The 72,089-nt window shown below is 40.0% G+C and overlaps 1 protein-coding gene across 1 annotated transcript; it reads right to left on the reverse strand.

Moving 5' to 3' along the window:
• Window positions 1–14,085: 14,085 nt before the first annotated feature.
• enc1 (ectodermal-neural cortex 1) lies at window positions 14,086–41,036 on the reverse strand. The gene is made up of 3 exons (XM_028805676.2): window positions 40,666–41,036; window positions 32,469–34,275; window positions 14,086–17,809 (listed from the first exon to the last, which is right to left on the reverse strand). The coding sequence occupies exon 2, from the start codon at window positions 34,267–34,269 to the stop codon at window positions 32,494–32,496; it is 1,776 nt and encodes a 591-aa protein (XP_028661509.1). The 5' UTR covers window positions 34,270–34,275; window positions 40,666–41,036; the 3' UTR covers window positions 14,086–17,809; window positions 32,469–32,493.
• Between the last annotated feature and the right edge of the window lie 31,053 nt (window positions 41,037–72,089).

Below are 72,089 nucleotides of genomic sequence, written 5' to 3' on the forward strand. Positions count from 1 at the left end.
CAAATGTGCTTCAAATCAAATAAATGATGCATAAAAAGCATTTTCAGCTACTGTTAATTGCATAAAAGTCAATTTATACACATTGCAAAACCCAATTAGTCCAATTCAGGGTCAAAAGAGGTGCCATGGTCAAAGATGGAGAGACTGTAGAAAATTATTATGTACAATATGGTGTGCAAATGGGAGAAGTGTAAATTAAACAAATGATCCAAGTTAAAGCTCACTTATTTAAAGGAAGGCCATGGAAATGTCAATCAGGACAGCTAGGAATCTCCTTTACAATGGACAAGCTCTGTGAAATGGGTGGACCAGCTCTTTAAAGACATGCTCTTTGAATTTTGTGGCAGGCATGCTATTCAGAAGGTATGCAGTGAATAGCATGCCTCGCAGCATGGAGCATAAAGTCCACACACCCCCCCTCCCCCAGCCCCAAACCCCCCACACCAAGTCACCTAACCATGAGCACAGGTCTGGAGTCTGGGTCCAAGGCCACCTATCAACTGACACCTATCCTGAACCTCTGAAAAGCCATAGAGCCAAGTTTCCAATAGAAAGACTTCAGAGGAACTGGAGCCCCTTGTGTTCGATTAGTGGGCTCTGAATGAAAGCCTTGTTAAGAGCTTGGTTATAAACTTCTGGAAAAAGCCCTTCTCTGATCAGACATTCTTCTTATAAATATTCCAGCATCCAGCTTCAATGGCAGCAGGTGGCCCCTGTGAAGCTCTTTTCAACCTCAACAGAATAATCAGGCTGAAACAAATTCCCAGCAGGTTGGTAATCTGGGTGAAATTTTGGGAAGGTAGTCAAGGATAGAAGGGTAATGGGGGTGGGAATGAGATCGAACTAAGTTGTCAATGTGAAACAGTGAGGCCTTGGGAAGATCAGATGTTCTTCTCATTGCATACAGAAATGACGGACATACACGCCCAGCACAATTTAGAGGGGATTGGATTTGGAAATTGAATCAATTTTGAACTTTATTGAAGCAGTGATCAAATCCAAAGAGTTGTCTTCGCTGATGAGAAGTAATTAAGAGTGTCAGCTGGAGTCCTTTTCATCATTAGTGCTCCATTTGAATTTCAAAACTGATATTGATTGGCCTTTAGGATGCCACAGGGATGGCTTATTTTATTCAAACTGTTTTTCTTTTTTTATTTTAAGAGCAACAGCTGATTCAAAAATAAATTAACAGTAACAGCATGTCTGGAAAGAAGGTTGTCATATTGGATAGAAGAATGAGAAAATGGACAAATAACTTGTACTCTTATATGCTTCTACATATACTTGTAACTTGTATGCTTAAATGCTTGCTGTATATTGTAGAAGCTAGGGGGCGCCACTCTGCCCCAAACCCCAGGCACAACTGGCACAAACACAGTCACCGATTCAAATAAAAGATTATTTATTCTTCCAAATACCTTTTTATTAACAAAGAATCACACAATGGGCACTGAATCCTCTCTGTTCTTTCTTCTCCTTTAAACTCTTCTGCAGACATCCTCTTCCCCCCACAAGTGTTGCCCTCTTCCTCCCAACTCTGACTTAACTTGAGTGAAGTTAAACAGCTCCTTTTATCTTGGACCCAGGAGTACTTCTGGTGCCAGGGCATAACCTGATGGAGGTACTTCTGGGTCAATCGGAATGTAACTCCTTGAAGGGTTGCCTTACGGCACTATAAATCCCATGATGCCTTGCAGTTATTGAAAGGGGTCCTGAAGCTCAGGGATGATTCCATCTAGCGGTTTGCGTAGGCATATTTCTTAGACTTCCATTGTTTAGTCATATTGGCCTACCGGCTGGTTAAAGGAATGGTACCAGTCCCGGACAGAACGCTCATCCATACACATGTTCCTTCACAATATATACTTGTAAGCCAACTCTTTATTGAATTACATAACTTATTTATGTGAAAAATACTTCCTTATCTGTGTAAATGGACATCTGTTTGTTTATCTTTTTGTCTGTTTGCTTGCCAATCACACAAATGACTAAGCTAATTTAAACAAAATTATGCATGTATGTTTCCATGGGTCCAACCTGAAATGTAGGTTATATGTTCTATCAGGGAGAGGGTTATAATGGGAGGGGGTAACCCAAAAACCAGTCCAAACATGGGAACTGCAATTCCCATCAAGCAGTATAATTGTGCTAGGGTTGATGGGAGGATGCCTTCAGTGCGCTTCAAGTTCTGTAGGCCAAAACACATTTCAGGCACGTGCAGCATTTTCTTCATAACTAATCCCAATCACAATTTCATTATCTCACTGAATTTGTCTAATGCTAATTCACATTATTAATTTTCATTTAAAAATGCAAACATTAGTCTCCATTTTCACCATTTTTCAGCACCTTCCCGGCATTTTAACCTCCAAAAAGATTTTTTAAAACACTTTCTGGAGCCTTATACTGTTTTCACTTTACATGCTTCCACTGGGATCTATCATTAGGAAACATAATACAGTAATCCCTCCTCCATCGCGGGGGTTGCGTTCCAGAGCCACCCGCAAAATAAGAAAATCCGCGAAGTAGAAACCATATGTTTATATGGTTATTTTTATATTGTCATGCTTGGGTCACAGATTTGCGCAGAAACACAGGAGGTTGTAGAGAGACAGGAACGTTATTCAAACACTGCAAACAAACATTTGTCTCTTTTTCAAAAGTTTAAACTATGCTCCATGACAAGATAGAGATGACAGTTCCGTCTCACAATTAAAAGAATGTAAACATATCTTCCTCTTCAAAGGAGTGCGTGTCAGGAGCACAGGCTGTCAGAGAGAGAGAGAAAAGCAAACAAATCAATAGGGCTGTTTGGCTTTTAAGTATGCGAAGCACCGCGGCACAAAGCTGTTGAAGGCGGCAGCTCACACCCCCTCCGTCAGGAGCAGGCAAAGAGAGAGAGAGAGAGACAGAGTTTGTTTTTCAATCAAAAATCAATACGTGCCCTTCGAGCTTTTAAGTATGCGAAGCACCGTGCAGCATGTCATTTCAGGAAGCAGCTGCACAAAAGATAGCAACGTGAAGATAATCTTTCAGCATTTTTAGACGAGCGTCCGTATCGTCTAGGTGTGCGAACAGCCCCCCTGCTCAATCCCCCTACGTCAGGATCAGAGAAAGTCAGCGCAAGAGAGACAGAGAAAAGTAAGTTGGGTAGCTTCTCAGCCATCTGCCAATAGCGTCCCTTGTATGAAATCAACTGGGCAAACCAACTGAGGAAGCTTGTACCAGAAATTAAAAGACCCATTGTCCGCAGAAACCCACGAAGCAGCGAAAAATCCGCGATATATATTTAAATATGCTTACATATAAAATCCGCAATGGAGTGAAGCCACGAAAGGCGAAGCGCGATATAGCGAGGGATTACTGTGTTAATTTTTACTCGTATGCAGATGACACCCAGTTATGCCTTTCTTTTAGATCAAATGAAGATTCTCCAATGTTAGCTTTAATAATAATAATAATAATAATTCATTACATTTATATAGAGCTTTTCTCAGTACTCAAATCGCTAAATTTAATAAGTTGTATTAATGAATTAAAGGAGTGGACGGATGAGAACTACCTATATTTAAACACAGATAAAACAGAGATGTTAATTATTGGAGGGGATGATGCTGATCTCAAGAATATTTTGTCATAATTTAACTCAGTTGGAATCACCATTAATTCTACTGAATCAGCCCGCAATCTAGGAGTTATCTTTGACCTCCATTGAACTAATTCTGTGACTTCTAAAACCCATCAGTTGCACCAGTAATGATTTGGGTGTTTCATTTTAAAGGGAGTGAATACTTACTGAAGCTTGTGCTAATGGCGTATAGGGCATCAACCTTTCTTCAGTGATAGTAATCGGCCACTGAACTTGAGGATTCATTCCAACCAATGTCGATTGTTTTATGGCAGGTTGCTCTCCAGGTCCTGAAGGGGTGGCCGTGCTTTCATTTTCCATTTCTTGGTTTCCAGTTCATTGGAGTCTTGAGTGTCCAATGGTTTTTTTACACAGGAAATTTCTTATTTACCATAAACTATTATCTATACTAATAAAAGTTAAAGCCCTCACTGACTCACTGACTCACTCATCACTAATTCTCCAACTTCCCGTGTAGGTAGAAGGCTGAAATTTGGCAGGCTCATTCTTTACAGCTTACTTACAAAAGTTAAGCAGGTTTAATTTCGAAATTCTATGCGTAACGGTCATAATGGTTGACAACGTCCACCATGTTAAACTTTCTTATTTATGGCCCCATCTTCATGAAATTTGGTAGGCGGCTTCCCTGCGCTAACCGAAAACCGATGTACGTACTTATTTCGGTGGTATGATGCCACTGTCGGCTGCCATATTGAACTTTCCAATGGTCTTTGTTAGTTATGGGCTCATCTTCAAGAAATTTGGTATGCGGGTTCCCAACGCTAACTGAATCCTACTTACGTACATATATATGTCCATAGCCTGCAGCTCGGTCGCCGTGTGAGGCGGCATTGGGTTCCCCATCCCCACACCTCCCACATAGTTGGCTGCCTGCCTATATAAGGCTGTCCGTCGCTCTGGTCTCTTCATTCCCTTCCTTGCTTCGTCACGGTATTCACGTCTCCCTGCTGATAATTGCAGCCTTTTTATTTAATCCACTGCTTCTCCGCTGTTTTATTGTTCGTTTATTATGATTATAGTTATTGTGTAGGTATTTTAGACTTAGTTTACATTGTTCAGGTACCCATTTCTTTTATCGTTCCAACCGTAAAACCATTAACATGTCTATCGAGGTGATCACTATCGATCAAAGAACTGTCACTTAATGAGTGGTTTCCATGCCCGGAGATGGTGACTGCCTTTTCCATTCTCTGTGTTACATATTGCACGGCCATATCAGGCTCACTCTTGATATCCGGAGGAACATTGTGTCTTAAGTATTGAATAACTGGGACAGGTTCAAGGTGTGCACTGATGATGGTACAGGAGATAATTATACTACACAGGAGCACTATACGAGTGAAATGCTTAAGCCCTTCACCTATGGTTTTGCATGTGAGTTGATGGCTGCCGCTGAATTGTTCGGTTGTCGCTTTCAAATGTACCAAAATGGCCAAATATTTTACACCTTTAGACAACCGCCAATGCCTCTTAAACATCTTAGACTCACAGGTGACGATTTGAGTAGTAGACACTTTGATGTTTATGAATGTTTAAACTTTCAAAAGCTGGATGCGAAGTTATCGATGAAACCCATTTCGATTCAAACACCTCCAATTTCCCGGAAGGCTCTGCTTCACAATGACAATTAATAAGTCTCAGGGACAGACCATACAAAAGGTTGGCATTGATTTGAGGCAAGATTGCTTTTCACATGGCCAACTATACGTTGCATGCTCAAGAGTGAGCTCAGCGCACAGCTTGGTCATATTACAACCGGAGGGCCGAACTGACAACGTCGTATACAAAGAGATCCTTAGCAAATAATTATTGGTATATTTTCCCTCAGTTTAAAAAAGGTTTACTTTTCTTCTTAATAAAAATTTTAAAGCAGTACTTCGCCGCTGTGTAGCGCGGGTATTTTGCTAGTACAATATATACAGTCATATGAAAAAGTTTGGGAACCCCTCTCAGCCTGCATAATAATTTACACTACTTTCAACAAAAAAGATAACAGTGCTATATTTTTAGTGAAGCAGTATTTAGTTGTATGAAATTAAATCACATGTGAAAAACTGGCTATGCAAAAAGACCGGGGTGTCCAATCATGAGATATAAAGGTATTTAAGGTGGTCATTTGCAAGTTGTGCTTCCCTTTGACTCTCCTCTGAAGAGTGACAGCATGGGATCCTCAAAGCAACTCTCAAAAGATATGAAAACAAAGATTGTTCAATATCATGGTTTAGGGGAAGGCTACAAAAAGCCATCTCAGAGGTTTAAACTGTCAGTTTCAACTGTAAGGAATGTAATCAGGAAATGGAAGGCCACAGGCACAGTTGCTATTAAATCCAGCAGGTCTGGCAGGCCAAGAAAAATACAAGAGCGGCATATGTGCTGTAGTGTGAGAATAGTTACAAACAAACCCACAGATCATATCCAAAGAGCCTCAAGAACATCCTGCTGCAGCTGGTGTATCTGTACATCATTCTACAATTCAGCGCAATTTGCACAAAGAATATATCTGTATGGCAGGTTGATGAGAAAGAAGCCTTTTCTGCATTCACACCACAAACAGAGTCACTTGTTGTATGCAAATGCTTATTTAGACAAGCCAGAATCATTTTGGAACATTTAGTGCTTTGGACTAATGAGACAAAAATTGAGTTTTTTGGTCATAACAAAAAGCACTTTGCATGGCGGAAGAAGAACACCTGCTACCTACTGTCACATTTTGTGGAGGTTCCATCATGCTGTGGGGCTGTGTGGCTAGTTCAGGGACTGGGGTCCTTGTTAAAGTCGAGGGTCGGATGAATTCAACCCAATATATTCTTCAAGATAATGTTCAAGCATCAGTCACAAAGTTGAAGTTACACAGGGGTTGGATATTCCAACAAGACAATGACCCAAAACACAGTTCGAAATCTACAAAGGCATTCATGCAGAGGGAGAAGTACAATGTTCTGGAATGGCCGTCACAGTCCCCTGACTTGAATATCATCGAAAATCTATGGGATGATTTGAAGCAGGCTGTCCATGCTCGGCAGCCATCAAATTTATCTGAACTGGAGAGATTTTGTATGGAAGAATGGTCAAAAATACCTCCATCCAGAATCCAGACACTCATCAAAGTATATAGGAGGTGTCTAGAGGCTGTTATATTTGCAAAAGGAGGCTCAACTAAGTATTGATATCATATCTCTGTTGGGGTGCCCAAATTTATGCACCTGTCTAATTTTGTTATGATGCATATTGCATATTTTCTGTTAATCCAATAAACTTAATGTCACTGCTGAAATACTACTGTTTCCATAAGGCATGTCATATATTAAAAGGAAAGCTCAGCCAATGATAAACAAAAATCCAAGAATTAAGAGGGGTTCCCAAACTTTTTCATATGACTGTATATATATATATATATATATATATATATATATATATATATATATATATATATATATATATATATATATACATATATATATATATACATATATATATATATATATATATATATATATATATATATATATATATATATATATATATATATATAAAATCAGTGGTGAATGTAATAAATGAAATCAAATTGGATATACTGTATCTGAAACAAAATGTAATCATATAAAGGCAATACTGATACATTGCATATTAAGACTATTTAGAATCCTGTACTACAAAGCACCTGAGTCTTTTCTATTTCATATTGTCAAAACTGCCTCATAAGGTTCACAATCGGTATTCAGAATTGACTCCAAATATATATACCATATTTGATTTTCTTTATTCAAAACTGACCACCTATAAATTAAGTTTCACGTTTTATATTCAGAACTGGTTCCATATGTCAGATTTGACTTTACCCATTCAGAATTGACTCCATATATTCCAGACTTGATTTTATAAATTCATAATTGACTTCATATATTTTCATTTTGACATGATATATTTTATTATTTAAAATTTTGTTTTTTTGTTTGTCACCACCGCATGTGCATAACTATGTGAATTTACGTGGCCTCAGCTACAGTGTGTGTTCGTATGTACTGTAATTACTGTATAGCCCTTGTTTTTGCACAAATGTTCACAGTCCTAGTCAAACACCCATTGCCTCAAAGCGTTTCCTCTGCCTATCTCACTTCATCTGCGCATAAACAAAAAATAACTGATGAACAGATAAAGCCATGTTGATGAAGGCTGTCCTGAGTGCTGCTTTCTTTAGAGAGCTTCTGTTATCAGGTGGACTGGAGCCACTTGTTCAGTCTGCGTACTGATGGAATGATGTCAGTCCTTCACTGCAGCGTGATGTAAGTGGAATGAAGAAGTAGCTGTTGGGCTGACGAAAATGTGGTTTCGGCCCTTTGCAGAATTCAGCTTTAAATCCACACACTTTTATGGTTTGGGGATACAACAGTTGGAAAACTTAGTTAATGATGAACATTTGATACATTTGATTCATTAAAATGAAACGTTTTCTCATGGGTGAGGTTTCTGATTTAATTAAGAGATAAACATGTCTGCCCGCTCACAGTTCTGTCAGGCCTTGATCTCAATAACAGTGGAAACCTAGGTTATTACTGAGGTACGTTGAACAGGGTCATCCATAATAAACGCAGCTCAGCTCAGCATAGATGTCAGTGGGACTCATAACTTATGACTAGAGCATCAACCTTTACACTGCATGGCTGCCATGTAAAACAGCAGCATCTTCAGCACTAATTCTTCAGGGATATGACTTTTAATTTCACCAAATTCTGAAAATGTTCCTTTCACCATAACGCTTTGTTGCTGATGTTTAAGCCAATTTTACACTCACATGAGACATTATCAAAAGCTTTCTGAAAAGATAACATAAAAAAATATCATATGCGCCTCTTTGCTCAAATTCTTTTGTTGCTTCCTTATAGAATTCTAGCATGTCACTGAAACACAAACTGCCCCATCCAAACCCATGCTGATTGTTCACTAATACACTGGTTCTTGCCACACTATGATTTTTCTTTTCTTTAATAATTTCTTCTGTTATTTAAATTGTGATGCACGTTAAGCTTACTGGTCTCTAGTAACTTGGATCAGCCTGATTACTCTCTTTATACTCTTTTGTGAATTTCCCCTTTGGATTAATAAAGTATCTATCTATCTATCTATCTATCTATCTATCTATCTATCTATCTATCTATCTATCTATCTATCTATCTATCTATCTATCTATCTATCTGTCTATCTATCTATCTATCTATCTATCTATCTATCTATCTATATAATGAGATGCTATTTACCCAGGGTGCCAAGATTTTTTACATTTATGCATCAAGGGTTTATATGGGCGGCACGGTGGCGCAGTGGGTAGCGCTGCCTCGCAGTTGGGAGACCTGGGGACCCGGGTTCACTTCCCGGGTCCTCCCTGCGTGGAGTTTGCATGTTCTCCCCGTGTCTGCGTGGGTTTCCTCCGGGCGCTCCGGTTTCCTCCCACATTCCAAAGACATGCAGGTTAGGTGGATTGGCGATTCTAAATTGGCCCTAGTGTGTGCTTGGTGTGTGGGTGTGTTTGTGTGTGTCCTGCGGTGGGTTGGCACCCTGCCCGGGATTGGTTCCTGCCTTGTGCCCTGTGTTGGCTGGGATTGGCTCCAGCAGACCCCCGTGACCCTGTGTTTGGATTCAGCGGGTTGGAAAATGGATGGATGGGTTTATATACCATAGGTACTCATTAACCTCCTTATGCACTTGAGGATAAATGTTATCTGGTCTCGATGACTTATTGCAGCAGTTCTCAAACTGTGGGGAAGTAGCAAAAAAGGGGGCGCGAATGTTGCCATCTGCGGTGGGTTGGCACCCTGCCCGGGATTGGTTCCCTGCCTTGTGCCCTGTGTTGGCTGGGATTGGCTCCAGCAGACCCCCGTGACCCTATGTTCGGATTCAGCGGGTTGGATAATGGATGGATGGATGGATGGAATGTTGCCATATGTGGCGTAATTTCGCTATTCGCAGGGAAATTTTAAACTTGTAGCAGTGTATCGGCAGCAAAAAATATAGGAACAAATTTTCTTAGGGTTTCTAAAAAACGTTAGGGGGCGTGATTAAAACTGTTATGAAAACTCGGGTCGCAAATGCTTAAAGGTTGAGAAATGCTGACTTATTGGATTTCAGTCTATTTAAACTAAGCAGCTGTTCTCTCTTTGCAACTTCCAAATCACTAGCAACTTGACGGTCCCCGTTACTATGGAAGTTTAGAGAATTCACTATCTTACTTTTTAGATACTGTATTTTAGTTTTAGCGTTCATTTGTTGTGATGAGGGTTCACAAACATGGCCAAATCTAAATCTCTAAAGATAGGTCTCTAAAGATAATAAGTGAGAGAAGATAAGTGAGGTCTCTAAAGATAATTCATGAGGCATGAAAGGACCTTTGCTGCCCAGCCCAGAAGAGATTTATCCAGCTTCAGCCTAGGCTAGGCCTCAAAAATGGAGACCAAGCAAAAATAAATAAATAAATAATTTGGACGTGAGTGTCAGTAGGCTTTGTGCCCTAGGAACCAAGTTACCTGAACTATTCTAAAACATTTCAGTAATTATTTACCGCTCTGATGCTGATCTTTCTGAGCATAAAATAGGTCATTACGATAACAATTGATGAGAAGAATTCATAATTAATTGCAGAATGACAGTATTTTCCATAATTCTTGAGATATTAGCAAAAATTAATTTGAGGGTTCCTTTAGAGTGCCTCTTTCTCTTGCAGAATTTGGCCCAAAAACCAATCAGCACATCGAGTTTGGTATTTTTCCCTTCAGCCGTTTTAGCTGTGGACCGTCCTCAAGAAACTGTGACACACAGACACACACCTGTCATCAAGATATCAATGTTTTCTGTGTCAGGGGACCATACATCGGTTGAAAACCGGAGATCGAAGCAAATCTAAACTTTCACTTCACCTCAATAGATGATAGGTTATGGTGGGGGAGGGCGCAAGGCAAAAAACTACAAATGCTATGAAGCAAAGAATTAATGAGGCTTCATAAAAATTTGAGCTGTCATTTTGGCCATTTAATAACAACAGTTTTTTTAAAAAAATCAAGAGCACCCTGCAGGGTCCAAAGCAAACCAAACAGTTTGAGCTCCTTGCACATTCTCTTTACGATATCTCTGAGGTGAGATCTCTGTGCCTGGCTATCAAGTGGGTCAAAAGCCGACCTCTTTTTCTGTCTGCCTTATGATATTGTCTTGTCCTAGAAGAGGGGAGGCTTCTGATCAGTCAAGCAAACCTTTGTATATGGCAAAACATGAAATCAAAACTGAGGAAACAAATGTTTAGTACTTGAGGGTCTAATACTCTTTGATTTATTTTTCACAGGAAGATTCATCAAGCGGCCACTCACTTCCTAAATAAGATAGTGTCAACCCCAACACCAATAAATTCATGCCAAGAAGCAGAACGTCCATAGATAGATGTTCCCAGGCTAGTCCTTCATCTGCTGTGATGCTCTTTCAGTGGTTTGAGCCTGATACAGACCCCTTGGTAGATGTAGAGGGGCTAATGTCAGGACACCTCAACTGGCTAATCTTGATGCAAAGAGGTTTTTCTGTTTTGCTGTGCTCATCACCCTATCACGAAGAGGAAACCTGGTAACCAATGTGCAAGAACCTCATCACTTGAGAATGGGGATGTAGACCGTTAAAGGATTATTTTGAGGAATTAGCTCCCACTTTACCACCATTGTCTGTTATACCATCTGCTGCGGCTGCTGCACTATTTCCTTGGTTGGTTTAATCATCACCCCTATCATCACTCAAAAATGAGAACAGGAGTGGAAACTTCCAATTCAGTTCCATTTATTTTGATATTGAACGTCTTTCAAAAGACAGAGCACATGAGGTATAAAGGAACAGAAGAGGACATTGTTAGCGCCAGCGCCCCCTCTCACCCAGTGTGGTAGTAAATAGCTTAGATGATCATGAAGAGTGATCCACAGACACACATGCAAGACACAATGTAGCTCTGAACACTTTCAGCTGTCACATGCACAAGAAGATGATAAAGTTGTCAAAAGCAATACCATTATATGCACTGAAGGAACAATGAAACTTGTTAGAGACAGTTCTGTAAATAAATTAAAATACATTTCTTCAGATAATTCATTCACATTTGTTCGGCAATTTTCCCAGCCATTTATCACTCAAAACAATGATTTGTTCTAGAAACCCAATGCAATTACATGCAATAGTTCCACGTAAATGAATTAAGTAATCAAACTCAGTTCAAATGTGTTTTTACTCATTTTGAGCAAAAATCAATTAAAGCCACCTGAGTAATAATACTGCGGTGGGCTGGCACCCTGCCTGGGGTTTGTTTCCTGCCTTGCACCCTGTGTTGGCTGGGATTGGCTTCAGCAGAACCCCGTAACCCTGTAGTTAGGATATAGCGGGTTGGACAATGGATGGATGGATGAGTAATAATAATGTCATTTATATCATTTATAGTTGTCTGTTGAAGCAGAATTTGTCATATCTATTATGGTAAGTGTATATTAGAAGTGAACACTTTGAATTGCTCCTTCATCTCTACTCACCATCCCCAATATTCTCAAACTGTGTAATCCATTTCAGGGTCATGAGCAGCTGGAGGCAATTCCAGCAGCTTTGGACGCAAAGTAGGAAGCCACCTACATCAATCATGTTTACAGTTTACGAAAATCTGTTGGGGTCATAAAATATATATAACAGCACCCTCTATATATTTGGGACAAAGACACCTTCTTCAGCATGTAGAAACTACAACACCCATCTATATGGTCCCAATATTTTAAGACACCATAATGTTGGGGACAACTGGCATCACAGATGTTTGTGAATGCTGAGGTGTGTTTCATTGCTTCATTAGTGCAGGCATAAGATACATTGGCTTGTTTCTACCGTTTGGAGTCTTTAGTTGCCATTTTTCAACCTGAGGATAAGAGCTGTGCCAATGAAAGTCAAAGAAGCCATTATGAGGCTGCAAAACAATAAATAAACTATTACAGACACCGGTAAAACCTTTGGATTACCTGAATCAACTGTCTGGATTATCATCAAGAAGAAAGAACAAACTTGTGAGCTCAATAATCGCAAAGGGACTGGTAGGCCAAGGAAAAGCTTCACTGCTGATGACAGAAGAATCTTCACGATGGTAAATTAAATGTTCCAAACACCTGTCTGACAGGTCAGAAACAGTCTTCAGGAGGTTGATGTGTGAGTGTCAGAGAAGACTATCATCAGAAGAGTTCATGAACAGAAGTTCAGACTCCACATGCTAGATGCAAATCACTAAAACAGGATGGCCAGGATATCTTTTGTGAAAAAGGACTTAAAAGAGCCTGCAGAATTCTGGAAAAAGGTCTGGTGGACAGATGAGGCAAAGATGAACCTTCATCAGAGTGATGGCAAGAGAAAAGTGTGGAGACGAAAAAGGAACTGCCCAAGATCCAAAGCAGACCACCTCTTCTGTTAAACATTGTGTTGAGGGTGTTATGGCTTGGGCATGTATGGCTGCCACAGGAACTGGCACATTTGTCTTCATTGTTGATGGAACTGCTGCTGGCAGCGGCACAATGAATTCTGAGGTGTATAGAAACATCTGTCCAAGATCCAGTATATGCTTCAAAGTCATTGGTCAGCTCTTCATACTTCAACAAGATAATGATCCAAGCATACTGCTAAGAAGCTGAAACTTGGAAATTTCTAGAACCACCAAACTAGTCACCAGGATAAATCCAATTGAGTGGGCCTTCCATATGCTGAAGAGAAACATTAAGGAGACAAGACCCTGAAACAAGCAGGAGGTGCATATGGCTGCATTACAGGCTTGGCAGAGCATCACCAGAGCACCTAATGATGTCTATGAATCGCAGATTACAAGCAGTCATTGCATGCAAAGAGATATGTGACAAATTACTAAACATGAGAGCTTTAACAGACCTGCCATTGCTGTGTCCCAAACATTATGGTGCCCTGAAATGGGGGGGGGGGACCATGTAGAAAAAGTTTTGTGTGACCAAAATGATTGTAAACAGCCTTAAATGAAAGTCTGCAATGTGCACTTTAATCACGGCTGAACTGTTTGATTTGTAAATTTTAAACTGTGGAGCAGAGGGGTAGTGTCTTTGTCCCAAACATTATGGCGGGCATTGTATATATACAGGGGTGGGCTAAAGTAGGTTTCCAGTTTGTTTAAAGGACTTGCAGGTTGTGATGATTGCAATAGCTTTATTAACTAAAAAGAATGGAACTTGGGTACAATCTCCTAAGTGCTAAATTGTGTTTCACAACTGTAAACCTACTTTTGCCCAGTAGGTTTACAGTATCCAACAAAGATGCTTCCACATTCTTAATTATTGTGTTTTTTTTTCCTAATGCTAAAATCTTCCCCATGCTTTCTGAATTGGATAAGCTGCTCATTTCCTTAAAATAAAAAAGCTCAGTCAAGGTTTTCAAAAGAGAGAAACTCTCAAAATTTATTAGCAATGAATTTCACATTGTGAAAAAGAAACATCCACTTGTACAAAATGATATTAAAACCGCAGTAGTCTACAAAGAGAAAGAAACCAACATTTTGACATAATATTTTCTGCACACGGACATCAGTTGTGAATGCATACCACTTTCTATTCAGTCAGGACAGGACTATTATTCAGCCATAATCACTCTTACTCAGACAGGTGTCAGCCCCACGGAGAAAAAAAGCAGCACACAATTACACTGCAAATAGAAGGCTGCTCTTTGTTCTGAGTTTCCAGGGCAACCGGCAGCCAAAATGGGAAAAACCTCCTCATTTGATGCCAAGGGGTTTGGAGTGCACTTTACCATGAATTGTTTTCAGGTTCAGGCAGGGGGAGGCGGTGCAGAATTGGGACGGTGGTTGGAGAGAATGAGAGGCCAGGAGCTTTTTCTTTATGACCTCTTCATGTTCGCCTACACGCTTCCAGCAGGCGCGGGGTCTGCTGCTATGCGTAACTTTATCTATCCAGCCCCACTCAGACCTAAGGGAGGACTGCAGACCAAAAAAAAAAAAAACGTAGTGGACATACATATCGGCAAAGTAAACAAATAAAAAAAGAATCAAAAAGGGTCAATTTATTTTGGTGTGCATATTTTCTTTGGACTGAATTCTTTTGAAATACAGATTGATGTTCACCTATAACACTGTGTGTTTTTTCCCACGCAAATTGGTGCAACCAGTTTTTGCTCCAGGCAGTAGCTAATGTTTGATTGTATTGCTGGACCAGACTAGCAGGTTGTGCGAGTTTACGTCCTCAGTAGCCAGAAACCACCAACAGGCAGGCTTGGCAGCAGAAACCTTTTTTCATCTGCAGGAGAAAACAGTCGAGGAAGTGACTATAACAACATAGGAGGAAATAGTGTGCTCTGAATCGGCTCCCACGAGTACAGGTGAGGGCTGTGAGAAAACAGGCATGCACATGTGCATTTCACACACTTGCTGCATTTGGGCAGTGCATGAACTGAATAAGATGCCACAGCCCATCAGAGTTTTGAAACAATGATGCTGCAGCCAAAAACAAAACACACTGAATAAAAAAAAAAGCACACCCCATGTCAATATTTTCTGTTCTAGATTTTAAAAGGGAGGCACCTAACTCCTTATGGCCAAAAAGATCATCGTCAAAACTTGTGTTATCATCTGCCAACCCCTGACCTAAAATCAAGTGGGGATGAAAGTTCTTGGTGGAGGCTACAGAATGGATTGCTGAGAGAAGTCTCAGTATTAAAAGATAAAGTCTAACAATTGCTATGATTGAGGTCTATTTCTTTTCGGGGGGTTTGTAGTGAAACTTTTCACAATTTACCAAAAGTGTGCATTGTTCTTATTAATGAAGCAGTGTCGCTTTCCATTTTATTCAGTCCTTCTCAAACCTACAGCTTTGACTAGCCATGGTCTACAGTGGCAACATGAAGTGAAATGTGGCAACCAGTCTCTGGTGGGATGCCACTACTATGCAAGGCACACCACCCACCACAGTCATGTAGAGCCAATTTCGATGTGCCACCACCAAGATCTTCTACTATCATTTTGCATTTCCAGGCTTCATTCTTTTCAAGTGACCTCTGGTCAGAATTTCTAATATAGAAGAGTCAGCAAAAAGCTGGGACTCCCGTATACCCACAATAGACATAAACAGAGCATCACTTTATAGAAGAATGAAGACGGGAAAGATAGACTGGGAGAGCCAAAGTATCCTTCCACACATACCTGTACTCTAATGGTGGCCATGCTGCTTGAGGTAAGACAGGCAAGAGGCCGTCAGTCTGTAACTCACTTGCCAGGTAAACAAACTAAACTTTGTGATTTGTAATTTGGACTTGGCAGGTTGTTAACGTGAATCCTCCCCGTTAGGAACTCGTGTTTCCTATAATTCCAATTTTGTGAGGTCACTGTGTATTTTTTAAATGAAATATTTAATATATCTATTTTAATGGGCCCTACCACAAGTAGTTATGTAACTGCTGTTCACTCCTTAAGAAATGAGTTAGGACAACGAATGGCAGAACAGCACACCTCTTCACCGGCTAGCTCGATCAGGCTCTGTGTCTCACGATGTCATTAATCGCGTATTCAAAGTCACATTGGAAACAGATAACGTATACAGTATATTATATATATATCTATATATATATATATATCTATATATATCCATATATATATAAGCTGTATCAATGCAGCACTTGAAAGTCTCAACTGTTACATGCACAAGAAGATGATCCAGTTGTTGAAGCAATGCTAGACAAATATTGTATGCTGTGAAGGAATATTGTGACTTGTGATCAACAGTTCAGCAAACAAATTAAAATAAATTTTATCAGATGGTGCACATTTTCTGCAATTTCACCAGTCATTGGTCACTCAGAACAATGATTCGTTGGAGGAGCTTCATTCCATTAATGTGCAATACTTCTCATTTGGAGTTAAAAATTAGTTTAATTTAGCTGAGTAACAATAATGTACCCCAGGAATCATTTTTTTGAGTGTTGCTGTGTTAAAGCAGAATTTGCAGAAGTTGTACTCCTTCCACTCTAACCATGGCAGCCGAATTCAATACCAAAGTTGGAGTGCCCCTTTTCACAACAAAATGACTTGAACCCTTAACGCTTTTTGCTTCAGTTGTCGGCATTTTTCAAAACGTCATCTGTCTGCCATAACAACGTTGCCTGACCATGCAGGGTGTTTCGCTTAATCTTTCTCTCTACATGGATACACGACAAGGAGTTACGAATGGGAGGGAATGGGATGGGAAAGAAAAAGCGGACATAAAAACTCTTCATTGTATTCACAAAAAAAAAAATACCAGCGTTAAAAAAATGTGCAAAATTAGAGCCTGGTAAAAGAAAAATAAAAAAAAAGGCCTGTACTACATACATGAACTTCCAGACACTGTTCAAGCATACAGGTCACTAAACAATAAATATATAATAGCTGAAAAGACAAAAGACATACACTTTTACCTTGAGGAACAAACAAATACAGAATTTGTATAAATAAAAATCCAAATATACACATTAAGCCAACTTTTTTTTCCATTCTATAAAACCTGTATAATTTTTTTCCATTCCTTTAGAAAAAACAAAAACAAAAAAAACGCGTCTTTTGTGCTGCTTTTCTCGAATGCACGTTTGGCATTCTCAGTCAGCGGAAACACTGAAGTCTTTGAAGCCCCAGGTGGACGAGGGCTGCCAGGCCGCTCGCTACTCTGTGCGCAAGCACATCAAGGCCAGGCTCCTAGGCCTGCGGCCATCACATCACCCTGCAGCTGGTGCTGGCATTTCACAATGTCACAGTGCGAGGTGACAACCATTTCAAATTTCACACTGAAACGAGCGGCCGACTGCAAGCTCCCTGTCTTCTGTTTTTCTCCTCTTCTACAGGAGCAGATGACTGGTGACATTAATTGTTGATTACAGCAGCTTGTGCAAGAAAACAGCTTCATTTATTCATATTTAGCATAATGCAAATGGCTCCAAATGAAAAACAGTTGCTCCTTCATGCCCAGTTTCAAGTGTTTGGGGGTCTCAGTAACGTTGGAAACGCGTCCAGAGTAGTCAAGTAATGCCACCCCACCATTCAATTCTTCTGGGATTCTGTAATCCTTCATGCCATGTTTAGAAAGCTTTTCACAGTTGATGACCAGTGGACAGCATCTAGGTAAGGGAAGAAAACAAAATGGCATCATTACCTGGCCCAAGCTAATCAGAGACTGCTGTTCTTATGGTCACAATAAAGGAAATATCACATTATTAACCACTAATGCGATCAGCAATTATATTACAGAACTAGACATTAAGCCCGTTACAATAACGGGCGCTAGAACAGTAGTCCATAAACATTAGTAGGAACAATCTATATTAAATGGCAAGGGACCTTTTACCTCATTAAATATTTTCCGTAAAATGCCTGTAATTTTCTCTGACAGTAACACTGGCTTTGCTGTCCGTAATATGCGTTTAATTTTCTGTCACAACAGTGGCCAATCAGCAGATTCTCCCCAGCAACTGATGTAATGTGCGCGAAAATAAATCTACTTTTAAAAGTCATCGTATTGTAATATCATGAAAATTCGTATATTTAGGAAAACCCCTTCAACGACTGACACTTTACACTTTACTGGGCCAAGCTTCTTAATCGCAAATCTGACATCCTCAGAGTGAACACTTGCACAACAATGGGGAAGCTGGTCTCTGCGTCTCAGTACCCAATTGGATTTTTCATGTTTTATGTTTTAGGTCTTACCTCATTTACTGAAATCCGATTGGATCGGCTGCGCGATATTTTATAGGTGCCGCCCTCTCTGTCTTGTGTGACGCGTCAGGCGGCCTTTGAAGCATCTGCTTTGAAGCATCGCACCGTGCCCCGCGCATGCGCACTTCACCAGAAGACACACACACACGGACACTGGACGCACACAGGGGTTTTATTAAAGAGGATACAGAAAATGTATTCACTGGGATACTGTACTTCCCCCAGCAATATGCAAAGCATTCAAAAGTTGATGACAACGTCACTTTTTGAATATAACTACAATAAAGGGGAGATGAGTTGCAGCAACAAATGGAGGGCAACATAATCAGCCTTGAAATAAAGTGGATCTTTGCAGATACAGAATTAATTCAGGGGGGAAACCCCTGAAAAAATCCACACAAATCTCACAGGCCAACCCGCTATCCAAAAAGTGGCACGCTGTCTGCAGACCTGACTACACGATGTGTAACGCCGGAGAATGGACTCGTGCCGCCTAACAGTTTAGCACCAATTCCAAGGTGTAAAGAGCCTGTCTGCAAACAGTTAAGGGGCCGCTGTCATCGGCTGCTACAAAATCACCTTCTGGTTTAATACTGATGAAAAAATGTTGTAATTATATGAATGTACATACTTCATATTACACTGCCAAGCCCACTTCAGGGTCTTAAGGGGATGGAGCACCAGCCCATCAAAGGGTCGCTCTAACAGCATCAAATCACAAACATATGGTTGTTAATACACATGCATGTTATAAGCTTGAGTGAGTATGTAGATAAAGATGTAGATGAGATGTTAATTTATGTTATTTAACTGAAATCCCTATTCTTTAATATATTATTAACACCTTAGTAACACAAAATAATTTGCCACCTCCATGTAAATAATTCTGTTTCACACTTGAGTACATATTCACACAGAGACACAGAGAGAGAATCTAAATATACAGTCTATATAAACACACCCTCTCTGTTTATGTTGTAAAAGGTTAATACTGTTCCCACAGCAGGTCATTTCCCTCCTTGGACTCATGCTGATCAGCCCAGCTGTGAAGCAGATAAACAAGCAACTCAGCCTGCTAAATTAAAGGAACACTCCCAGGAAGTCACCGTCACTATTCTTCAGTGCAGGGATGGTATGTCACTGCACTGACAAGAGCAACAGACTCACCCCTTAATAGTGTTACTGTACATGTAAAAGTACTTATATCCACCCATCCATTTTCCAGTCCTGCTTATTCCAATACAGAGTTACGAGGAGGAACAGCCTTTCCCAGTTGAACCAAGCACGGGGCAGTAGGTAACCCTGGATCGAGTCCCAGAAAACACCAACTCATACAGAGCCACCTTGAAACCATCACTCAGTCGAACCATTTCATGTTTTCAAGATGAAATATGAAACCAAAGTACATGGAGAAAGTCCATGTGACCACAAGGAGAACATGAAAATTCTACATAGTGACGAGACAAGAATGGAGCCAAGGTCATAGCCAGGTCCTATGTGGCAAAGTGCCATCTTTTACATATAAAATAATTATCTATTCATTTTCTGACCAGCTTATCCAGTTTTGAGTACCATGGACAAAATCTAATCGATAAATAGATCTATCTATCTATATATTATTATATATACACACACACACACACAGTACATACATGCATAAACACACAATAGGGTTTGTTGGTGTAGCATTTCTGGATGTTTTATTACTGGAAATAAACACTGAGCATGGGAAAGGCACTGCATGAATAAAATGTATTATTATTATTATTAACATCAGCTTTCTTCTCAATTCCCCACTTCCCTTGATACTCACTATTTCCTCTACACAGTGACTAGAAAGGAACTGAGCTTATCTAGTTGTATGTGTGTGTGTGTGTGTGTGTGTGTGTGTGTGAGAGAGAGACATATGCAATAGGGTCATGCAGAAGGTTGCAGTACCAGCATTGGATTTTCAGTACATCAGCTTTCCTCTCAGTTTCCCACTTCCCTCGACACTTAGCTGTTGCAGTTGTAGAAAAACATTTTCATGGACTTTTTGCTTTGATGAGATCGGGACTTTACTGGGATGTTCCACTTCCTTATTGCTTTGAGACGATTGGCAATTAACAGCTATCAAGATGGAAGTGGTGTATACTGTGGTGTATACTGTGAGGTGAGTAATTGTGCAGCACACCAGGGTTTAAGCAAGATAATGGACATCTTCAAAACCACCTATCTGCTTTGGAACAGTTTTGGCACCGGTACTAAGGTCCAAAAGCTGGTATCGATACCAAATTCAAAATTTTAGTACCAGCACACACACACACACACAATATATAAATAAAATAAAAAATAAAATATGTACACTGGTGCCCTGTTAAGGTTGAGCCACAGTTTTGCACCCAGTGCTGTCTGAATAAGCTCCAGCCTCCACGGGCTTGAATTGGATGAAGTGAGTTTAAGAATGTTCTATCAAATACACTTTATGGCATGCTGTATGTATTATGGGTCAGACAGTGGTGGGTGTGCTGCCTCACATATCAAGTGTCCTTCACTCCGTGTTGTCTGTGTGGCGTCTACACATTCTCCACATCTCCGACTTCATTTCTTCCTCCAGGTGTTCTAGTTTTCCCCTTCATTCCCCCAAAGACATGCGTGTTCAGTGACCTTCTGGTTCTCGTTAGACCCCAGTGTGTTCCCTGTGATGGATTGGTGCAAAGCCCTGTTTTCTTTTTTTTTTTTCCCCTGCCTGTGTCTCTAACTATAATTTCTAGAGTGAGTTTAGGAATGAACATACGTATATATTACACACGTATTACACTAAATGTAATAAGTATATCAAACAGAAAAACTTGTCACGCTGCTTGTCTGCAATGGTTTATTTACCGTCTCGTTTTTTTTTTTTCAGCAGGATTTTGCCTTGCACAAGTTCTGCAGAGCCTTTCATTGTTAAGATATACAGATGCCAATCAGCATTAATTCCATATACTGCCCACACCAAAGATGTTTTCTACATACTGTACTTTAGAAGCAGACAGTAGACTGGCTAGGATGCTATACTTTAAACCACAGGTTTACTCATTCAAGCCCTGCCTTTGACAAATTTTGTAATCCTGAACTTAACCCACCTTTGCGACCTGTAAATTATGCTGAATCCTGGTGTTTGTAAACTCCCTTGATTAAAGGTTATCAGAATGATGAATACACGAGATATTTTCTTACTTGAGATCATACTGTGTACTGGCAGAACGATATAAATGAGTGAACTTGTGCAGTCTGGTCCTGATCCATGCCCACTTTAACAGACTCACACCGATAGCCACCTAATGATGTGTTGACTATATCTGTCCATCCATTTTCTTAGCTATGTGTCCAGGTTATGTTGGTCTTTATGTACATTGTTGACATGATAAATGCTGTCTTTAGGCTGTGTGTTTGTGCGCATGACTGTGTTCATGTGGATCACCTTTTCATTGTCACACTGCCGGTTAACCCAGTCTGGAGTTGCAACTGAACCGATTCCTCATTACAAACATGAAGGCAGCTTTCCTCTGTAGTTCCCACTGAAATGAACAGCTGTTGACGTCTGCAAGCATGTCGGCGATGAGCTCTGACAAGTCTCTGGTGCTTTTGTGCGACAGTACACATTCACTCACTTTGCGCATACCCGCATACACACATTCACATGCGGAAACAGCTATAATTCCTAGTAATAAGCATGATTTGTTATCTTTGGCAAAGATCAGGATATCTGTCTTTTACTACAAAGCAACAATAGCAATTAGCAGTCAATTTCCACTGGCAGCCCATGTTAACAATACAAAGGCTCCCATTGCGAAGCACTTTGTGCTCGATGAAACACCTTCTGCATTCAGTGTGTGTGCTTCCATTAAACAGGGCAGACTTGATTACAATATAATTAGGCTTATGGCAACATATCATTAAACATGGCAGCTTTATAAATTGTCCTCTATTAAATGAGGTGTCACCCCAATGAAAGAAACTGCTGGCACAGCATTTGCAAATGTCAGCCACCAACTCGCTTTGGTGTCATATTTTTGTAATATATCAGCAAATTTCTATTTGTGTGGTGCAGTGATGGCATATTTAAATAAAATTGTCACTTTAAGCATTGTTGATTTATTCAAAAGTTTGATCTTTTCCAGCTGACTAGCATAATCAATTATTTGCCCTGCCAGGCATTCATCAAATGCCGATTCCTTCAAATTTTAACACCATTGTCTTTGATAATGGATGTATACAAGAATCTATATAAAATATGAAAGACTAAATTAAATAATAAGAATATGAGCCGCAGCGGCTCCTAACCCAAAATTATGGAGGGATTTCTCCTTCCTTTTCTCCACCCACAGACTTAAAAAGGGAAAATAATGGCATTGTCCTCGAGTCCCACTGTAAGCAGCAAGGGACTGTTTTAACAGAATTAAGTGCCGGCAACAAAGAAGCCTTTTCTTTGAAATTAACTGCTGCCAAGGTGGGCAGTGCTCCAAATGCAAATGAGGCCGCCGATGGAATTCTAAGAGTGAGCTTAGTGATGGGAGAGAAAGCCCCGAGGGCTTAAGGAAGATTCACACGACGATTTGAGAAAATGCAGGTGACAGAACAAATGCATGGGAGTTTTTAGAATGAGTGTCGAGATGTTTATATTTAAAAACACAAAAAAGAATTTTTTTTGCTGTCTTACCTGAAAAAAAAAAAAAAAAAAAAAACTTCAAATGAGAGGCTAATATGATGATTCCCAATTTAACACACAATTTGTTACACAAACAGGGCAAAAGCAGACAACTATAGGAAAGGTAGCCATGTTATGACTAGAGATCTTGCTGGAAAGAACAACGTATAGCACAAGTGAGACTGCACTTATATAGCGCCGTCAGAGTTTTGGAACAATGTTCTGTCCTAATTATTCATTTAATCTTCAAGAAGATAGTTACATTTATTTGCTTAACAGATGCTTTTATCCAAAGCAACTCACAAAAAAAGGTCATTGTAAATCGAGTAAAAAAAATCAGTCTGGCGGATTGTTTTTGGGGAAAAAATGTTAGGCCGGGGATATACGTAATGCTAACGTGACACGTGAGCTCAAAGACGCTGCTGTTACACAAGCCGTGTACGGACTACTTGTACGCGAACTTTAATTAAATCTGGAGGATTCCACCAGGTGGCAGAGCGAGAAATCATCACGGTGACAAAGTAACATATCATTTTGCGTTGTTGTGAGTTGAGGGAAGTAAGATGTTAAAAATAAAACTTTTTTGCATTCTGATGCTGTTGCAAACTTGCAAAGAAAAAAAAAAAAAAAACTGCAACAGCGACACAGAATGTCGAGACAGTATGAGAGACCTTTAAATGTATTGCGTCGTTATGATGGGGAACATGCAATGCTTGTATTGCCTATGTGAGAAATGGCCTAAGAAAGGTACCATCTAAACATTTGCATGTCAGCATTTAAGTTTGAGGATTTGCTTCACATCATTGAACCATTCATCAAACGGCGCAGATTGACTCTGTTGGAGCAGCAAGCCTGCTGTCACATATTGATAGTAAATAACGATGCTGACGTCGTCACATACCAAAACTTGAACACACACCATTCATATTTTTGCTGGTACTGCAACTCGTATGTGTGTCTTGTTAATTTCTGAAGAGGTGCTCAGAGGACTCGTCAAAAGAACGCTGGGCAGCCATGATGCATGAATTATACACCAGCCATTACAGGATGAGGGTACAAAATGGATCATCACAAGTGAAGACCTCAGAACAAAATACAAATAAGTTACAATTCCTAGATTATAAAAACCTAACAGCTACAGTTAGACAATAATTCACTAAGTAAGAGTTCTTCAAAAGCTCGTTAAACACATTGAGGGAGTCAGAATTTCAAACAGTGGAAGGCAGTTTGTTCCACCAGCCATGAGCTACACATGAAAAATATCTGGATTTGTGATGCAGAGATTTGCCTTGCAGAAGCATCAACAGAACTGAGTGGTCGAGAAAGAGTCTTGGAACTCACGAGTGTCTCCATATACATGGGTGCTGATCCACCGACTACCCCATACGCAAGCATCAAGGATTTGAACTTAATATTCACAGCTACAGAGAACCAATGTACTTATCTGTAAAGAGGAGAGACATGTGCCCACTTCGAATGGTTGAACACCAGACATGCTGCTGCATTTTAATTCATCTGCAGAAGCTTGGGGACCCATGCTGATCATCCCGCCGGCAGGGAGTTGCAGTAGTCCAGATGTGACAAGGCAAAAACCTGGACCAGGAGTTGCACTGCATACTCCGTCAGAGACGGTCTGAACTTGCAGATGTTGTATAGAGTGAATCTGCAAGACCAACAGTCCATTGCAAAATGATCAGTTAAGGACAGATGGTCATCCATTACCACCCCTAGAGTGTGTACAGACTTGATGGGTGTTAGTGACAATGAGCAAAGCTAAACAGAAGGTGGGGTGCTGAAAAGATGGATGAGCTGGGATAACAAGAAGGTCTCTCTTTGACTGGATGAGCTGGAGGTGGTGTTCCTTCATCTAAGTTGCAATATCAGTGAGGTGTGCAGAGATTCTAGCTGATACCGCGTAGCCTTATGGAGGGAATGACAGGTACAGCTGCATATTATTAGCACAGCAATGATAAGAGAAAGCATGGGATGGGATGAAGGGGCCTAGAAAGGAGGTATACAAATTGAAGAGAAGAGGGCCTACCCATGATCCTTGGGGCTCCCATGTGCTTGCGTGGTGCACCCTTGGAAACTCTCCTCACCAGGACACATGGTAGGATCTGCCCAACAGGAAGGACTCAGCACCACCTGAGAGCAGGCCCAGTGATGCCAAGGTCAGAGAGGGTGGCAAGGAGGATCTGGTGGTTGACCATGTCGAAGACAGTGAAGAGATCTAGCAGGACTGTGCCCTATTAATGGTACCACACTTAGTTATATTACCCATTTCCTTTATATTATTTGAATTAAATTAATTAGTTGTATTATTTCTCTCTGTTAAATTAAATGCTACTTATTATCCACCTCCTTCCAACCTACCACAAGCGTCCCAACAAACCTTCTGTTTTTTTGACATATTCATAGAAAGCCCTAAAAAACAATTAAGATGGCAGATAACAAGTGCATTCCTGAACAATCCACCCCTCTCTACTTCCCCACCCACTTTTAAAGTTCTGGTTTGTACGGAGCTGCTAGCATTGCTGGGCATTTAGAAAGGAACCGATTAACAATAATTGTGTCTCCTACAGAGCCCTGCAGTAATTTGAATAAAAGCTGTATAAGGTTGAGGATCACTGGTACTGTAACATGCAAAGAAAAAAGGAATTAAATGCAATCGATTCAGTCCAAGTGGTTTAGATGGTGAGCCTAGTATGCTGCCGCATATTTGGACTCTTTCTGCACTTAGCACTCATCCAGCCCTTCATCCAATTACAGGGTTACAGGTGGGTCACCGACTGACTAAACAGTTTTAGAAACAATTGGAAATAAGGGATTTTGTGTGTGTGTTCTTTACTGCATTTTTTTTCCATTATGTAATTGAGCTCATTTTGGAAGGTGCCAGATAAAATAATGATTAACCCACATGTCCTCACATACCACACATGTAAATCGGTTGACTTGCAGCAGTAAGCAATTGTTGATCCCACAGCTTCTTCACAAGAAATGGCATTTACAGTATGTATTCTGAGATAAAGCATGAATGATGCAGGTAGTGTGACTGGTTAAATCCCCAGCGGCACCCTCTGTGACACCGAGCAAGTCGCTTAAACGGCAGGACTCAATTATAGACAGCACACATGTAAAAACAGCTTGTGATTTGCAGGTGGCTTTATACATAAGTAAATACAATGGGAAAAAACGGCAGACCACTATCTTCCCACCGCAGCACAAGCACTTGCCGCCGTCAGCGCGCACTTCAAGGACAATGAGCTGCCGATTTCGCTCCTGAATGAGCCTGCAACGGATCTGCAGTCAGTTAGCCTGCCATTAAAATCCTGTCAACATGGTCCTTCCACCGAAGATTGGGCCATAAAACTCAACAAGAGATTGATGTCGCATTAAGGCTGACAGAGCGCTACCGCCTGAGCCAGGGAGGCAATAAGCAGTTGCTTACAGCGCAGTTAACGGCCAATTCAATCGCGCTCGGGATTAGCCGACCACCCCCTCATAACTCACTCGGCACCTGCCAGCTTTTATTGCCGTGGCTTCCTAAAAGCCAGCGACCTTTAAAAGAAGAAAAATACAGTGGATGCAAAATACAATTAATAAAAAAAATGCTAGGACTACTGCCAAAAAGAGGAGGTCATTAATGCTTGTAAAAATTGTCGAGATTAGTGGGATCCGACGGTATACTGAGCATAGATAGTGCTCTATCTATCTATCTATGTATCTATGTAATGAGACTGATATGAATTACATTATATAATATACTAAGATCAAATCTGAAGCACGGACCTTTACGGACAGTCAAATAACGGAGTGCGACTTTGGCTTGCTGTGTAAATTTAATGGTAATACTTACTCTTCTTTATTTATTTATCTGGTTTAGTACAATGCTATATACTGTAATAACCTGCCGTTCTTTCTTAAACTCTGAAGTGCCTTGAGCATGGGAAAGGCGCTATAAAAATAAAATGTATTATTATTACTACTAGGTATGAAGATCTTTATTCGTTTATAAAACTCAGCTGGGAAAAGCCAAGCAAAATGACACCTTTTATTGGCTAACTAGAAAGATTACAATATGCAAGCTTTCGAGGCAACTCAGGCCCCTTCTTCAGGCATACCTTGCCTGAAGAAGGGGCCTGAGTTGCCTCGAAAGCTTGCATATTGTAATCTTTCTAGTTAGCCAATAAAAGGTGTCATTTTGCTTGGCTTTTCTCTACATTCATAATGGCTAACACGGTACAACACCCTAGTACTACAAAACTCAGCTGGGTGATTTAGGCGGGCTCCAAAACAGCCCGTCCAAATATCCGATGAACAGGCGCAAAAACATTTAAAAAGTGAAATGGTTATTTACATGTGAACTCTGATCTTCAGCGTGCTGGAGTTGAAGGGGCGTGGAAATATGCAAATAACGCCCAATCTTATACCCATTTAAAGAAAAGCGCGAAATTAATAATTTGCGTCACCGACATTAAGCTCCATCCTCAACATTCTGTTTCGTCGCGTTCCACGGGCTGCAGCGAGGCGTACACAGAAAGCTGTGCAGTACCCTTGCTAGTTAGCGGCAAAAAATTACCGATTAAAATAGAAATACCTACAAGCTGCAATTTGGCAATGAGTAAGTTATTATTATCCATTCATTTCTGAACACACACAATCCATATTAGGATGGCAAGGTGCTCATCTGGTTTAAGATGGAAACCAACGCTGCACGGTGCATTGGTCGCAAAAAATGGTGAGTTTTGTAAACATATGTATAAATGATATTGTGAAAATAATCACTATGAATTTTTCTAATTGGGTGAAACAGATTATGACTCCTACAAAATAAAACTATGAAGCTGTGGTGGGATCTTGCATTGGAGTTTGTGTCGCTCTATCAGTGGACCAAAAAATATTTCAGATTTATAATGTACACATTCACAGGCCTATTTACAGATATTGTAAAGAAAATCAAAATAGGTAAACTTGAATCTGAACCCTTTTTTCCATTGTAGCAATATATGATATAGCTGGGAGGCACAGTGGTAGTGGTGCTGCCTTGTAACTTGGAGTCCAGGGTTCATGTTCCAGGTCCTTCCTTTGTGAAGTCTGCATGCTCCCTCTTTGTGTGGGGTTCCACTGGGTGCTCTGATTTTTTTCCTCACTGTCCAGGGACATGCAGGTTAGGTGGATTGGCAGTGCTAAACTGGCCCTTGTGTGTGTGTGTATATATATATATATATATATATATGTGTGTGCGTTCAACCTGTTATGGACTGGTATCCTGTCCAGGAATTGTTCCTGCCTTGGCTCCAGCCTCCCTGCAACCATACTCAAGATGAAGAGGGTTGATGATATAGCTTATTGGTGGCTTTGGGATTCCTCACAATCACAACATACCTTCTCACTTCATATCAATTTAGAGTGACCAACGAGGGTTGATGATATAGCTTATTGGTGGCTTTGGGATTCCTCACAATCTAAACATACCTTCTCACTTCATATCAATTTAGAGTGACCAACTGATTTTCGACAGAGACACAGGCATTCATTTTTGTGCCATCTATGCTCTGGCCAGAGTTTAGCAAGTGCAAGGAAGCATAAAGTGATGTGTTGTCCATCACTGAGCACACACCTGCACATACCTTTACAAGTTGACAGATTCAGTCTACAGTTGCCAATTAACCTAACTTGAATATTTAAACTTGAGAATCTGGGAAAGATCCACATTCTTACCATACATGGAAAGTCTAAAGAAAATCGGCCAGGAAATCAAACAGCAAGCCACCGATTGTGTGCATCCACGATTTTTGCTTTTCTTTTGTAGATACAGTAAAGATCCAAATCATCCATAATTTACCACCTTGAGCGAAATGCGAGGTGAATCATCTACCATGCAAGCCTAGCAGGTTCTCCCCACGTCCCAAGTGCTGCCTCCATGTGCTCAAGTTTCCTTCCATAGCTTACAGCTGTTAGGTTGATCAGGATGCTTAAAAATTGCCCTTGTATGTGCTTTGTGACCGACTGCTATGCCAGCTAGGGACATTGCTGTCTTGGTGTTCTCTGCTGCCAGGATTGGCTCTGAATGATGGATGATCTTGTGAAGCAAAGGTGCTTTAATATGGCAACAGAAGTAATGTTACCTTCACCCCACTCCACTGAACAGATTCAAAATAGAATCTGCTTATCCCAGTCGAGAGGTTTGAATATGCTTACAGAGGTGAAAGTGCATGCGTGTAATTTAATATTTATGAATAGTCATACTGTATTTGGTGCTACCTTATTTCCCCCAGACATCTTTGCTCCAATTATATCTAGACTTATGAATACAAAAATGCTTTACATTAAGAAGTCTTCAGCATGCACTATCTCTTTGATTTAGATGCTGTATCTTTTCCATTATCTGCATTATAGAATAATTCCCATAATGCTATGTGCCTATTCCCTCTACAAAAGGCACTTGATAAAATTTTAACAATGATGATAAGACCACCGCCACTGACAGCTGAGAAGAAAGCAGGCACAAATGTATTCATGATGGCCAGCCCGGCAAGGCGGCACTCCCTAGAGGGGTTACCGAATGAACTTACGGGAGGCGGATGACATTGTTTGGACTGGGATTGTGAGCTTGTCCAGTCAGCTCAGGTTCATGAGACAACACATCAGAATAGATTTTCCTCTATTTGCAATAATGAAACACATGTTCTTTGCAAGCCTAATCTTATTTAAAAAAAAAATTTAACAGCGTTAAACCCGAATAATCTGTCGGTAATTCAATCACAGTTTCTGGCCATCTCCATTTTTATGCCTTGCAGGAATATGGCTGGGCTACTAACATCTGTTCATGTGGGCTGCCACCTGAGCCGCTCACTCCGGGATCCAATAAAAATTCCTTTTGGGAGCTCAGCCTTGGCTTTTACTGACAGAATCATTTTGTGATCAATTTTCATGTGTTACTCTGTGGCTAATGATCTTAAGCATGCAACCATACTTAATAATTGTAATCATTAAGTTACATCATTATCCAAATCTGATACAGAGGCATTGCTAAGAGGCCATGCAGATTAGTGTCCTCCACACCCTTCTGAGTTACTGGAATTCCATGAGCCACATAATACTATAAAGCTGCCACAGTAAGACAAGAATGTTAATTATTCACAAAGAACTTTAAAATATGTGCATTTAGACTATTAGCTACTGTATGTGCAGACTGCCTGTGCCTATTACAAGTATTCATGACAAATGACTGAACTGTTAGGCCATGGATATGAGATCAGTGTGGCACTTTGAATTAGGGGCTTTATTATTACTGCCCTAATATGAATTGATTTAGCATTTTTAGATCTTTTAAGGTTTATTGCATGCTTTTTTTATTTTATTTTAAAGTCAGTAAATTATGACTAATTTCTAATTAGGTTTTATTTTTCTTTTAATATCATTTTCTCTGGTGACTTCATGGCGCTGTAATGTAGTGTATAATTCAATAATTATCAGATATTCAGTCAAAATGTCAAATCGACAGATTCATGTAGTGTTCAATCCATGCATCTCATCCATCCATTACTCAGGCCCACTTGTTTCGTCAAACGGTTGCAGAGGGCTGCAGTCTGTCCCAGAAGTATGTGGCCCAAGGCAGGAGCCATCTCTCTACATATTGTAAATCTCTTATAAGTACAAGTCAGTCATATCAAGCCAATACAGAGGAGTGCATAATTAATGTAAAGTGTATGTCTTTGGAATATAGCAGGAAGCCAAACTACCTGGAGCAGCGTTTTTCAACCACAGTGGCACAACCCTGCCTGCCGGTGGGTTGCGAGTTGCTGTTTATATTGTTCGACACTTGGTTGCCCCTTCCCACTCTGATATTCGTGCTTGAATTTACCAAAGGGGAATTCTGAAAATCAAGTTGCTAAGGGGGTGGTGGGCCACAAATACACTTATATGGGAAAAACTGGGTCACGGCACCAACAAGGGTTTAGGAACACGCATCTACAGAAAGTGCGGTATACCCTCAATGACTGGGCATTCAAGCCAAGCCGTGTGCCACCCAACACGACACGTTACGATTATTGTTACATTTTTCTTCCTAACCCTAGCAACCGGACGGACAGACAGATGCATAGATATACACACAGAGGCACTTGTCCATTTATTAAGGTGGATAAGCTGATTTCTGTGTCTGGTAGGCACATACTCTCTTCTGGAAGTATTCAGTGTTAACATTTGCAGTGCACCATCTATTGGAATGTAATTTGTAATGCATATTGTAATAAAATGCATTTCATTTTTCATTCCAACAGATGGTGCACCACAAACATCACCACTTGTTTTTACAAATTCCATACCAAATGGTATATAACAGAGACTTAGTGACCAGACAGACACACCGGAACATGTATCCACCTATTTTGTGTGTCTATATTTACAGATATGTATAAATATTGAATATCTTACACATTCCCATCTTGCATCCACTGCTGCTGGGATAGGCTCTGACTCTCTGTGACCCTAAATTGGATTAAGTAGGTCCAAGGACAACCTACAACCCTGCCCTGGATAAGCAGGTAGAAAAAAAATGAATAGATGCTCGGGTCTGATATCATACATATATTTATATGCGTATATTATAGACACATGCATATGTACAGCAGCGTGATGGCATAGTCACTAGCACTGCTGCCACATAGATCCAGCATTTTGGATTCAAATCCTGTGCCCATTCATTGTTTATGTGAAATGTGTATGTTTTGTCCATGTGTTAGTGCATTTTCTTATGGTACTCTTCCAAAACCCAATCATGTGTTTGTTCAAATCAGTTGGCAATTCTTTATGCTTGACTGGCATGCCAGCCAGGATTCATTGCAGCCTTGTGGCCAATGCCCAGTTGTCCCAGGCTTATGAAGCCATTCTGAATTGAATCAAGGCGACTGAAAATATGATTCTAGAAAATTCTGTAAGACTCAGGGAATAAAAGAACATTTTTAACCATTAAGGAATAACCCTGAATAAAAACACATTTGAATTAACAAAAGCCACCACACTGAGTGACAGGTGGTCATACAACTGATGACCAGAGTATGCCAAGTGAAAGGCCTTGTGCTAGGCACTGCTTTACACAGCAGTTGGGTGTGGTGGAATGGTTTGGTTTTCTGCTAAAGTGATTGTAATTTTTCTAAATTACGGTGAGACCTTGATACTCTGCATTCCATTTATTTCTGTCATTTGTGACAGTCCCCCAGAAAGATGTTCACTTTCACTGGGTTTAAATCTGAGATGTTTTCTTTTATTCCATAAAGATAACTCTATACAACTTCCAAATTCTGTCATAAATAAATGAGTGATGCTCCATTTTTGATTATATGCATTCAACCCACATTACACGATAAAATATTTAAACATCTTACCTATAAAATCTGACAACTTTCACATCTAGGCTGGGAGGTGTTTCCAGGTGCTGACAAAAGCTGTAGGTATCAGCGAATAAGGAACTGTGGTTATGCTGTTCCAGGTGTCCAGAGTAGGGTCATAGCAGTCCAGTGTTTTGCACCTCTGTGTGCCAAAGTAGCCTCCCACCACATACAGTTTGTTTCCAGATGCCACAGCCTGGCAGCTCATTCTCTTTGCTGTAACGTCACCTACTTTAGTCCACTGATAGGTTTCGCTGTTAAACTTGTAGGCTGAGCATGCAGAAAATTCTGTGTCTCCTCCCATGACGAAAATCTGATTTCCCAGCACGGCAGCAGCGGTGTAACGCCAGGGCTGTGGGCAGGTGGCTGGCACAGTCCATCTGTTTTCCAATGGATCATAGCACTGCACTTTAGGTAATTTGTCATGGCTAACACTTGTGCCACCAAAAGCGAAGAGTTTTAGTTTGACGCTTACTACTGCAGCATTGCTCACCCCTTCTCTGAGAGGAGCCACTATTGTCCACTTGTTTGTTATTGGGTCATACTGTTCAACTTGCTTAAGGGATACAGAAGGAGAGGCTGGAAGACACCCTGTGGCTGCTGTGTGTCCACCTACCACATATAAGCAGTGCTTTAACTCAGCAGACCCATGACCAAATCGGGCAATCAGCATTGGAGCTGCTTTTGACCATTCTTCATGTAAAGTGTCGTATACCCACACATCTTTAGAAACACCATTTTCAGATCCTCTACCGCCAGTCACGTACACCTTGCAACCTATGGCGCAAGCACTAAACTCTTTACGAGGGCTGGGGATGTCAGCTTTGGGGATAATCTCTTTGGCTTTTTGGTCCACCAGGTACAGCTTGTCACACATGAAGGTCTGCCCTCCCAAGAGGAAAAGGGCATGTCCAGTTTTGCGGGGACGTGCACACAGACTTGTCACCACACCATCATTCTGCAAGATTTTCAGCTTGCACCGGATGGCCTCTTCCACCAGTTCTTTGCTTTTGACCTGCTTGATAATGAGCTCTTCCATGGAGACATTCTCCATCAGAAAAATAGCTGGGAGCAGAGCAAGCCTGACAGTGCGCAGGAGTTCCGGAAGATAGCAGTGTCTCTTCTCCAGGTCGTAGTTCACCCAGTTGAGTGCAGACTCATAAACCAGTCTCTCATCCTCGGTTTCCAGCTCTTCATTGGAAAGCAGCTGCACAAGCATATCTTTGGGCAACTGCAAGAAGTCTTCAGTTTTGCAGATGGCTGGGAAGTTGCTCAGACACATCCCCCATGAAAGCTCATACAGCTTAGTGCACTGATGGGCATCAGAGAGCAACAGCATGCCAAGACAGTTGCTAGGATGGAGATTCTTCTCCAGAAACTCGGCACAGGCATCTCGGATGTCCTGGAACTCTAACATGTCCCCAGCTTCTAGAAGTGACTCTGCATTCTCCTCATTGATGATGACTCGTGAGGAGTAAGCGTAGTCGAGCAGAAGTTCCAAGACCTCAGGATGAACAGAGTCATGGAAATTCACTTCATTGGCCTGACTCTCCCTCAGCCCGCCGCTGAACATTGCTTCAAAATATCGGCTACAGGCCGCAAGCACAGCGCGGTGGCAGGGAAAGGAGCGTTCCCCCGCATGCAGCAGAACATCAGTGAAAAGACGCTGCTGGCGCAGTGCATTCAGATGCATGAGGACGCTGTCTGCGTATGACGATTTGTGGAACAAGTAGATGTTCATTGAGCCCGTGCTGGCTCTGGACTTGCGATTCTCATGGACGTAAACAGACATTTTCATTGAATCCTACAGAGAAAAGGAAAAGGAAGAAAAGAAAAAAATATTAACAAGCTCCATCACATCACATCCTTTGATCTTCCGGACAACAGTCTTTATTGTACATAAATTACTGGAGTTCAGAAACACAACATACACTACTAGGCAAGTTGTAAGAAATTGGTGGAGGTCCATAGGTTCTGAGATGACTAGAATTACATTGAGAAGTGGGTTCAGGAAGTGGATGGACATGATTGGTCATCTAGATGGACAGACAGACAGAAGTTAGATTAAATAGTATGATTTGTGTTTATTCCCTTTATTTTATTAGGTAGGCAATATGGCATAGTGGTAAAGGCTTTGGACGTCAACCTCTGAGTTTCAGTTTTCCAATGCCAATATTTATATGGCGTGACCATGAGCTAGTCTTCACGTGCCTATGCTTCAACTGGGAGCTAATGAAACATAACCAATTATATCAGCCAAATAATAAGCAATATAATATTTGTCATTTATCATAATTTATATCATACCATTATTTTATTTATACTTGTATATTTGCATGTAGCATTTTTCACCATTAATTGCTATTTATTTTGAAAGTTTAGTGTGCACTCCATCAACATGACTTAAATATTCAAATTAATTTACACACAAAACATGTAATCGCCATAAAACCTAAATAGGCATCTAGTTTATAACTAAACTTAAAAAGCCTGGTTTTTCCTTTAATTGACATTGTTTTAAAAGTAATGCTTGTTCCTGTTTAAACTATATTGTGAGTACTTGAAAACTTTGCTGGAAAGGAAAAATTGGAAGCATGAAGAACGTGTAGGATTAAAGTTTATTTTCTGGGCTTGCCCAAGGATAGTTTATTAAAAGTATATACTGACTATATGTATTTATTTGCACAATTCTCAGTGTTATCCATATAAGGCAGACATTTCTATGCATATAGAGTATGTAATTTTTTCTGTGAACCAGACACTGGTACTACCTCAAATAAGCAACCAGGTACATAAGGAAATGCCTAGAATAATATCCTTGAAACACACACACACTCATACAAATGTATTTCACTCATATTATATTGAACATATTATTTACAAATTTCTACACTCATATGCAATAAATGATAAATATATGTACTGTACACTTATATGAAATAATTGCTAGTTGGACTGATAGATGAAATGAGTAGATACACTGATATATATACACATTGAGTTACTTTTTTTGCAGTACTACACGAAATAAAAAGGATGGTAGTAAACTAAATAAGATACATATAGGTATACACACACAATGTACACATTTATATGTACATACAGTATATCAGTCAGTCATTTTCCAATCCACTTTGTCTTGAACAGGGTCATTGAGGTCTGCTGGAGCCTATCCCAGCCAGCATAGGGCACAAGGCAGGAGCAAATCCTGGACAGGGTGCCAGTCCATCATAGAGCACATACAGTAATGTGTCATATATGTAAATCCATATACGTGATTTACTCATGCACATAGATAGATAGATAGATAGATAGATAGATAGATAGATAGATAGATAGATAGAGTTGGTGGGTCATTAGTTAGTTGAACGGACTGATGGATGAAATCAGTGTATATACCGTACTCTGTATACACACGACTCACATCCAGGTATGGCTGCTGAGCAAACAATCTTGATACAACAGGAAAAAAAAAAAAAGTGTGAACATTGTGCTAGACAAGCTACTCTACCTCATCTCTCATCTGTTATTCAATCTGTAGCTTAATCATTAGCAGCTGTGCCAAAGCAGATGTAAAGCTGGATAAAATAAAATAACAAACAGATTTCCCTCTAAATATTAACGACAATTTTCTGCTTCAGTATTCCACATACCTCTGAAAGACCTCTTGACCATTTAAGCTTCGAAGGAACAACATTCCAGGATCAAATGGCGTCTCAGTGTGGCAGGTTTGAGCCGGTGATTTGGAGAGGACTATGTGGCTAGAAATACGGGGCCCTGGAGGCTGATAAGCCAGGGCTTCAATTTTTTTTTTTTCTTCTCTTTTTCCAGAGAGTACTCTCCAGGGACCACCGGGTCTATGTGTTTGTACTCCCTATTAGCATACAGATCAAGCCACAAATGTGTTAAAGCTAACTGGGATTACAAATGAGATGGGCTACCTTGAAAGGTCACTATAGCATCTGCGGGGCTAAGTTTTGATTTATCTAGACACTCTCTTCCATTTGCATGTGAATGCAAATGAGGGCTGGTTGGTTGCTTTATTGAGCGCCAGGCTGCCATTAAAATGTTATTTTGTGCAAAATGAAATGCCATGTGGCCCTGCTGATGTGGAACCAAACTTGTGTCAAATTAACTGAACCTATTAATTATGCAATAGTGTGATAATATGCCCTGCTGTGCTCCACCTGATACTCTGGCATTGTTAAGTTAATATTTGGCCATGAAATTTAGGTGAATAACACAGGAGAAGCCACAGCTTTGAAATCTGCTTCATGTAATTTCACGGTTAGTTAGTTTTAGGTGCAAAAACTGCCAGGACAAAAGGACAGCTACATAAGGCATATCCCATCTTTTTCTTTTTTCTGTTGGACTATAGCACACCACTAACGCCACCCCCACTGAAAAAGGAAGTGTGAAACGAGTTTCTACAAAGGAAGTGGTTTTAAACCTGTTTGGCAACAACAAAGACCTTGTGCAAGAAACTCTCTGACCATTCATTCACTGTATCCATTCCAAAAAAAAAAAGAAAACTGGTTAAGAAAAAAAAAAGAATTGTTAGATGACTTGTGCACTCTGGGAAGACTGCACTAAAATGTCATTTGCCTCGTCTTCAACATTACTACTAAAAAGAACACCAAAAGGCCATCTGACTGGAGTTCTGCATCGCACAACTAGTTTGACAACAGCTGACTAGATCCGTTTTCACAGCGAGTGAAACTCAAGCTTTTTAAAGGAAGGCAGCACTTCGCCCTTTCTACAATTTACTGCTTTGCACTCGCTTAGCCAACACTGACCCTTCAGTGACCGGGACGCAGATACATGAGCTCACAGGAGGGAAAAAAAAAAGAGAGAGAGAGAGACAGAGAGAGTGTTTACAAGACTGATGTTTCTCATTTTGGAATTAAATTTAGGCCACTTTCTCTTTTTAACCACCATTACAAATATACGTTTTATGAGGGCTAACTAACCAGGAGACTCATTCACAGTTTGATGGCAGACCCATTTCTGCTCTTGGTGTATAAAAGCACCAAATTCTCATCTATAATCTGAAACTCCTAATCCTAGTCATCAGCATTATCACTGTGTGTCCATATCTGTCCTTGTTTTATTGATGAACTGCTCTCTCCGCTTACCAACAACACCAAGCCCCCCACTCATATTTACTCTTTTATCAGTCTATTGTTTGATTTTGCTTTCATAGTAATACTGTTTACAAAGAAGTTAAGTGCTCAATGATACCACTGACACCAGATGAGCTACAGACAAACATTGACAGTGTTGGATCAGTATAACAATATGAAATTGTAATCCACTCCAAACTTTTTTACCTGGCTGGAGAGGATACTCAGTGGGTTAACATGAAAGACAATAAAACAGTTGGACAGCAAACTAGCACAAGAGAGCAAAGACAGAACTAACTAATACTTTGTGTTAAAAAGATGCAGCTAAGAAGTCATCAGTTTGTGCAAGTCGTACAGAAACATTAGAGAGCAGTACTAGATCAACACACGGTAATGAGATACTTTATGCAATGACAGTGCATTGTTCAGGATGCATACAAGTGCATGTGGTTGTGTATATTTTGGCTTCGCATTCTATTTTTTTTAAATAGTACATGTTATTAGTAATGCACATGGTTCTTGTTAATATCCATCTTAATAAAAGGACAAGTGTTTGTGTGTCTGTCTGCTTGCTATGTCTGTGTCGTTCCAAAAGATGGCGCATCACACAACATTAACACTGCCTTTACGAATCCAGTGACGGAGACATGTGCACTTTAAACGTTAACGCTGAGGTCCACACTGATTACTTAGAATTCAGCCTGACTTAGACAGGTGGCACTCCTAGTACTACATGATATATTAGTAATGCACATACTCTGGTTCTCATTATATAGAACATACTCTGTAATAAATAGTATAGTGTAGCACATTAGTAATACTAATAGCATTATTAAATCAAATGTCTGCCCATCCATTTTCTAATCCCTATCTATTGATTTTATATAATAGTTTGCATGTCTGTATTATTATATAGTGCCAAATCAATCTACCATAGCACCGTCCATTTGTCTTATATAGTGCCTTTCACCTTTTTTTATCTACCTCACTATATGTATCTGCCTTTGCATGCCAGCACTTCTAATAAATATAAAATACATTAGTACTTTTAAGTATGTCTGTCTAACTGCTGTGTGTATTAAAGGACCTACCATCTGTCTGTCATTCTATCACCACACTTTTCAAATAACAATATAGTGCATTTGAATTTATATATCTGTTTATCATAACACCTTTCATCTGTATTATTACATCACCCTTTCTTCCAATGTGTTTACCTATAATAACACCTTTAATCTATCTTAAATAATCTACTTTTCCATTTCTTTCTATTTATATATTTACTATATATTTACGTTTTCTCCTAGTTTGTTATTTTGGTATACAGTGTTTCATATCTATCTAATTATTAATAAATGTTTTTCTCATATCTATTATTGCACCCTTTCTCGGTCTGATTTAGTTCCTTTCGGCTTATTATTACTTATTATGTGGTTGTTGCCTTTATCCAAGGTGATTTACAGCATTTGATTTACAATTGGCTACATTTCTTGTGTTTTTCCAGTAGGAGCACAGGCAGGTGAAGTGACTTGCTCAGGGTCACACTGTGTCAGCCGTGGGATTTGACTCCACAACCACAGGGTTTGAAGTCCAAAGCCTTAACCGCTATGCCACAACACTTTTTGTCTGTACTTTCCACGATTTTGGCATGCAGTATTGCATACCTATCTAATGATTAATAAATAATTTTCTCATAATTTCCTTGCTATTCTTGTAATTTGCACCTCAGTTCACTAATCTTCCCTTGCGTTTTCATGCAGCTCTAGTTTGAAGAGTAAAAAATAAAGATATTTGAATAGACGGATATTACAAAATGCTGGTGTGAACTGCTACTTGTGGCAATGCATCTTTGAGCACTGCATAGCTTTAAAACTGTAGGCAGATCATTTGTGGCATATTTTTAATTAGAGTTCAAACCATAGTGACAGAACACAGTACTTTTTTTTATCTCATTGAGGAACTTTTTTGTCGAGTCAATGTAATGAATTAAGAAGGGTTAATTATGTGTTTTAAAATAGGAAATCAATGCACTAACCGTGGGCTCATGTATGATATTCAGCTGTAAATCTATTTTAAAACAAATCTTTAACTACAGCATACTTACAAACATTGATGCCTATATTGAATAAAAATGTATGTAAAAGAAAAACATATTGCTTGTGATTTGATAACTCTTACAATTTAAAAAATCTACATGAAACTTCAAAGAATGCCTAATTGCTTGTCTTATTGGTACCTAAGCCGACTTTTAAATATTTCCCACATGATTCACTTGATGGAATGAATGGCATTGTCTTTATGGTTTCAGCTTCACAGGTAGTCATGTACGTTCGGATGTGCCTTTCTAAATCAAATTACATCTTAGAGTGGCTATGTCTGATGACAGCATTTAGTCAACTCAAAGTCAATATTAGGCATTCCCTCTTCATTGTGTCTTACTGAATCACCTAATTTTTCTCTCTGATTCATCGCCAGTTAAGTAGTCACAATGAAACTTACACATGAGTCGCACGGGCTGCTTCGTTTGTCTTATCAGAGCTTACGATGCTTTAATAGCGCTGGCCACTGCTATGCTAGGTTAGGATTTCACCACAAAAGAATACTAATCTTCAGACTGAATACTCGCACTTGTAATTTGAATTTCTGCTACTTTGTAATCACATCAGTTCCCCACCAAATTGCATGTTCTGATGACCCGTACACATAAAATGCCATTAAAGTGAGATTGCCGGTTGATCTATTTGGTGTAATCTTTTAGTTCCACTCCACGCGGTGAAGCCGCAGTGGTCTCGATCAAAGCAGGGACATGCAGTGGCATATCTCTCAGGGAGGCTTTTCATCCTTAAAAAACGTGGTCCTGCTTGTCAACAACGTGGAGCAGGAAACTTGCTGGGCTATCTGTGGCAAAGTCCCCGAAACACCCGGCGTCAACTATGTGTATTTCTGTGCATCTGTATAGCGGCGTGTGTGCGTTTAAAGACCAGCTTGTCTTAAAGGCTTACGGTGAGCTAAACAAAACGATGTCGCGGCTGCACTGAGACAGCTGCCAGGAAAACATCTCCATTACTCACCGACTTGAATTAAAGCAGGAGCTCAATGTAATCCTCTCAGCCTTTAACCATGCCACTTTGACGAGTTGGGGGGCAGCTGGGGGAGGCGATCTTCTGCACAGTGCACTGGATTCACGGTCGTCAAGAGCCGTGCAGCCCGGTGATTGTGCAGCCCAAACGATTGCCTTTCGCAGCCTGCGATCGAATCTGCTCTCTCTCTGTCTTATAAACACCACGGACCGTCGGAAAGTTTTCGGAGTCCCTCGTCCGGTCCAGCCTTTTCCCATGTGGTTTGCCGCTGCGAGTAATCGAGAGCGGCCAGAGGCAAGAAAGGCAGCAGCTTGCGGTGAAGCTTAGCGAGATGTGGTGAGCGTAGCTACTCAGTGTGCTTGTTTCACGGCGCTGGGGTGTGTTTTTGTGTCACAGGAGAAGGCGGGCACAGAAAGGGAGTGGGTGGAGCCGGTATGCAAATCAGACGGCGAAGGAGGGATAGACTTCTATACCGCACAAGAAAAAGAAAGAAAGAAAGAACCGGCGGAGGGGAGGGAGCACTAATTAAACCTGCAAATGATTTAATTTTCTCTCTCCCCTCTATAATTAACCGCCTGCAGACGTGTCAGGAATATCTGTTACTAACTGCAAATCCTTTCACAGCAGCGATTTGCATTTGAAATCCGCACCCCTGTGCTATACAGCTCGTGGTCGCCTGGGGTTCATTATGGACTTACTTATGGGAAACCAAACCACTATAGAAAAATGCTAGTTAAATAACAAAAAAGGATTTCATGTTATTTATTAGAGTACTGTATACATTAATATGACTTTATTCGTTATGTTGATAAGACATTTTTATATCTGATAAGCATTCACTAAATACGTTATAGAGAGATCTTTATTGTCATTGTCACTTTTACAAAGGAACAACGAAATTTAAGCAACTGAAAATAGTTAAATTAATATTTCCATAACTATGTTGATACATTAGAATTTATTTATAATGGTATATTTTATAAAAACAAATATCAAATCAATTAATATTACTGCGATAGACAGACCTCCACAGAGAGGCTATTTCCTGCCTTAAGTGTAGTGTTGCAAGAATAGGCTCCAGCACCTTATGAGTTTGCAACAGAAAAAAATAAATGGATGGATGATAAATGGTTCTATAAAATAAGGTAATACAGTGAATATGAATACTCATTTAACATATTTTTTAAAATATAGCCTCTAACGTCCCCCTCTGGAACCATAAACTAGAGTAAGTGGGTTTGAAAATCAGTGGATGGATGAATATACTCTGTAAATTATAACAATTAGTTATACTGATAAATATATTTTAAAAATCAGTAGATATCTGCAGTTATTTATTTATAAAAATAAGTATGCTTAGAGTATATTAGATAAAGTTTATTAATCCCATGGGGAAAATCAAATGCATACAGCAGCAGAAGCATAAAAAAAACAAGGATACAGACTCACAGGACAAATAATACAGCCAATCAATTGATAAATAAATAGAAATAAACTTAATGAGAACATAGGGTGGAAGCACTGAATTGCCTGATAGCAGTATGTAGAAAAGCCCCCCGTGAGGCGCTTGTTAGCACACTGTGGTGGGATGAGCCTGTGACTAAAAGTGATCTAAGAGAGCGCCTCCTGGATGGGATGGATAGGATTTTTCATGACGGTGTCCAATTTTGCCACCCTCCTCTTTTCTACAACAGCTTCCAGTGTGTCTGGGGTTCCTAATAAGTTTGTTCAGACTTTGTGCTTCATTTGAGCTCAGGTTGCTTCCCCAGGAGGCCGCAGCATAGAACACCACACTGGCTACTATGGACTGTTGCAAGAAAAGCCACCAGCTCCCATGACTTTGCAACAGAGAGAAAAAAAGAGTTTTACCTAATGAATGTATGAAGAATACATTAATGTTATATGAAATATGCTAATATATTAAATATTGTGAATAATCATTTGACAGTTTCATTTTATAGAGTAAAATATACCCCCTGGCCTAGAAACAAAGTGTAGTTTGGTAGAATTAAGGACATTAGGGACCTTCAACTCTCAGCTTGATGCTACTTTGGAGAAACTTGTTGGGCAGAATGGCCTGTTCTTGTCACAATTTATCTAATGTTGTCATTTTCTATATTTACATTCTGCTCTTCGTGAAGCTGGAAAGTGTTAGTTGGCCATGCAGGCTAGTGACAATATTAATGCAATTAATGCTACTTCCATGTTTACATTTATATATTTATTTATTTGTATTAAATACTGTATATGTATATTATGACACTTACTGTATGATCACTCTTGTAGCATATTGGAACCTCAAAATAACCCAGAGAACAAAACACAGATAATAAGAGTGTTCATTATACATACAATAATGACAAAGGTGAACACAAAGTGGGCGGCACGGTGGCACAGTGGTAGTGCTGCTGCCTCGCAGTTAGGAGACCCGGGTTTGCTTCCCAGTTCTCCCTGTGTGGAGTTTGCATGTTCTCCCTGTGTCTGTGTGGGTTTCCTCCCACAGTCTAAAGACATGCAGGTTAGGTGCATTGGCGATCCTAAATTGTCCCTAGTGTGTGCTTGGTGTGTGTGTGTGTGTGTGTGTCCTGTGGTGGGCTGGTGCCCTGCCCGGGGTTTGTTCCTGCCTTGTGCCCGGTGCTGGCAAGGATTGGCTCTAGCAGACCCCCGTGACCCTGTGTTAGGATATAGCGGGTTGGACAATGACTGACAGACTGACTGAACACAAAGTATCAAAACACCCCACAGAAAACTGACCCTGTTTCCTCATCCTCTCTATAAATATATACTGACATTTTGAGTACTTTCTAATAACACTGATATATGAAAAGCACTACTTAAAGCAAAGCAATGAAGGAATTCATAGAAGCACTGTAGTTTAGACAGAAGAAATGCTTTTCAAAATGTATGTCTGTTTTACTAACATATCTGTCTCCATGTCAGATATTAATAATAGAATATAATTTTCATAGGTTTAATGGGATATAACAGAGAGAGAGAGATTTGGAAGGGGTGATTTTGGGCTATACAAAAAATAAATTGTATTGTATTGTATATATAGTGCATAGATGAATAAAGTATACAGATAAGAAAGCACCATAGACAGATAGACATATAGATATCAAATTAACTATATTATATATACAGTATAATATATATATTATATATATACAGAGAGAGAGAGAGAGAGAGATTTGGAAGGGGTTATATAGTACATAGATGAACATATAGCTAAGATAAGAAGGCATCATAGATAGATAGATTAAAATTAACTATATTATGTATACAGTATATATTATTGTGACCTCCAGCTCCCCAAACACCCGACACAACAGACACTATCTATAAATATTAGGACATAAGTATTGCAGCACACACGTTTTATTATACGTGGGGAAGCTCTTCTCCCTCCCCACAACAGCACAGTACAAAGCATCAAGCACAATCTACAGCACACAGCACTATTTCTTTCTTCTTCTTCTCTCTTTCTCTTCCTTCCACCTCCACTCCTCCCTCAAGCCTCGTCCTCTTCCTCCCATCTCTGGCCCCCAGAGTAGTGGTGGCTGGCTCCTTTTATGCCGCTAGGGTTAGGATGTCCTGTTATCTTATTCCGGAAGCACATCTGGGTGTGGCGGCATTCTTGCTAGGGAGGGCTCAGCCATTCCCCTTGCGCCCCCTGGCGTTGGCCACAGGCCCTGGTAGTGTTGAGCTTCCATGCTCCAACCCCGTGGCACTATAGCTAGCCAGGGTGGCTGCCCTCTGTCATCCCCATATTGTCCCATTCAAGCTCCTTCCCCCAGTCCTTCCCTTAAGAAAGCATCCTGGCCAGGTAAGAGTCCCGGCAGTCCTTCACAACATACAGTATATACTTATAGAGAGAGAGAGAGATTTGGAAAGGAATATATAGTACATAGATGAATATACAGATAGGAAAGCAACATAAATAGATAGATAGTGTCACATATGCACTCCAGAGGATCACCTTCCAGGCTCATTAAGGTTTGTGGTACCACCCTGGGATGAGAGGTGTGCTGTTGCTAATGTTCTTGCCTCCTTTGTTCCTCTCCGCACTAAGAAACTGCCCCCTGAGGACAACAGAACCAGGGAAGCTTTACCCCTTCTGGTTCAGCCAACATAAAAGGGAGATTTCCACAGTTGGAGAGCTCGACTATCAGGGACAACTCCAGATCAGCACTATGGGGTGGAGTGGTGGCTCTGAGGCTAAGGATCTGCGCTGGTATCCCGAAGGTTGCCGGTTCGAATCCCTGTCACTGCCAAAAGAGATCATACTCTGCTGGGCCCTTGAGCAAGACCCTTAACTTGTAATTGCTCCAGGGGCGCTGTACAATGGCACCCAAGGGGTATGCGAAAACTAACAAGTTCCTAATACAAGAAATCATGTAAGGCGAAATAAAGAACAAAAAAATCTAAAAATGCCAATAGAATGGAACAGAAGGCTATAAGTCAACTGTTTGTTGTAGCACCATCATGCACACATTTTCATTTGCTTTTCTTTTATTTGATTTAAACAGGCTTTGCACAGTTGGCACCCCAACTATTTTGGGACTCACTTTGCCTCATTACTCACTCCACTACAATAGATAGATAGATAGATAGATAGATAGATAGATAGATAGATAGATAGATAGATAGATAGATAGATAGATAGATAGATAGATATAAAAGGCAATATGGTTGATAGATAGATAGATAGATAGATAGATAGATAGATAGATAGATAGATAGATAGATAGATAGATAGATAGATAGATAGATAGATATAAAAGGCAATATGGTTGATAGATAGATAGATAGATAGATAGATAGATAGATAGATAGATAGATAGATAGATAGATAGATAGATAGAAAAGGCAATATGGTTGATAGATAGATAGATAGATAGATAGATAGATAGATAGATAGATAGATAGATAGATAGATAGATAGATAGATAGATAAGGCACTATGGTTGATAGATAGATAGATAGATAGATAGATAGATAGATAGATAGATAGATAGATAGATAGATAGATAGATAGATAGATAGATAGATAGATAGATAGATAGATATAAAAGGCAATATGGTTGATAGATAGATAGATATTTATTATTTTTATTTTTAAAAGACCTTTATTGATCAAATAGCAATAAATCAAATTAATATATAACAGGTAACATATAACCAAATTTTACAGGCTGCTGCATCAAATGAGAATCAATTCCCTTGCAGTCCGTATTTGATATACTATTTCTTATATTAATTTGAAATGACCCAAAAAAACTTTTCCATTCTTCTAATTTACAATTTAAACCCCCTGAGCCCGTATCAAACAAGCACTTAAAAGTCCCAAATCAAAACTTCAACAGAAACATTATGATGTTACACCGTTCGATTAGCTCATCTATTTTACATCATTATAAGAAAACACAAAAAAGGAGAACTTCAATAATGTCTTATACATTCATTTTTAGTTCTCCATCATCAATTGAGCAAAGCAACCCTTTAATCCCCCACACATTTTTAAACAAATCTAATGTATTCATCAATTTATAATACGTATATTCCATTATTATTCTGGAGCGTACATTTATCTTGAAAATCATCACAGCATCAGTAGCCCCTGTCCCAGATTGTTTATTATTTCTACTCTTTAAAATTGCTAATTTTGCTTCACCCAATAAATAGTTTAATAGCTGAACTTTTTGACGATTTTCCTTATTATATTTTGTTCCATAAATGAACATGATATTGTTAAATTTCCCCATTAACCTTCTACATATTTCACTAAAAAAAATGAAAAAAAAACTAAGTCTCATACATTGCAAGAATAAGTGGAATATAGTTTCTTTTTGTCCACAAAATACACAAGTATCATCCTCTTTCTGCTCAATTATTTTTAAAAAGGAATTGGTAGCAACAATCCCATGCAGAATTCTCCATTGTAAGTCTGCTGTTCTTTTCTTATTCGGGGGCTTATATATCTCCCTCCAAGCAGGTGCACTCCCACCTTCCACCCCCAGATATTCTCTCCATGGTGTGTCACATGCTGTTTTTAGTGCTGCAAAGTGTACAGTTTTTACACAATATTTATAAAGGTCCCCCTTTGACAGAGACTTAAAACTCACGACTTCCCCTTTATGGAATGTCATGATCATATTATCGGTGAGATAGATAGATAGATAGATAGATAGATAGATAGATAGATAGATAGATAGATAGATAGATAGATAGATAGATAGATAGATAGATAGATAGATAGATAGATAGAAAAGGCAATATGGTTGATAGATAGATAGATAGATAGATAGATAGATAGATAGATAGATAGATAGATAGATAGATAGATAGATAGATAGATAGATAGATAGATAGATAGATAGATAGATAGATAGATAGATAGATAGATAGATAGATAGATAGAAAAGACACTATTGTTGATAGATAGATAAGAAAGGTAAATGTAAGAAATATAGGAAAAGTGTTGTATAAATCCACTAAATAGGTAGATGAACAGGAAATGAGCTATATAAGATAAATGGATCTTAAACATTAACATTCTTAAAATGTGCAGTATTATAAAATGCAACGTATTCTGCTTTGAATTTAGTTTCCTTTTGATCTTTTAGTAATTTATTACTCATTTCCATGTATTCCCTTTGTGATTTCCTTTAAAGTATCTTGAAAACCCGAACCCATCAAGCTGATCCTCTCTTCCAAAATTGTGTCATCTGACATCTGCTGCTAAACATATGTTTTTGAACAGGCTGGTGTGTTTGATGTTTGGATTTGTAACTTCCTCTTCTTGCACTCATGCACCCGATGACCGGTTTCCTTTCCTGGCTTAATGTACAGTATAAACAAATGGCTGTGCTGCTTTAGTCGTTGTTTTTGAGATTTCCTTGTTGCTGTAAACGTACACTGCTTTTTCTTAGGTACGTTTCTAAACACCCTAATTGGTTATTTCTTGTGTTTTATACTGAAGTCTGAGTGATCTTCAACATGTTGCACTTATACAGAGACTCCTTATAGAGAACACTGTTGAAAGAGTATGGTGATGTTTGTTTTTATGGAAATTATTTAACATTTCAAAATTTGAAAGAAAATTTGACATACTATAAAACAACATTTTCAAAGTTACTTAATAAAATGTGGGCTTGTGGTGGGTCCGTGTCTATCCCAGTGTCACTGGACACAAGGCCTGGATGGGGTGGCAGGACCTTATCATATAAACCCCCACAGGGCCCGTTTAAAGTGGTCAGTTAACTGGGCATACAAATCTTGGGAATGTGTGAGGAAAAGAAGAAATACCTGGAAAATAAAACTTTCCAGGCATACAGACTTTACACACTCAGCACACGGGTAAAGGTTTCAAGCCCAGGATACTGCATCTGTAATCACTGCTGCTGTGCTACACTGGAAGACAATTTACTGACTGAGAATACAAAATAAACAAAGAAAAATAGATTGAAGCTGTGCCACCTCTGCAGTTCATTCATTAGGCAGAGAATTCAGCATGGGGCATTAAAACATTAACTTTGATGCCCTTGCCTTTTGAGCATGTTTGTTTTATTATATGATACCCTGCGGTGATGAATGTCATTTGAACTACAAGAACTGAACGAAATCTCATTTCTCCATTTAAAGGAAGCTCCAGAGAACATTTTTAGTTTTCCATAAGAAAGGTCTTATACAACTAAAAAATTAGGGAAATGTTTTCTCTGTTTTGATTTAGGCTCTGTGATGTGAAATCCAAGCTTTAGCCTCTTTGTGCTCTGACGACATTCACTCTGTGCACCCCTGTCTAAAGCTGCTGCATGGGGTGCTCTTAGGGTGTAGATGTAGCATCAGGCAGACAATGGGGTAAATTACAAACCTACTCAAATCTGCGACAGCAAACAAATAAAAGGCAATCTTGAGTGCCCTTAAGGATCTGTCGTAAGCATTTGAAACAATGCATTGTATATGTAAACATTAACTATTGTATTTACTTCTGCTTTGCATACAACATGCTTTAGAATACAATTAGGATGCAACTTATGTAATCAATAAGTAAATGTTTAGCAAGGGCAGGACGATGGCACAGCAGGAACGCTGCTGTCACACAAGTGACTGAGGTTCACGTCCCAGGTGCTACCTTTCTGCTCTACCCATGTCCTTTCTCCGCGCACTCTGGTTTCCTCCCAAAGGCTAAAGACATGCAGTTTAGGTGAATTGGCATTGGTAAAATAGGTCCTGATGTGTGTGTGTTTCCCTATGATGGAATGGCGTTCTGTCCAGGATTTCTTCCTACCTTGTGCCCGATGCTTGCTGGAATAGCCTCCAGCTTTCCTGCAACCCTGCTCTGGAAAAGCAGGTTTGAAAATGAATGGATATATGTATAGTTAGAAATAAACAATACATAATTTGGTGAAGAAGTAAATACATAATATAAGAAATAAAAAATACATCTATATCAAAATACATCAGAATAAAGTGCCTAATAGTCCACTTTGTAAAAGCAGGCAGCGTGGCTTAGAAACATATTGGAATGCAAATGTCAAGTCAGTCATTTCAACTTCCACCACAGAGTGAGTCACTTAATCTGTCCATGCTGGAAAGGCTAAAATATACAGCATGAACTATATTGTGATTTTAAGTAACTGTTGATAAAACCGCTAAATTATATATACTGTACTGTATATTATTTGTCACACGTTTTCACATGGGGACAGCATAACGGCTCAGGTGATGATAATAATCTGCCGAACCAGGGGTAGGCGCTGTGCTTTAGTGCCTTCTCTCTTCCTACCTCTGCAAAACAGAAGCCCAACCGCTACACCAATGCTGGCATCACTTCCATTGTCTACCCTGCTGGACTTTCTGCTTCCTGTCAAAGACCTACATATTCAAGAGAGCCACCAACACAGAGAGTTCAGTCTAGAACTGTTGTCTGCAAAGACGTTTCTGTACTTGTTTAACGTGCTGGTGTTTAATATACAGGGTCCACCCAGGGTGGTGCTCCCCAACTCTTTACTCTTGTTTGTCTCCTCTTTTACATAGTATTGATATCAGCTATTGGACCTCATTACCAATACCAGTACCACAATGGTACAGAAGAAAACAAATGATAACCTGCCACCACACATCTCATAGAAGCTTCTTTCCCCCGGCCTGCAAGTACATGCACCTCCCTGCTCTGCCACCACGTAATCACTACACTTCACTCCATAAATCATAAAGAGGCGTAGGGGTTCCCTTTTGGAGTCTCCAGGATATATATAAATATATACATTTGAACAGTGGGTTGGAGATGATCCCCCAGGATGAATACGTATATGATATCAAAGAACTGAAGAGAATTGAAGAAAAGAGGGACCCCCTTGGAGTTGCAATCCCGTTAACAAACGACTGAGTGCGAAGTGTTTGAAAAATACCATTTACTTCTGGTACCAAAATTTAGGAAATGCCTGGTACTGTACCATTTTAAAAATTTGGTTTTTTTTAGAACTTTTTCAGTATCTGTATACTGCACAACCCTGTGTGCTACTCTATATACTATATATCGTAGCACTTCACTGTGCTTGCCAGCACCGACCTAATGGAGTCATGTTCTTTACATTGCTCTTATAGTTAGCTCACTGTCCCAAGAAAGAGTACTTGTTTTAGAAGTACTAGCTGGAAATTCAGCAGCTCTGGCAGGCTTACTGGCTCCACAGCAGCTGGCACTGAAACTCCTCATTTCAATGATGGAAAACCAGATCATATTGTTGGCGACTCACTGCTGATGCCATCTCCAAGCTGATGCATGTTGTCGGTGTCATTTCAAAATATATATATTGTCATGGGCGGCTGAGTGCCATACTCAGCTGGGAGGAGAGAACTGCCACCCTGGTTGCTATGGGGGTAAACCCTATAGTGGCCCGTGGCCACCGCCAGGGAGCGGGTTATGGATCCTGAAGCCCTGGAAGCCAGCACTTCTGCCACACCATGAAGTGCTGGCGGAAGGTATTCCAGGGTCACCCGGAGTGCTTCCGGTTGCTCAGCCAGCACTTTCGCCACACCAGGAAGTGCCGGCGGAAGTTCATCAAGTGGCACCTGGAGGATATCCGGGGCAACATAAAAGGGGCAGCCTTCCAACAGTTGGGAAGCTGGTATCGGGCGGCAGAGGACAAGGCTTTGTAAAGTGGGAGAAGGCGGCCCAAAGAGGATAAGTGAGAGGAAGAGAGAGAGAGGTGTTTGGTGCTGGAAGCAGTGTGTGTGGTGCGGGACTTTATTTTGTAAATACAGTGGAACCTCGGTTTGCGAGTAACTTGGTTTATGAGTGTTTTGCAAGACGAGCAAAAATTTTTAATAAATTTTGACTTGATAAACGAGCGAGGTCTTGCAGTACGAGTAGTATGTATATTCTTTGTCTGCTGAGTGTCATGTGATCACAACTGAGCTGATGGTTCTTCTCTCTCTCGCTGCGGGATTGTGGGAAATCATCTCCTATTCTCCATCTGAGTCGGCGTGCCTCACTCATAGTAAACATCTGTACGAGCGTATACTGTATACTACAGCATTAGCATTGTGAGTGTGTGTGCGCGCGCACTTGTGTGAGTATGTGTGTGTATGTGTGTGTGCTAAATCGCACACATGTGTGTGTGCTCGCTCGCGCGCGTGTGTGTATGTGTGTGTGCACGCGCATGCTCGTGTGTGTGTGTGTGTGCTCGCGTGCGTGTGCTCGCGTGCGTGTGTGTGCTGTGACGTGCGAGTCCCCGTCTTTGCACACTAAAACACAAAGCTGAGTCTCAGTACTTTAGCAACACCAGCTTTATTCAGCTTGAAACAGACACAGCAGTCAGACAGGGCCCTGCTTATTTATAATGTTCCTTGTTCCTTGTATCGCCCATCGATGGCAGGCGCTTATAGCATGTCCGCGATCTTTTCGGATTCGCTTTTACGGCGAACTGTTACAGCACTGGGAGACTGCGATTGCTTTGGGACGCTCTTCCACGTGTCGTCCCGTTGGGTGGAATCCCACAAGAGTTTAGAAACTCACTCACACCAGCCATGATTCTTTTCAAAGGTAAAGTGCAGGTTTATTTGTTTTATGTATTTTTACTTTATATTTTGTATTAATCATTTTTATATGAATAGTTTTGGGTTGTGGAACAAATCATCTGAGTTTCCATTATTTCTTATGGGGAAATTCACTTTGATATACGAGTGCTTTGGACTACGAGCACGTTTCCGGAACAAATTATGCTCGCAAACCGAGGTTCCACTGTACTTGTAAATAAATCGTGTGTGGTGGACTTAAGATGGTGTCTGTCTGTCTGTGGTCGGGCTGGCTTCCACAATATATATACAGCTGTTTGCTAGGGGTCCCACTCTGAGAGGTTGGGTGCATGCACTGATAGCACGTTGCCGCACCCACCACATGACAAACCACCTGGATTGGGACCCGAGTGCAGTGGGTGACACCTCAACACCACAATGAAACAGTGTGAGGTTTTTTACAGTGGTTCGAGTGCCAATCCTGCCATTAAACCCCAAGTGTTCTCTGTAAATTGGAGGACATGCTTGCAGGACTGGATGCAGATTAACATCATAGCTAGTGAGTGATTGCAGGTTAAGGGCCTTGCTCAGGCACCAAGTGGAGTAGAGTCACTTCTGGCATTTACGGGATTTGAACCAGCAATCTTGAGATTGCCAATGCAGATCCTTAGCCTCAGAGTAAATGACTCTGCTGCAATAATCCTCCTAACTGCTAGTTGTCAGATGCAGCGTTTTCCTGCTGCATTATTTAAGGTTCCCAGGGAGCCCTCTGGGAAGTACAGTGTTTGCTGGCCTCTGTGGGAATGAGGGTGATCCAGAAATGTTTTACTGTGGGCTGGGGTGATTCCCAAAATATTCCTGAGAATAACTTTTAAAGGGCCCCCATCTCTAGAGTCAGATTAGCTTGGAGTCAGGAGTGAAGTGGAGATGGGCGAGGACCTGGCAAGGAGGGAAAGGAGGCCAGCATTTTGGGAAGAGGTCCACAGGGAGGTAGGTTCACTAAAAGCGAGACTACAGAAATATAAGAAGGCCCAGGAGGACATAATTTGGCATTCTGTACTTTTTTGTATTCCTTTTTTCTTTTCTTTTTTTCATTTTTTGTAATTATTTTGTTTGTTGTTAAATTACCATTTCTAACATTGATCTAGTCAGCAGTGCTGTCTACTCTTGGTGTAAAGGTGGCTCGATTACACACCACACTGTCACAATATATACACTCATATATAAGGCTTTTAAACCCAGCTCACTCAATGGAATGCCTCCAAAACTATTAGTGAAACTTGCGAGGCTTTTGCTATATTTCCTAGACATAAAATAAATGACATTAGAAATAGTATAGTATATCCGCCCAATGTTAATCCCGTTAAACCCCAGCATGCCCTTTTAAGCGAGTTAAATTTCTTTGCTGAAATAGATCTACCCAAACTTCATAGAATAATTCATCAGCTGAAACCCTCCACCTGCACCCTTGACCCAATACCAACAGGCTTTTTCAAAGAAGATGTCCTAATTGATAGTACACTTGACATAGTGAACTCATCATTCGATACGGAGGTCTATCCTGACTGTCTAAAGACTGCAGTTGTTAAACCCCTGCTCAAGAAAATTAATCTTGATCCCTCTGTCTTCAACACCTTTAGACCAATTTCTAACCTTCCTTTCTTAAGTAAAATTCTATACAAGGCCGTTTTAAAGCAGCTAAATGATTACTTGAATAAGCATTCAAGTTGTAACCTTAGATCTTCAAATGGAGGTCTGCTTATAATTCCATGAACCAAGCTTAAAGAAGTGGCGAGGCAGCCTTTTTGCTGTTATGCATCTAAAACCTGGAATACTTTACCACTAGAAATTCACCAGGCTAATACTGTGGAACATTTTAAACACCTGCTAAAAAAACATTTTAATATGACTTTTTCATAGATTCATTTTAGCCGTACTCCTAACAGACTATGCGGGCATAGAATTATCTTTTTTTTTCAGAAATCCGCAAACTGTACTAATCTCTTCTATTCTCTGCTGTCTTTTCTGGTTCTTCTGTGGTGGCGATCTGCACCATCACCACCTGATCAAGGCGTCATGCAGTCCCCTGTGACGATGGAATGAAGTTGGATGTCTCATCAGTCCAAGAGACCAACTTCATCAAATCCTATCATATGAAGCTATGACACAAAGAGGATTGACTTAAGAACGTTCAGGTAAGGTAGAAAGCCCGGTGTTTTGTTTCTTTCTGTCCTCCCAGCTATCTGACTTTAACTTTATTTTTTGTTACTTATCTCTCTATTATATAAAAAAATCCTGCGACCAGACAAGACTTTTTGGAAGATTTTTTCAAGTCCCGCGAGTCGAGACTTTGGCCATGAGATGTTTTCAAGTCACGCCCTCCTCTCAACCATATTCAACTGCGCACACGGTCCTCTCACCTCTCATTCGTGAGTTTCTGCTCTCTCAGCTCTTATAAATTTTAACGTTTTCCTCACTTTAAGTTCCCAATTAAAGAACACTTAATTATGTCCAAATCTTATTGAACAATTTCATCACAAAGGGTTATCAACAGTAAAAATGAGTACACGGGCAGTCCTGGCACCAAGAAACAATGAAGTCAAACGAATTAACACCAAAAATGTTGATCGGTTACAGGGCAAATTGGTTAAATGCGTATCAATAGACTATGCTGCAACAGTTGGTGGTGATAATGCGGAAGATGAAAACATCAACTTACAATATTCCAAAGAATATCTACAACCGTTAACACCGTCTGGCCTTCCACCGCACGAATTACTGTAGAAAGAAGGATGTATCCAAAGTAATGTATGAAATGTATGAAAGGTAATGTAGTACATCTTCAGGGGATAACATTAAACAACAAAGGAGATCTTGATATGCCATTCATATTAAAACGTTAACAGTTTCCTGTTAGAATAGCTTTTGCAAAGACAATTTACAAATCTCAGAGCCAAACATTCGAAAAAGTAATTTTATTTAATAGAGAGAAAGAAACGAAATTCAATCACGGCAGTTATATGTTGAATTGTCACGATGAAAGTCCAAACACAGAATTAAAATTCAATGCAATATTGATGAAAATTTAATTAAAAAAATTGTTTTTACTGAAGTTTTACAGTAAAAGTGTAAGTTTAAAAAGTTTTGTGTGTTCATTTCAAAGCCAAACAGAACAAAATCGTATTACGCAACAAATAACTCTAACGCTTTAACGCTAATTTACTTTCAAATTATTATGTTTTACTATTTTTTAATATGGTTAATTACTCGCTGTAATTTAAAGTAGTTAGTAAATTGTACATCCGCATCCCCATACGCCAGCAGCAGAACTGCAAAGAGGCTAGCAAGTAGCGCAGGCACGGGGGTTGGCGAGCGAAGCGAGCAGAGGGCAAAGCCCCCTAGTTCTTTAATATTATTATCTAATCTTAATTGCTTTTTTTCATGTCACTTTCTCTTTGATGTCTTGGAAATCACTTTGAGCTACATTGTTTGTATGAAAATGTGCTACATAAAAAGTGTTGTTGTTGCTATTCTTCTATTTTGTTTTTCTCATCAAATGGATAATACAGCTAATCACGGTAGTACATACAGTATATTAGCAGAATATATAGAATACTAAGGATGTACTTTTGAACTGGAGCCTTCATTTTAAAGTCACTGTTAAATAATTATTTAGGAACAAGTCATACGCGTGAACTAATAAAGAACAACGACAGATAGCCAGAGAGAGAAAAGGGTTCTGATTTCTTAAGGGTTTAAATTACAGAATACAAATGATGAATACACAGAATATATGGCAATGGATAACATAAAGCAAATCACAAGATGTTATTTGCCTCCAAACAATAAAAAATATAAAATAAATGCTCAAGCTAATACATAAGAAATGGATAGAGGTAAAGCTAGAACAGAAAGAATATCTTAAATTTTTTAGAGCAATGTGGACCAATATTTATCCTTTAATAAGGGATCTACTTCGACTATGTAATAAAATGCTAAGGTGTGTGTGTGTGTCTGGTCCTTCCAAGCTATCTGATTAGTCAGTTTGGCATTGGTCTGATTGGCCATTTTGGCTCTGGTGACACAATTGGCAGAGGAAGTGCCTGGACATGAGAAGTTGAGGCATACAAATAAAGGTGTAGGAGGCACGCTGAGAGTCGCTTTCAAAGATGGGAAAAATCTGCAAGACTATGAGTGATGTTTTCACAGTGGATAATTGGGGCCTGTCTGCCTTTGGTGGTAGTCAAAGAGCAAACAGGAGACGAACAGGATGCCTCGAAATGACAGAGTCCGGGAAGCAGGGATTTGAGAGAGGAAGAGCAGCTGAAGAGTGGTTCAGACACATAAAGATACCAAGGAAAGGTGTATGAGGAAAGCTGAAGGTACAAGAGGACAAGAGATACAACACTTCAAATATTTTTCATTTGATTATATTAACTGTCTTGGTAATAGTTAACAAAGCTAGTAATTTCATAGTAATAAACTATTAATTTTTGATTTCTGTTATCACTTACATAGTGTTGATAATTCCTCTTTTATGTGTATTACTCTGTATATAATATAAATGATATTAAGATTAAAACCTTGGTCTTTCCAACTATTAAATGTACAACTTATCACAGGGGTTTTCTCTTAGTTTTTCACAATTAAATTAATTTTTCTGTCAGCTTGGATTTTTTGTGGGCCTCGGGGCCATAAGATTTATCCATTAAGGATAACAATTTTATTTTTGGGTGTCTGAAAATTGTCAAGAATTTCTTGTCAATCAGTGAGTCATGAGGGATAAGCCATTTTACATATAAACATTCAAAATTCCTTACAACTACTGTATCAATCCAGTATTCAAAAATCATCCATTAGTCCATTCATTAATTACAATCGTTGGGGTCTTAGAGAGCTGGAGCTCATTCTGGCATTATTGAGTGTGCAACCAGTCCAGGATCCCAGTCCATCAGAAGGGCACATTCACTCACGCCAGGTCCACACAAACATAAGAAGAGCATGCAAATTCCACATAGACAGCAACCAGGCAAGGATGTGAACTGTGAGGCAGTAGTGCTATCTGCTGCACCACCCGGCAGCCCTTCATGTCACAAAATATCCTTAATGTTGAGTGTTTAATGTTTAGTTGAAGTAGTCTTGTCCATGGTGCCCAGACTTATGGATTTCAATTATACAGCTTTACTTTTAGATAAGTGTCTTCACATTTTTTATTCATTGTATTTATTTTTAATTCTAGTCATTCATTATTAAATGTGAAAAGTCCAGTTCAGGGTCCTAGCGAGATGCAGCTTGAACCAGAACTTGAAATAATATAAAGGAAGTTAATGGATGTGTTCTACGTAAGGAAAGCATTTAGATTCATACTATTTCTAACATTCACTATCTAAGTCATCACATTTACATGTATTTCAGGTTTTCTTTTTAACATCACTTCAATTTAGTTTTACTATGAAGATAACTTTTAGTATTATGACAGAGTATTTCATAGTGAGAGTAATAGCTTGAACAGCTTGGACAGGGAGTACAGTAAAAAATCAAAGAAAACAATGGCTGAACATAACTCGGATTTTTAACTTTTTGAATTAAATATACTAATATAACATTGTGGAACCTGCTTAATCCAATTCCAAGTTATGGGGGGCCGAAGCCTGTTCTCAAACTAAATATATCCTCTAAAACGTTCATCTTGTATGCAAGAGTTATTAAAGAGACGCAATAAATTAAACCGATCAAATGAGCCTGAAACAAAAACACAGACTACACTCAACAAGGACCCAGAAGGAATGCATAATTAAAAATGAAGAAAAAAAAAACAAGTAAAACGTTATTCTGTGAATAAGCTGATTACAAGGCCGAACAAATAAATCTGCCTGGGGCATCCCATATAAACAAATGGCTAATTATACACAGCAATTTAGCTCTGTGGTTTACAAATTATGGTGCGCTAAAAACACTTCATTGTAAAATATGCAGGAAAGATAATTTAAGGAAAAAGAGGCAGGATGCCTAGGTACATTGAGGTGAAGCCATTGGGTATGTAATGCACAGCACCTTTCAAAGCAGACCCTTAAATGTAATCCCCAGTATTAAACTTTAAAAGAGTTCAGTTTTTAAACATTTGCTTTCTTCCCACTTCCCAACAATGTGTATGTACTGTATATAGCAACTTTTAATTAGTCTGCTCTGAGTGAATCAGCGGTGGCCCATGGAGGGCTGATTCCTGCTTGTCTTCTAGTACAGCCATTATGGCTTACTATTCCCTGTGACCATGTAATGGAAGAAACAGCCTGACATCAGAGAAGGATACAAGACACTTTGTTAAATATTAATAACACAAAGCTGAGGTATGAAAGAATAAAAGACAGAATTTGCATTAGTCATTGGATCTGTAGTTGTTATGATGATCACAACTTTGGGTATTACTTACATGTGAAGTCTCTATTAAATTCAGAAAATCCATTAAATATTCCCTTGTTTCATTTTTGTCTTGGCTCACTTTGCCAATGGACAGCATTATTAGAACATTAAACTAGACGACAGCCCAACAAAGTTTGCCAGTCTTATCCACATAATTCTTCCAAAAAAACATCAAGTCGAGTTTTGAAGAGTCATTCTAAAGTCCTACTGCCTACCACACTACTTGGTATCTTATTCTAAGTGTCTATGGTTCTCAGTGTAAAGAAAAACTTGCTAAGGTTTGTGTGAAATTTACCCAACTGTGCCCCCGTGTTCTTGATGAACTCATTTTAAAGTAAAAGTCTTGATCCACTGGACTAATTCCCTTCATAATTTTAAACACTTCAAACGTGTCACTTCTTAATCTTCTTTTGCTTAAACTGAAAAAGTTCAGCTCTTTTAATCTTTCTTCATAACTCATCCCATGTAGCTCTTGAATCAGCCTAGTCGCTCTTCTCTGGAACCTCTTCCAGTGCTGCTATGTCCTTTTTGTAGCCTGGAGACCAAACCTGCACACAGTACTCCAGATGAGGCCTCACCAGTGTGTTATAAAGCTTGATCAGAACCTCCTTGGACTTGGACTGTACACATCAGGGCGCTATATAACCTGTCATGAGTGAGGGGATCACCTTGTCCTGCTACTATGAAACTAGTGAAGCTTAAGCTTCATCGCCCCTAATCCCAGAGGGACTCCAGAAGCAACTTTAGTCCACATTGCTTAAAAATTTTAAGAGTCTAATGTATGTGAAGTTTTTTAAAAATAATAATATTAATAATATGGTGTAATTCAATGCAAAACAATAGTTAAATTGAAAATTAAAAGGTTATTAAAATATCATGTGAACTAGCCAAAAACAAAACAAATTAAGGATGTTTCATTCTAAATATATTTAATATAAAATAATCAGTGTGGAATGGTTTCCTCCAGGTGCTCCAGTTTCCATCTACTGTCTACAGACATGCAGGTTAGTTGAATTGGCAACATTAACTTGGCTAGTGTGTGTCTGGGTGTGTGTTTGCCATGTGATGGACTGGCATCCTTTCCAGGGTTTGTTCCTGCCTTGCGCCCTATTCTCAATTATGCAGATTAGGAAATGACATAAAATAATTATAAATAATTTAAAACACTAACATTTATTACAGATAATAAAATTTTAATTTAGACAGGGGATGATTAGGGGACCAGAATGGATAAGGCCATGGTGGACAATTTAGTCAGGACATCGGGATAAACCCTACTTTTTTTGAAAGATGCTGGGGGATCTTTCATGATATTAGAGTGTCAGGACCTCGGTTTTACACCTCATCCTCATATTCAAAGACAGTGTCCCCATCATTGTACTGGTTCATGGGTTTCTGCTCACAGAACACAGGTAAGCGCCCCCGGATGGCCTAAACAACACCTCTTCCACCAACAATCTTTTCCTAGATGGTCTCCCATCCAAGTACTGGCCAGGCCCAAACATGCTTAGGTTCAGATGGAGGAACGTTTCTACTTACTGGTTAAAGGCAAATTGATCCTGATATAGTTTTAATTCCGCAGATCTGGTCTTCTAAATTAGAGTGGCAGAACAAGCAGTGCTTTAAACTTTGTGCATTTTTTTTCAGAATGCATAAGAAATTTGACAAACGAGAGGAGACCATTCAGTCCATCAAGTTTGTTTGTTTAGCTAATAGCTAAGCTGTCCCAATATCTCATCCAGATACTTCTTAGAGGTTATCAAGGCTTCTGCTTTAACTACGCGGATCGGTAGTTTGGTGCAGATTCCCAGAACTCTTTGAGTAAAGAAATGCTTCCTGGCTTCTGTCCCAAATGCACTACATACACTCAATTTCACCATCTCCTGCCAGAATCAAGTTCTATAAATACAATGCAATACAATACAATTTATTATTGTGTAGCCCAAAGTCACACAAGAAGTGCCACAATGGGCTTTAACAGGCCCTGCCTCTTTAACAGCCCCCCAGCCGTGACTCTCTAAGAAGACAAGGAAAAACTCCCAAAAAAACCCATGTAGGGAAAAATGGAAGAAACCTTGGGAAAGGCAGTTCAAAAAGAGACCCCTTTCCAGGTAAGCTGGGCGTGCGGTGGGTGTCAAAAAGAAAGGGGGTCAATACAATACAATACACAGAACAGAACACAAGTAGTCCTCAATACAGTATAATAGTGCAAGAGAAATAGTACAAGTACAGAGGAGAATTCAACAGTAGATGATATCACATAACAGGATTTGGATGCAAAATAAATACAAAACAGGTTTAAGACTTTGATATTGACGCAAGTTTATAAAAGCAGAAAACTGCAATTAATCTCACTGTTTAGTATAACATATTGGAATATGGTAACTGAGAAAAGATCCATTTTGTGTCATTTTTTTCAATATGGTTGTGTAAATGTGTTAGGCAGGTGTACAATAAAACATATACAAAGTGATTATTTAAGTTTAATAAAATGACAGAGGAGGTAACACAATAAGGTTTTGGACTTTAGTTGAATGGTGTGCTTTAGTAGCATAAAGATCAGGGTAAGGCTTACATGATCCTTTTAAAGATTACTCTTTTATCTCACACTTTGTTACAATTCCTGCATTGCTGGTTTCCTGGCTTCACTGACAGCATGTGAAACTAAATGAAGACAATTCTTTAACAGTCAATGAGACTACATTCAAATCTTCAGGCTCCTTTGTAGGTAAAAGGTCAGCCTTGTAAAGTATTTCGACAAGCGGAGCCACAGCACCACCTAGTGGGTCTGAGGCGATGACTTGAAACACTCGGAAAGTCTTGTTGCAGTAGGTCACAATGTTTAAGAGACAGTTCCTGAAATTGGCAACCCTTTTCTCTACAACTGTAAACACGAAATTAAATCTTCACATTACATTCACAAAACCTCTGACTGGTCTGGTGAAATGAAACAAATGGACTTAAGTGTTTTTGTTCTGAATGGAGTACTAGGGTGTTGTACCGTGTTAGCCATTATGAATGTAGAGAAAAGCCAAGCAAAATGACACCTTTTATTGGCTAACTAAAAAGATTACAATATGCAAGCTTTCGAGGCAACTCAGGCCTCTTCTTCAGGCAAGAATGGATAAATACAATTTCTTAAATTGCAGCTCATTTTGTCATAATAAAAGCACACACTTTAAACAAAACCATATGAACTCTTCTAAACACTGTATTTTCCTTCAAAACTCTTCACACAAATCATCAAATGAACAGGTCATCGTAAACACCAGCTACACTCTGATGGGACAAAGGCCAAACACTGTGATCCTCTCTGCATTATCAGTGATCGGTGCACATCAGTCTGTATGCACAATTCCAAACATATTCATACATATTCTTCAAATATAGATGTATGTAGTCAATATAAAATACAAATACAAGGGGCAAAATCAAGATCGGGTTCAAATCCAGTAAATGCCAAAAGAGACTCTGCTCTGTTGGGCCTTTGAGCAAGGCCCTTAACCTGCAATTGCTGAGCACTTTGAGTAGTGAGAAAAGCGCTATATAAATGCAAAGAATTATTATTATTATTACAAAGAATTATTCTCTCTGCCAAAACATCCAACCCAGAATGCCCCCTCATCTATATCTCCCCAGGTCTCCTTCCTTGCCTTGAGAAGAGGTATTTGTCTAAAGGGCTGAAATTTAGAAATGGTGGGTATGTGTAAGATACAGCACATGAAATCCTGGATAGTCAATGAGCCAGTGTTGCACAAGAGCAGACTCTGTCATGCACAAATCACGGCTGACCACATGATCAACAAGGGGTGTCCAGATTTCATTTGTGATTGTTCTCCTTTGTCTTCTTCCATGTCCATGTGCTTGTCCTTGTCCTCCGCCTCCTCACACCTTTTCCTCTACCTCTCTGTGCAATGTTTGTCTCCATTGTTGTCCAAACCAAGGGAACTAACCTGTTGCCTCCTTTGTTCTCCTTTGTCATCTTCCATGTCCTTGTCCTCATTCTCCTCCTCAAACCTTTTCCTCTACCACTCTGTACAATGTTTGTCTCCATTGTTTTCCAAACTGAGATAACTATGTTGTTGCCTATTTCTACTGCTTATGCTCTGCTTCCGATGGAAGCTGAGAGAGAACATGCAATATCCTTAACTAGTAACGGCGCACTACACGTAATACACTTGACTTGAGCATTCCTAGTTTTCATCCTCTTTCTCTGTATGTTTAGCATTCGCTTGCTCAGAGGTTGATGCATTTGCTGCTTCCTGAGCAGCTCTTCTTTTCTCCACCCTAGAGGCCCGCTTCTTCTCTTCTTTCGTCGGCATCTTTTTACGTTAAAACTAGTTAAGTCAGTGTTTGTGTTTCAATTACTTAGTACGTTTTCTTTAATTTTTCACTTAAGCTGGCACTCTTAAGTCTTCAATCTGCCTTAATAATGATCCATCCATCCATCCATTTTCCAACCCGCTGAATCCGAACACAGGGTCACGAGGGTCTGCTGGAGCCAATCCCAGCCAACACAGGGCACAAGGCAGGAACCAGTCTCAATAATGATTTAAGATATAAAGAGGTAGGAGAAGTGATGCTGGCTGCTGGCCACTGTGAAGAGTTGATTCTACAAAAAAATAAAAATAAAAAGAGGAATAACCTTGGAGGTCAATCATCACCTGGAAAGTGGATAGCAGACCTCACGTAGTATATGTGTACCAAATTTCAGGTCAATAGTTCAAACAGTTTGGAGCGATAGGTGATTTAAAATCCTGAACAGACAAACAAACAGCCACAGTAGGGTATTATATAAGAAGATTTTTCATTGTTTTCTTGAAATAACAGAGTGTTTTTCTTAAAGAAGTGCAATATCATTGTTTATATATATATATATATATATATATTCATGGCATTCATAGTCTGAATCACAATCTGATTGTATGGGTGGTTACCTACCAGATAACGCTTGTGGTTGGTCTGCAAGTTGGCAAACATCCGCCATGGTGCTCTCTTCAGTTGTGAGAAGCAGATCATAGAATGTTGCATAGTTTTTTACAGTCAAATAATGCAAAGAGTACGCGACACGTGTTTTGTCCTAATTCTGAGCTCATCAGGCGTACACACTCACTACACCCCCTCTCGGGGATCGAACCTCAGATGTCAGCGGCGAAACCTCTTTATGTTGCGCCACGGCGTGTGGTTCGTTTATTTCACAGCATGTAGATCGGGGTAATTACATTCATGGCATTCATAGTCTGAATCACAATCTGACCCTGGTTCGCATGTGGGCCACACGTTTGGAGCTGGGAAGCTCCAAATGGTTGAGGCACATGGCCACCACCAGGGTCTGCCCAGACATTCCAGGAGACGTGGACTGCAGCACTTCCGCCACACCCGGAAGTGCTGGAGAAAGATCGTTACAAAGCACCTGGAGCACATCCAAGTACGGTATAAAAGGGGCCACCTCATTCCAGTCAAAGAGCTGGAGTTGGGAGGGAGTGTGACGAAGCTTACAAGAGAGGAAAAGAATAGAGAGAAGGAAGGACTGTGAGTTTGGTACACTGTATCTGATAAATCAATATATCAAAATAAAACGTGTGTGTTTTGGACATAAGCTGTCTTGGTGTCTGTTCGTGTCGAGGCTAGTTCCCACTATATATATATATATATATATTTTATTTTTCTTTCTTTCTTTCTTTCTTTCTTTCTTTCTTTCTTTCTTTCTTTCTTTCTTTCTTTCTCTCGTGGGAAATGCCTTCCCCCATTTCCCACACATACAGCACAGTCACAAGCACACTTCTCTTCTTTCTCTCTTTTCTTCTCTCTTTTCCTCCACCCGACTCTGGCTCCCAGAGTAATGGCCGCTGGCTTCTTTTAAAGGCACCCGGAAGTGTTTCAGGTGCTTGTTAACACATTTCCAGCAGCAGTTCCAAGTGTGGCAGAAGTGCTGCAATCAGGCAGCACCCACAGAGCCCAACATGGCTTCACCAATTTCCAGGTCCCATGGAGTCCTGTGGGAGAACGTGGCACCACTGCAAACCAGGGGGACTGCCACCTAGCGCTCCGGGGGGGCTGCCATCTGGCACTCCAGGAGAAGTAATGCTCTGGATATGCTCCGTCCTCAGTCCTTCCAGCATAGAGAATGATTAGTTGACTCACTCACTCACTCACTTCCTCATCCAAAAAACACTATTTCCCATTTAATTAAAAAGCTGATATTTGGCATGATGGTACATCTAGGGCAGTAGGTATCTGCTACGAAAGGACATTGTGCTATTTCCATATTTAAGGGTAACCCACACAATAGAAAAACTGGTGACATTATTAAAAAAAGAAAATTAGTTGACACGTTTTTTTTTTTGTCGATACATTTTTTATTTGTCAACATTTATTAATATTATGCAAACTACCATGCTTTGCGCACCACTGAGAGTGTGCTTTTTGCAAATGAAGGATGCAATACAAGTGATTGATGGGCCACACAATCAGCAGCAGTCACCAATAGAGGGGAAATGAGGTGATGGTGTTCTGGACAGAAAAATAGAGACACAAGCATGTTGTCAGATTGAAAGAGAAATGCCAGCAAAGCTCAAGGAAGATGCAAAGCTCAATGGTTAGCAAGCGCTGATTTTTGCTGTCGACTAGAGGCACTCTTAGATGTGTAACGGCTCTCATTTGGTTAGTCTTTACACACCATCAACCTCCAGCCCCTGATTGTGACGCTGAAGACAGACCCCATTGGTTTTTAATTGTATCTTTTAAAATGTTAAGGTAGAACTCCCCCCGGGAGGAACATCAGTCTGAGATGGTGACTCTTGAATTTCTAATTGGGATATGCTCGGCACTCTTCACTCTTTATTCATCAGTATAACACATTGGGTACTGGCACTTCAAGCAAAGCTTTCCATATGCATTCACATCTGCAGACCTTTAATGGTGGACTACATGCAACTAATAAAAAACACAAAAAGAAATCCTGTACTTGAGTGAACAACATAAACAAAGAAAATCATAAACATATAATAATGATAATGATATATCCTCAAATTTCACATTGTTCCTACTGATTACCCATTTCAATTCAAAACAATAACCTTTTCTATAAAATTGTGTTTTGCAATGATTATCAAGAAAAGCCAAGTCACTGGGAAAAGCGGGAAGGGATCTAATGCAGGAAAGTTTTACACAGCATGTTCAAGAGTAAGCAGCTCCATAGGCCTAACAATATTACTAGTTATTATTTGGGTGTTGCTCTTATCAAAGGCAACTTTCAATATTTGAGATACAATTTGTTGCATTTCTTTTTGCAATTGATAGATAGATAGATAGATAGATAGATAGATAGATAGATAGATAGATAGATAGATAGATAGATAGATAGATAGATAGATAGATAGATAGATAGATAGATAGATAGATAGATAGATAGATAGATAGATACTTTATTAATCCCATGGGGAAATTCACATACTCCAGCAGCAGCATACTGATAAAGAACAATATTAAATTAAAGAGTGATAACAATGCCGATAACAATGCAGGTATACAGACAGACAATAACTTTGAATAATGTTAACGTTTACCCCCCCGGGTAAGGAATTGAAGAGTCACATAGTGTGGGGGTGGAACAATCTCCTCAGTCTGTCAGTGGAGCAGGACATTGACAGCGTCTGTCGCTGAAGCTGCTCCTCTGTCTGGAGATGATACTTTAATGGGAAGACATGCAGGTGAAGTGACTTGCTTATGATCACACAGTGACAGTAGTGGGATTTGAACCCACAGCCTCAGGGTTTGAGGCCTAAAGCTTTAGCCCCTACACCACACTGCCTACTAACCAAATCTCACTAGTGCTACTGCCTGCTTAGAATTTCTGTTCAGTTTACTATATACATTTATTTTACCACAGAAATGTCCTCATTAATTCGAGCCCATTAGGATTCAAACATTTCAGCATACTTTCATTTGCACCATTTATGTAGTTTTTGCCATCGATACAGTTAGTATGCCTTCATATTTTCTGTAACTTCTTCATTGTAGGTGGCCTGGCCAGTGTCACTCATACTAGGGACAGCGTCTTCACTGCTCATGGCTTTAAAATCAGACAGTAAGACATAGCAAATCTAGGGGGGCAGTGATAATGTGCGGTTTACCCCATATCTGTGAATAGCAACCCTGGATCGTCACGTCTTGGTCTTAGAAGAGTGGGTGAAAACGGAGACGCATTGACGGCAACTGGAAATTAAATCAGTGGCAAGCGCCCTGGCATTTTATGAAACCACACCCAATATAACCCTGCTGTTTGTCACTCCTCACCCCATAAATTACACATCTGGAGCATAGCCTTCTCTGTCGAGTCGTCACTTTAAGTTTTTTGTTTGATTAGGAGAAACAAAAACGACCAGTCATCGCTGATGTCGAAAAACAGCTGATTGGATCTTTAAGAGGATTTATTTTGAACAGTATGTATCTTCTAGAGAAGTCACAAGGGAAGCGAAACCAAAGCAATGATTACAGTTTCATCACAATGCACAATCCTGATGATTTCGCACTTCTAATTATAAATCATGTGTGGGACTATAATCTTATAAATGCATTAAATACATGCACATATGACGGCTGTGGACTGATTCCCCATCTGGAGTGTGATCCTGCCTTGTACCAGGTGCTATTGGGATAGGCTCCAACTCCATACACCCCTGGCTTCAGTACATGAATAATGAGAAGTAAATACAAAGCAGTAGAAAGTGATCAAGTTAGCTTTCATGAGGTAGCCGCTCCTTCAGATAAAGACATTTGAAACGCGTGAGAGAAAAGGTGAGTTTTGAAATGTGATATGGTGAAGGTCCACAAACAGCAATAAGACAGCAAAATGTTAGTTCATTACAATCATAACACTCCATTTTAGGGTCACCAAGCAATAACTACGTGGTGGCAGAGAACTGTGTCCTTATTTATCACTAGCTGTGTAAGCCTGTGCTGTAAAGAGCCCAGGGGTCCTAGAAACTATTGAAATCGTCAGAAGAAAACTGAAATGTAGAGATGTCAGGTAATTGAAAGGAAATACTCTGGGCATCTCTCTCCTAGGAGGATTCATTTTGTCAACGTGCTGGCATCGCTTGTGCATTAGTAGTGGGAGGAAAAGTAAAAGGGATACCATTAGTGGCTAAGTGACTTTATTTTTCTTCGGAGGTTTTGTTTTGCCAATGTGCTCGCTTCGCTTGTGTATTAGCGGCAGGAGGAAAAATAAAAGGGATACCATTTTTTCTGATGCGCTCGCCTCGCTTCTGTATTAGCGGCTACGTGACTTTGTCTTTCTTTGGAGGTTTCGTTTTGCTGATATGCCGGCCTCGCTTCTGTATTAGTGACTAAGCGAGTTTCTGTTTCCTCGGAGGCAGAGCCCTTACCCCGACTCCACCTCTCATTTCCGGGCCGGACAGACACACACACTTCCACGCGTAGACGTTTATATATAAGATAGATATAGATACATATAAATATATATATGTAATATGTAAATAATTATGGCTATTGTTCTGCACATATAAAATCAGTTGGGAAAGTATTTGCTATTGAAAGGTGATATGGCTAATGCTAATTATTTTTCTGTTTTCTCTTTTCCTTGTACATGGCATCATTCACTCAGTGATGGAGATTCAGCTTTTCCCATTGTAGATAAGTTTATTACACCCCCGTCCCCCGCTCTAAGAGGAAGCAGGCAGTACAAAGCTTAGCATGACATGACAACCCACACAGGCTGTCGATATGATCCATAATGGGCTGCAAGTTGTTTAAGCAGGAGGACAAGGTGCGATAAAAGGGGGTTAAAATGACCGGCACGACTTGAAACAAGCTGGAAAACAATGCCTGTCTGCTGTAAAATGAAGGTTCTCACACAGAGCTGGCTGAGGCTTTACAATTAACATCCTGAGAAGAGCTACTTGAAACATTGGCTCAAGATTCCTGCCCTGCTGTTTACAGCTGAATGGTGCTGCTTCTACGGCTTAGGATTTATTTATCACAGAGCTGTGAAACACTGAAAGAGCCATAAAAAGCAAAATGCCATTCACTGGGAACATCAAACTTTTCATTCCACTGTTATTTTTAGGTTTTATTTTGCAGGCAAAGAATCTCCAGACTCTTTTTTAAATAATGCAAAGAAGTGTTAATAAATATATAGATGTGTGAGAAATAGTTTCTGAACTCATTATTTTGAAAAACATTTATGCGGAAGGTCTTGTTATGATTTGTATTCCATGCCTACAGAAGAAACTGGAAAATCCATCCTTGTAATGGGAGTGCATCTCCACAAACCATTGTCAGGATGAGGGTACATCCAGTAGAAGGTACCCCCAGTGTGTATGCTAGGTGCCCAGAAGGGGTCCTGTACCATATGAGTCCTCTTTTGGTAGAAATCCTGGACCTACTGCAATTTGTTTGTTGAACAAAGATTGGAATGGAGGATGCGATTATCTATCTGCTCTATAAGGCTTACTCTCACCGGGACAAAGCGTAAGGACTGTGAGGATTATGCTTTTTGATTTCTCCAGCATCTTCAATAACATCCAGCCATTCCTGTTAAGGGGTAAACTTGAAAATATGCAGGTGAATGAGCCTGAGGTGTCCTGGATAATGGAGTATCTGACAGGCCGAATGTAGTTTGTGAGACTCAAGGACTGTGTCTCTGATAGAGTTGTAAGCAACACTGGAGCACCACAAGGAACAGGCCTGTCTTCTTCTCTCTTCACTATGCACACATCAGACTATAAATATAACAGCACGCCATGTCACTTGCAGAAATTCTCCAATGATTCTGTACTTATGGAGTGTATTGATGAGGGGGATGAGACAGAGGAGAGGAGTCGAATGGAGGAGTTTGTTTCTCTGTGCAAAGAGAATTGTCTGAATCTTGCCATCAGCAAAACCAAGGAACTGGTTATTGACTTTCACTGCACCTAAGAGCCTTCAAGGAGTGAATGTAGAGGTGGTGCAACAAATACTGGGGGGTCCACATTAATGACAGGTTGGACTTGTCACAGAACACAGACGAACTATAGAAGAAAGGGCAGAGTAGGCTTCTCTTCCTTAGGAGACTGTGTTCCTTTAATGTGACTTCCTTCACATCTTCTACAACTCTGTGATGGCCAGTGTGATTTTCTACACTGTTGTGTGCTGGGCTGGTAACATCACTTCAAGAGAGGCCCACCAAATCAACAGGCTAATTAAAAGGTCAGTCTCAATTATAGGGCACACACAGGACCACCCAGAGGTTGTAGTGGAGGAGGGAATTAAAACAAAACTGAGTGCCATTATGAACAATACTGAACATCCACTCTCTGACACACTGACACTGAGGACTTTCAACCAACAAATTATTCAGCAGACTAAGCTCCTTCATACCAACAGCAATACGTCTGTACCCCCTTAGAAGTTTTCACATTTTATTGTTATACAACATTGAATGACAGGGGATCAAAGGTCTTGAGAGATGAGTTTGCAAATGTAATCACTGTGCCACCTCACTGTAACATACCTGTGAATGAGTGTAGGTTTGGAAGTTGTCTCATTTACAAAGAATCAGGACTTGTGACATTAATATTGAGTGACAAGCAGGGAAACCATTCTGGGGATGTGACATCTGACTATTGTAAGGTGCGCAGAAGCCAACACTAATTTTTATTGAGCCAATTTAGTGTTGCCATATACATCTTTGAGGTGTGAGAGGAAAACTGGAAGACCCAGAGGAAGAGCTCACTCTCAGACATGGAGAAAACAAGAAAATTCCACATGAGGTTTGAAAATTGAACTCTGGGGCTATACGGTCTGCAACAAGAAAAACCCAGAAACCATTCTGCCTGGACCTCTCAGACATCACTTCATTTTTGCTTCTCACAGACTTGTAAAGAAATTCAGACATTCTCAAATATCTCAGCAACTTTGACCTGTTGCCCAGCACCGCATATGACACCATCCTGTGTTCAGCAAGCTTGGAGATCCTTTTCAGATTAGTCCCGTTGAAGAGAAAACAGCGAGTTAAAGTAAAAGGGAAACTGGATAGGTTTCTCAGTTCCTTCATCCTATAATACGACTATATTTTACCAAAGAATTTCCCAGGGTATAACTCACGCTCAGACTGTCCAATCTGTGTCTGCAGCACCATAAAAAAGCTAACACCCTAGACTGGCTAAAATTTTCAAAACTGTGACTTGCATTTGACGTAACATTTTCAAACCTGCTTGATCTATTCGAGGTTGAGAATGTCTTCATATTACAAACCCTGGATGAGGCGCCAGTCCATTGAAGGCGCAAACTCACACACATTAATACAATCACCATTTAATTTAACCTGCATGTCTCTGGGAAAGTGCCTATAAGAGATACTCACCCCTTGGAAGATTTACATTTTATTTATATATTAATTTGAATCATAGAGGATTTCATTTTGGTGTTTTTGACACTGAACAACAGTAAAAAGACCATTTAATGTCAAAGTGAAAACAGATCTCTGCACAGGTGGCACAGTGGTAGTGCTGCTGCTTTGCAGTAAGGAGACTGGAAGATTGTGGGTTTGCTTCCTGGTTCCTCCCTGTGTGGATAGCGCTTTGAGTACTGAGAAAAGTGCTATATAAATGTAATAAATTCTTATTACCCCCTTTAATATGACACCCCTAAATCATAACAAGAGTAGCTAATCATCTTAGAAGTCACAGAATTAGTTCAGTGGAAATCACCTGTCTGTAGTTCCATTGATTGTAGTATACAGTAAGTGCACTCCTTTATCTGAAAGGTCCAGCTTGTGGTGAGTCAACATGGTGGCCTAACCTACACAATGAAGACAAAAGAATACTTCAAGCAACACACAAGAGATTTTAGAGACAGAAACATTATTCAGACACTTCAAACAAACATAAGTCTCTTTCAGGAGTGAATCGCTCTCCATGTGTAGTCGGAGGGGACAGTTCCATCTCTCAGTTAAAAGAATGGAAAATCTTCCTCTTCATAGGCAGGCGCATCAGGAGCGGGACCCCCAACATGAGCACAGGATGTCTGGGGGAGAAGAGAGACAAAGCAGTGAGACAAAAGGACAGCTGCTGTACAGGCTTTTAAATGTTCTGAAGCGGTGTGCGAGATGCAGATCATGTGGCATGGCAGCAGCAACAAACCAGCAGCTGATCGAGCAAAGAGGAGGTAATAAAAAAGTGTATTTGTTTTCCATTGTATCACCATTTAAGAGGGGGTTTTAGAGGAGCAACCATGTCTCCTTGGGGTGTGTTCATCCCCCCTCTTCACAACACAAGCGGCAGAGATGAAAAGTGGCTAGCACATAGCGCTGGCCGGGGAGTGGGGGGGTTGAGCAAAGCCCCCTAGTAATAATAAAATGTGAAAACGTCCAAAGGAGATGAAGACTTTATAGGCTCTGTAAATATCCCTGGACAACAGGAAGTCACATAAGTCATAGAGAGAGGAGGTTGGGAGCATGCGCTGATTACAGTGTGTTGCCGCACCCACCACACGACATACCACCCAGACTGACACCCGAGTGCAGCTGTGCAGCGGGTGACACCTCAGCACCACACTGAGCAGTGGGAGGTTTTTTAAACAGTGTCTGGAGTGCCAATCCTGCCACCAAACTCCAAGTTTTCCCCGCAAGTTGGAGTACCTGCTTGCAGGTCTGGTTTCAGATTAACATCATACCCGGGACAGAGCAATTGCAGGTTAAGGGCCTAGTTCAGGGGACCAATGGAGTGGAGTCATTTCTGACGTTTATGGGATTCCAACCTCAGAGCCACCATAAGTCATAGGCTAAGAAAAATTTAAAATTGTGCCGGCTGACCTTTAGCTAGAGCGTCAGGAGAGCTGCCCCAGAGATGTGGCCCATATATGGCAAATAAGGCTCAGAGGGGCAGTATTTTTAGGCTGGCTTTTTATGTAACTAAAGCAGGCTGCTGCTAATGTCAGAAGCAATGCCCAGCTTGGCCAGAGGCAATTCCTGG

This window comes from Erpetoichthys calabaricus, chromosome 7 (genome assembly GCF_900747795.2).
Source record: "Erpetoichthys calabaricus chromosome 7, fErpCal1.3, whole genome shotgun sequence".
Taxonomy (NCBI): Eukaryota; Metazoa; Chordata; class Cladistia; order Polypteriformes; family Polypteridae; genus Erpetoichthys; species Erpetoichthys calabaricus.

What these genes read in the sequence shown, in the direction of transcription:
- enc1 (XM_028805676.2), bottom strand. Translation starts at nt 34,269, where the DNA reads ATGAAAATGTCTGTTTACGTCCATGAGAATCGCAAGTCCAGAGCCAGC.